Below are 72,089 nucleotides of genomic sequence, written 5' to 3'. Positions count from 1 at the left end.
GGATCCCCAACTTTTGTACAATCTAACTCATGTATCGATCGTTTCTTCCTTTTGGATACAAAGGTCATCACTTGAGATATATTAGGGTGAAACAAACTCAGTCTCCCCAGATAACACGGACCTCCTTGTGGACTGGACGGTACTCCGTTCCATGCCCGGTCTCCGCATATTAAAAACACTCCTGGTGGTAGCCGTTTTGCAGAGAAGCTCGTTAATTTACATTGGGTATATGTGTGAAGATAAACATCATTAATTTTCAGCGCCGAGTTAACTGTTGCCCATTGCGATGTACTTTCTTCAAGTGCACCTTTGCTATGCAGTTCAAAACTAACCCATCCACCGTTTCGGGTGGTATTTGTGGCATTCAGACTTCCCAACAAGTCTAATTCCTCCGGCGGGGAAGTCAGAGTGCCATTCAGACTTTTAATGATTTCACATTGCCAGCACCCGTCTAACTGTTCTGCCGTTCGCTTTGATCGGTAAGAGCACATAGTAGTATTTAATAGAGTATCATTAAGCACAGCAAAATTAGCTACGTACCCATTGAATTCTTGAGGTTGCCAAACAGGGACACCTATCAAACAAGTACGAAAAGGGTCTCCTGGACGTTCCAAGCTAAGACAGAAGGCACTTTGGCCTGTCTGATTAGCTATGGTGACCCAAATGTTCTCCCTCTGCTGAATTTCTGTCTGCCATTTCCCCTGCACTATTCCTGTCACTGTTATCAAGATGATTACCAAACAGCTGAACCTGGTCCATTCTGACATCCTGGTCCATTGATTGTTCCTGTCTGTTCCGCAACCACGGTCGTACCCACTTGGCTGGTACCCAGGTCGCTCCATCTCCTGCAAGTACACAAGCATAACCCCGTCCCCACGTAATTAACTCGACTGGACCTTCCCAGATCTGTTTCTGCGGCCAGAAAACTTCTACCTGCACCTTCTTTCCTGAAAGATCAGCTGGGTTTTTAGAAAAATGGGTGAAAATAGGTATACTATCATCATTTCGAGGGTTAAGCCAATTTAAAACATAACATGCTTTACTGATTAACTCGTAGGGACTCTTCTCCCCCTCTTTTTTCAAAGCAAACAATAATTGTTTTAAATTTTTATGGTGACGCTCGATAATGGCCTGACCACCAGAATTATAAGGGATACCCGTCTGATGGATTATTCCCCATTGCTGGAAAAAGGTTGCACAGGTGTTACTCTTATACGCAGGTGCATTATCTGTCTTTATGATGTCAGGCTTTCCTAAAACAGCAATTGCCTGAGTCCAATGTTTACAGGCTGACTTGGCATTTGCAGAAGTGGCTGGGGTGGCCCATAAAGCCTTTGAACAGGTATCCACAGTAACATGTAAATACTTGAGGTGCCCAAAAGGTGCAAACTCCGTTACATCTGACTGCCATATCTGTCTTGGTTGTAATCCCCTCGGGTTAGTACCCATTTCCTGTAAAGGGGTCAAGCGTGCACAATCAGGACAAGCAGCAATAATAGCACGAGCTGTTGCTCGGGAAATTTTAAATTCGCGTCGTAACGCTCGAGCAGACTGATGAAAAAATGAATGAGAAGATGATGCCTGCTGTTCCACCGAGCAAGGAATACCTGCTGCTGACACAACACTATCTATGACTGCATTGCCTTCTGTTAAAGGACCAGGGAGTGCAGTGTGGCTACGGATATGTGATACCCAAAAAGCATACCTCCTCTGTTGTATGATGTTCCAAAGCTGAACAAACAAGGCTTGGAGACTATGGTTGTTTACGTGCCCTATAATTGCCCTATTAATTCGTTGAACAATGCCTACCACATACAAGGAATCAATGACTATATTTATGGGCTGATCGTGAAAGGTTAAAAATGCCCAAACTACAGCTTTTAGTTCCAGGACCTGCACGGATGCAGTCTCTTTCCGAATTTGTGTTTTCCAGAGATCTGACTCCCGGAAAGCATACCCATACTTTCCAGTTTTGCTACTAGCATCCGTGAATACAGTAATCGCGTTTGACAATGGTCTTGAGCTCCGGATTTCTCGCTCTTCCAGCTCCAAAGAGGTGTGGAAGAGAGGATGCTTAGGATAGTGATTGTCCACTTTAATTCCCTGAATGGCTAAGGCAAATTCTACGCTGTTCAAGCACCATTCTTCGACTATCTCCAGAGCCTTTAGAGGCAGAATAATACTGTCAGGCTCCCTACCGGCAATTGTTCGTAAACGCTGCCGGGCTTTCAAAACTCCCATTCCAATTGCCTCATGCCTCTGAGTTAAGGTGCGTCGTAGGTGACTTGGAAGAAAAACCCATTCGAGTATAAACAAGATCCCCTTCTCATTTATCTGGGCAATGATTACTGCTACCTCCCTTTTCCGATTATAAACCACCAAAGATATTGGTAACCCTTCCTGTAATCTATAGGCAGCTGTTCCGGCTATCTTCCCCTCAATTCGTTCTAAGGCTGTGGCAGCCTGTGGAGTTAAGCTCCGCTTTTCCGCAGGCTCTTTAGCTCCTCTGAGCAGTTGAAACAACGGCTCCATTTCCTCATTGGTAATACCACAAAAATTTCTGATCCACTGAATGTCTCCCACTAATTTTTGCACACAGTTAACAGTGTCAATTTTTGTCTGCAATTTAAGCTTTTGGGGTCTAATTCTAGCCTCTGTGATAACCATACCCAAATAATTCCAAGGAGCTTGCCTTTGCACTTTCTCAGGGGCAACGACCAAACCAAATTCCTTTAAACAAGTAATTAATTCCTCTTCGTGCGTAGCTGGTAAAACTTCAGGGCTTGCTACTAGGATGTCATCCATATAATGATACGTAATTAAATCTGGGTGATTTTTCCTCCACGGTTTCAGGGCCAAATTCACAAACCATTGACAGATGGTTGGCGAATTTTTCATTCCCTGTGGAAGAACTACCCACTGATATCGTTCCGATGGGCCTTCCCTATTAATCGTAGGAACCGTAAAGGCAAATTTGTCACTGTCTTCCGGGTCGAGGGGTATTGTAAAGAAACAATCTTTCAGATCAATTACTAACAAATGCCATGCTTGTGGGAGCATAACAGGTGAAGGCAACCCTGGCTGTAATGCTCCCATGTTTGCCATGCATGCGTTAACAGCTCGGAGATCATGTAACAATCTCCACTTTCCTGATTTTTTCTTAATGGTGAAAATAGGGGTGTTCCAAGGACTTGTTGACGGCTTAATATGACCTTGGTCTAATTGTTCTTTAACTAGTTCCTTTAGGTAATGCAGCTTCTCCTCTGGCAGCGGCCATTGGTCCACCCACACAGGGTCCTTCGTGGTCCATGTTAACTTTAAGGTGGGGCGGAAGCTGCCCCCAATGGCCGCTAGGGAAAAGGTGTCTGCAAGATGATTCCCCACTGGGCCAGAACATCCCTTCCCAACAGCCACAGTGATGTACACATCACATAAGGTTTTATCATGGCTCTGTTTCCCTCTTTATCCATGATGGTTACAAAGCATCGACTAACCTGCGTAGGAGATTGCCCTCCGATACCTGTCACAGGAGCATCAATTTCTTGCAGATCCCACTGAGGTGGCCATGCAAACTTGGGAACGATAGTGATATCTGAACCTGTATCAATCATCATGGCAACATCAGTAAGACGAATACCATCCGGTCCCACCATACTCACGAGTCTTGTCGGACGCTGAGTAGTTATTTTTTCACAAAAGGCAACCTGGGGGGGTCCAGAAGATCCAAAGCCTTTGTTTCCACGCTGGGCCTGTCCAGGATTAGGAACTAGAGCTCGAAAAGGTATCAATTGGGCTATCCTGCTCAGTGCTGGAATAGTAACAGGAGGATTGAAAATTTTAATCATTATGCCAATATTTCCAGAGTAATCAGCATCAATACACCCTGGTAGAACAAAAATACCCATTTTTGAAGCTGAGGAACGGCCAATCACCAAAGCGGATAGGCCCTTCCCCAGGGGACCAGTGCACGTAGATTCCAATATGTGCACATCAGAATCTCTAATTACTGTGGATTTTGCCACGGTCAAATCGACTCCTGCACTTCCGCAAGTTGCGGAGGAGAGCTCACAGAGGCAGCCATCGTTTGGGGATATTTGTTCGCCGCGTCCCTCATAACGCGGCAGCTCCCGTTTCCCTGCAACTGTGTACCGTTCTTATAACATCGTGACCGACATTCTGCTGCCTTATGCCCAAACTTTTGACATTTAGCACAGTTCCCATTAAATCCTTTCGGGCCCACACCTTCAACTCTAAATTTGTTAGGACACCTTCTTTTCACATGTCCTGGTAGGCCACATTGAAAACACACTCCATGAAATCCTTTATCCCCCTTTCCAGATATTCTCCCCTCCTTGAGTGCTGTAGCCAAAGCCACGGCATGTATTTTAGCCTTCTGCTCTTCTTCGACCAGTGGTGCTCGGGAACATACTTCTATCATTTGAATAATCGAGGCCCCTGGTGGCAGAGTAGCCAACAGTTGTTTACAGGATTGATTTGCGTTTTGTATTGCCAATTCCTTAGCCAATATTGCTTTCATCTCTGGAGGCACATTAGGTGCCATATCCAGGGCATCCTTCAGCCGGTCGACAAAACCGAAAAAAGGCTCGTCTGGCTTTTGCATTATTTTAGTATATGGCAATTGAGGTGTTCCTATCTGTGGCAGGGCAAGAAAGGTTGCTAAAGCTGCATTTTTTGATTGTTGTAATACTCTAGGGTGAAGCGCTGCTTGGGCCTCAACTGCCCGATAACGCCCATTTCCCATCAGTTGGTCGAGAGTGGCGACCCTTAACGGATCATCCATACTACAATTTAGATTTTCCAATTGCTTTTCTTCTAACCTTTCTTGCCACTTTGCTAGCCAGAGCATATAGGTAGTAGAGGAAAGCAGAAGTTCCATTATAGCCCTGCTGTCTGCAGGAACCATACTCGAATATTTAAACAAGGCAGAGACTTGGTTTCGAACAAGCTTATTATCATGTCCATATTGCATCACTGTTTTTTGTAAATCTCGCACCAATTTCCAATCTAAAGGCTCCCACTTGGGGCCCTGGGCTCCCACTACTACGGGGGCTGCTATTGGAGTTAATATAAAGTCCCCCTGTAACCGAGCATTCTCTATCAACCCCTTATACCGCGCTCCCGCGTTAAAAGTTGGATCAATAGGTGGCGCCACATCCTTACTTTTTCCCGCACTATCACTTCCACTTACAGTGGCTCGGAACCACGACAACAACCCTTCTTCATCTGGATCGCTCCCTCCAGCTGCTTCCCCTTTCTTTTGAGCCTTCCATAACTCCTCAATCTCTCCACCCAAAATGTAACCCTCCATACCAAATTTTGCCTGTAGATAATTTTTTGCTTCGTCAATTGTCATACTCCCTTCTTTAACCTTCTGCAGTACCCACTCCTTTTGTCGTTTCATAACCTCTTCATTCACCTTAGAGCTAGAAGTACCTTTTCGCGCCTCCCATTGCCCCAGTTGTTTATCCACATTCTCCAACCCCTCTACGATAGCCTTATGGGCAGCCTTATATGCTGCCTTCACATCCCTTGCCCTGGACCCACAATCTAAGCGCCGCATCTGTTCCAATAACTCCGTCATTCTCTCTGTTTGCTCCCGAAGTTCTCGTCGCATTCCTTGGATGGTACTGTCATCGTCATCCGACCCATTCGGGATCGGTACTTTAATCGGATCCACGTCCATTTCGGGCGCTGTGGGGAGTGGTCGTTCCGGGGGTGGTCGTTCCTCCCCCTCCCACGGTGGAAGATACTCATCCACTCCCCCCCATACTTCACGTTCAGCTAGAGTTACTGGACACGCCTGTCGAGATGAAATCCCTTTTTCCTTATTGTCCATTTCCTCGTATGGATTCGGTTCAATAATTTCAGTCCACTCGGAGTCTCCTGAGCCACTCTCCTCCCCCTTTTCTCCGCCGAGTGCCTCTCGCAAAGCAGCAGCGACTTGAGCCTCCCCGTGCAATTGTTCAAGCATTAGCCGCACGGGACGATATATTTTCGCAAGTCGCCGAGCTTCCTTTGAACCTACTTGCACACCATCCCACAGTTCTTTTCCCACTCGCTCCCAGGACTCGAGCTTATATACCTGAGAAGTTTCTTCTATGAGTTTTTTCTGCTTACAAAACAGCAGCAAGTCAATTAAATCGTCTTTTGAGATCTCAGTTTCAGTCTTTTGAGCGAGCTTTAACAAACTTTCTATAATAGCACGCTCCGTTGCTGATGCAGCAATTTCCATCCTAGTTGCTGATGCAGCAATCCCCATCCTGCCCCTGACTCACCAGGTCAGTCCTGACTCACTAGGTCAGCCGTGGCCACGATCCGCCTCTCCCGGGCGCCCAGCTACTTCTCCGCTGGCTGCAGGATCCCTCGCGTTCTCGGCTCCACTCTACCCACGGTCGTATCACGTCGGGGTCACCAGATGCCGAGGCCCACCCCGCGAGACGGAATGAACGACACTTCAATGTGAAGCAGGTTCAATTCGTTTACTATTCTCTACGGTGTAGCTTTATACAATTCTATCACCTGTAAGCGTACACACGCGCTAAGCAACAGCATTCTCATTGGTTAAGCTATAGTGTCCATGCATAACTAGCTTGCAGCTGGCTGACATTCCTTTCCGATGCTCTATTGCTGGTCCTCCCGGATGCTTATCTGGCTATGGCCGGCCTAGTTCATTAAAAAGTTGCTAACGAGCGTTATCTTCTCCGGGTGGCCTTGGTTCCCATCGCTTCAGTTCCCGGTTCTCACCGCCTCAGCTCCTCGGTTCTCATCACTTCAGCTCCTCAGTTCTCATCACTTCAGCTCCTCGTATTCCTGTAAAAGTGCTAAGGCCCCAACACACTGGTCATGATGATTGATACAGGGGCAGACGTGACGTGTATCCCACACCAATTGTGGCCGTCTACATGGCCCACCCTGCCCGCAGGATATCTAGACGGGGTGGGGGGAACTACCGGAGCACAGCGTAGCACAACATCAATAACCTTCTTTGTGAAAGATCCGGGGAGGCCCACGATGAAAGCAACTGGGACTCCATATATAGTTGAGATAGCAGAGCCACTGCTCGGCCGTGACCTATTGACTCAGCGTTGGGATACGTCTTTCAAATTTAGCATAGGGGCCACTGCGTACCTGCTCAGCTCCCGCCTTGCAATCCCGTTGAAATGGAAAACGGAGGAGCCGGTGTGGGTAGAGCAGTGGCCCTTAACTCAGGAGAAGTTAACAGCAGCGCGGAGTATTGTACAACGGGAGCTTGAACAGGGACATATAGAGCCAAGCTTTAGCCCCTGGAACACACCTATTTTTATCATTCGAAAGAAGGATAAATCTAAATATCGATTACTCCACGATTTGAGAGCAGTAAATAAGCAGATGGAAGACATGGGGGCCCTGCAACCCGGACTTCCTCTACCCACGGCCGTTCCTGAAGGATGGCCGACGGTAGTGATGGATATCAAAGATTGTTTCTTCTCTATTCCATTGGCCCCTATGGATTACGCGAGGTTTGCTTTCACTGTTCCATCCACAAATTTATGCGAGCCCGCACAGAGGTATCAATGGAAAGTGCTCCCACAAGGCATGAAAAATTCTCCAGCCATATGTCAAACACTGATAGCACAGATACTCCAACCTGTGCGTGATCGTAACCCTACAGCTGTAATCATCCATTACATGGATGACCTACTGGTGGCAACAGCTACACAAGCAGAAACTGACAGATTAGAAAAGGAACTTATTAATCAACTGCAGCAGGAAGGACTGTATATTCAAGATGCCAAAACACAAAGGGGCAGCTCTATATCATATTTAGGGGTGAAAATTTCGCCTCAGACTGTTCACCCCCAGCCAGTGAAATTTAATTTACAGATAAAAACTCTACATGATGCCCAAAAATTAGTAGGGGCGATTCAGTGGCTTCGTCCTCTAGTGGGGATATCCAACGACCTTATGCAACCGCTGTTCGAGATGCTGAAGGGGCAGCACCCATGTGAAAGACGAGACCTCACACCTGCAGCTGTAGAGTCCCTGCGGAAGATCGAGGAACTTATATCAAAGAATCATCTACACAGATGGAACCCTGATCACCCTATCGCCTTATACCTTGCAGTCACTCAAAATGGAGCAATAGGGATGTTGGGACAGGGGCCCCCTGAGAAGCCACAGATACTATGCTGGGTGATATCTAATCAAATAAGTACTGCATTCATGTCCCACTTTACAGCGATAGCCAAGTTAATGTCGAAAGGCAGAACGGCAGCCATTCGGTACTTTGGAACCGAACCAGATACGATTTGGGTACCGGTAAAGAAGGAGCAATGGGAAGAGGCTAGCCAAAGACAGGATCACATAGCAGCAGCTCTAGAGGGATTTGGGGGAGACTTAAAACACGGCCCCACCCTCGACCTTTACAGATACTTGCCGATTATCCAACCATGTTGGGTTCAGCGCATACTAAGCGAGCCTCAGGAGGGCCTCACGGTCTTTACTGACGCCTCTTCCATCACCAGCACCGCAGTAGTGGTGTGGAAAGCCGCGTCCTGGGAGAGGATAAAGATAACTGAACCGGACAGTAGCGTGCAGCAGTTGGAGGCCAGAGCGGTGGCCCATGCACTCACCATATGGCCACAACAACATATCAACATAGTGACAGATTCCATGTTTGTTTTCAAGCTGCTGCTTAGTATGACCACCCCAGGATGGGCGGGCACGCCAATAGCCATCATGCTGGAGGAGGCGCTGCAACAGCGCAGCACCACAGCCTCCATAGTCCATGTGAGAAGTCATGCCAGTATACAGGGATATTATCAGGAAGGCAACAATAAAGCTGATGCAGCAGCCAAGGGTGTATGGACAATAACACAAGCTCGTGCTATACACGAGCACCTCCACATAGGAGCGAGAGCCCTCGCAAAGCATTGCAACATTCCCCTTGCAGCAGCCAGGGATGTGGTAGCCACTTGCCCGTATTGCCAACGATCGACTCTATGGGGCGCTGGGGTAAATCCCCGTGGCCTAAAGGCAAATCAAATCTGGCAGTCAGACTTCACATTATGCCCCTTATTCAGACCACGACCCTGGTTAGCAGTTACAGTGGATACATGCAGTGGACTGATCATAGCCACACAACACCAGAGGGTTACTGCGCGTGCCGCTCACCAGCATTGGATAACGGCTATAGCATGGTTAGGCGTTCCGCGAATAATCAAAACAGATAACGGCTCCTGCTTCACAGCCCAATCTACGCAAGACTGGGCTGACAAATGGGGAATTCAACTGCAGCACGGAATTCCCCACAATAGCCAAGGACAGGCAATTGTAGAGAGAGCAAATCAAACCCTCAAACAAAAAATCAAGATCCTTGGGGAGGGGGAAGGTCATACCCAAAGAATTCCCAGTATGAAGCAACCAGAAATTTTGATGCGAGCGCTATATTCGCTAAATCATTTCATTCGTGGAAATGAGAACAAGGCACCAGTGGATAAGCATTGGGCGGTCGCAGCTATAGAGGATGGGCCCCCAGTTCTGGTCAGGTTCCCAGAGAAAGGGATATGGGAGTCTGGGTGGAACTTGGTAACCCAGGGAAGGGGCTACGCGGCCGTAAGACAACAGGAGGTAGTGAAATGGGTACCCGCAAGGTGGATAAGACCGAACCTCAAAACTCATGGCAACTATGAGCTTCCCCCTACAGGAACAGCTGGTGGGACGACCCCCACAACCCATACACCTCAGTGATGGAGGATTCGACTGGACCCCGACCTACTAAGAAAGCACCTTGTCCGATTGAAAAGGAAATATTGGAGAACAGCAAAACAAACAATCGACATGGCAAGACGAGGAAAGGCTCTCTTTGCATTATCCTGCTGATACAGGTTGTATGGAGTCGACCAGGAAACACAGAATCCTAGGCCCAACAATGGGCGAGAGGCGCATCCCATTATTGCCTCCCCACCGGGGTCAAAAAAAAAAAAAAAAAAAAAAGGAAAGTCCTGATCTCAACCTGTATTGAAAATGTTGCAGTTTGAAAGCCGTAGTGGTAATGGTGGTGGGGGGGAAGGAGGTATAAAAAAAAAAAAAAAAAAAAAAAAAGTCCGATTGCCCCCCCCCAATCCACTATGTATTGCATCAGCTACGACGCTCACAGAAACAAGGCAGTCACAATGTACGCTATTAGCAGCTTGTTCAAAGTAGTGATATTTAGGATATTTAGATTAACATGGGGGGGGGGAGATGTAGGGTACGGCGCTCGGAAGATCTCGCGATGTACGGGAAGAATAGGGAACTAAGGCATATGCCATATTAGGTAAAGAGCAACGCTTATTGGCTATATAGGCATGCTTCCGCCTTTGCTACCTTTATAAGATCCAGCCTGCGTATATTAAACGCCATTTGCAGCATCCTCATATTGGTGTCTGTGCTCTTTGGCCCAGGCACGGGTTGGACGTGCCTGGCCGCCTCGGCAGACGGAGTCGATTGCCAATGTCAGGCAACACAACTATAAGGAGCATTGGACAGCACTAACCTTTTTCCTTTCAGCAACAGCAGAAAAAGCTGACAGTTAATGTTATCACCAAAATCTAATGCTAAATTTTGGTGTACCTGCATACACCTTCAAATCACACTGGTTTCCACAAAAGGAGTGCATATATATGCGTGCATGTGTAACATTCTAGCTCAAGTTTTTATTGAAATTATAAACCAAATCATCCAAACCTGGTGCCTTAAGATAGCCTATTTATAAATGTCTCTCAAAAAAATACTGAATTTTCAATAACTTGAACAGAGTAACGATGAATTCTGGAAATGCTCTAATGACCGGCACAAGATGACATGATCCTTGTAAAGAAATTAGAGAATATGAGAGCAGAAAGAATATGCTATGGAAAAACATAATTTAGAAACCTGACATTATCTGTTGAAATAATTATTGAATAATTAATTGTTGACTATTTCAACACTGCTAGATTATATGAACGATATCTAAATGTGCATAAGATTGCACTCATAAGTGTTCAAAACTAGAAACATGTCTGACATAAGTATTTTTTCCTTTAGCTTTATTTTCTAAATATAATATCATTTTAAAGTTTTCTGAACAGTATTTGTGCCAAATAGACATTTGGGAATTTGTAAGAGAGAGCACTGAACATTTTATTATTATTATTTTGGACTAAGATGTTTATTGTTAGTACTTCATGGGAAAAAAGTCAAAAAAATTATCTGATCAGTACAATGTCATTTGGGTTGTACATAGATAAATACTTTTCCTTTGATTTCTAATAACACCAGGCATACTTTTACAATCTTTTTAGGAACTATTCAAAGTAAGCTTTCGGTTCTTTAAAATGCTATGTTTGCATTCCCCCAAAAAATATTAAAATAAATTATATGACAATACAAAGCTAGAAAATGGGATCATATTGAGGACTAAAAAAAAAAAAAAAAACTGTTGGATTTTTTTTTTCCATTAGGAGATCCGGGCTTTTTATATGAGTTAAAGTATTTTACAAAAAAATTTAGCCTTTTTAATGACAATCGGAGTAAAGGTTAAATTGGAAGGAGACAATAACTAGGGCGCCAAATGTGTCATTTTTCAGACCATCTGTGATGGGTGTAGGGTACGGCGCTCGGAAGATCTCGCGATGTACGGGAAGAATAGGGAACTAAGGCATATGCCATATTAGGTAAAGAGCAACGCTTATTGGCTATATAGGCATGCTTCCGCCTTTGCTACCTTTATAAGATCCAGCCTGCGTATATTAAACGCCATTTGCAGCATCCTCATATTGGTGTCTGTGCTCTTTGACCCGGGCACGGGTTGGACGTGCCTGGCCGCCTCGGCGGACGGAGTCGATTGCCAATGTCAGGCAACAAGTGGTGACCCCGACGTGATACTCCGAGGCGGCGGACCGCAGGCGGTCGAGGGATCCGCGGATCATGGAAGCGATAATCAAGGTCGTATTATCGTGTGCTCGTGAATGGGGATTTCTATGAAATCGAACGCAGTTAAGAGCTGCTGAGCGGCTCCTTGAAGAAGGGGCGGTTAACAGTGCCGGGGAAGTTTTATTCCCCCAGCACTGGCAGAGATGTACCACCGCGTTAACGGAAGATGGTATGTCTAAAGGGAGTGCGAAAGATCTAAAGACATGGGGAGTGATACGGCAGGTCCTCCAGAGAGCAAGGGAGGAGAGGGAGACTTGGAGGGCAGCACGGGAGGCACTCGGGAAGAGCGAAGCAGTGGGAGTGCAGACAGAGGCTGATGAACAGGCCCTCTGCAAGCTTTCGATCTGGTGCAGAGAGAATGGGTTCAAAGCCGAGCCCCACCTAGTATTCAAACCCGATGTGAAAGCCAAAAGCAAAGTGGCCATCGGAGCCATGGCAGCCTTTGCAAGCACTTCAGGACCGGGACCACCACGCCACTGAAAACCGCTGGTGTTTGGAGATCCATCGCTAACCCCCCCGCCCGTGCCTGCCTCTGTGCCTGCACCTGCGGCGCCTACACTGTCTATGCCCCCGCTTCCGCTTGTTAGATCGCCTTGAAAAAAGGAGAAAGGGGGCTGGGGAAGAGAAGGCGAATGAGATCAAGGAAACTTATGTTGCTGAAGGCTTGATGAAAGCCAGGAGGGAGGTGCAGAGGAATTTGATCTGTCTTTTAAAGTGGGGGTTGAAGAATTGTAATGCTTTAAGTGAGGATAGAAACCGTTATTAGGGCTATTATTTCTATTTGCTATGTTCATCTCTATTATGTGTTGTATCCTTTGTATATTGATGCCGACACGAGGTATGGTTGAAAGGTGGAAATTTGTATGATCTGTAGAGTCATAAAACTATTGTGCAAAATAGGATCCAAGACCCTGAGAAAGAAGATGTTTGCCTGCCCAGGCTGAGCGATAAGGAGTGCAGAGGCGGCTGCCCAGCCAGGCTCAGAGCCGACCTCCTCCAAAAGCAGCTGAAGGCGGCTGCTCGACCGGGCTTGTAGCCAAGTTAACTGCAAACATCCTCTAACACCTCATACACCTCAGTGATGGAGGATTCGACTGGACCCCGACCTACTAAGAAAGCACCTTGTCCGATTGAAAAGGAAATATTGGAGAACAGCAAAACAAACAATCGACATGGCAAGACGAGGAAAGGGTCTCTTTGCGTTATCCTGCTGATACAGGTTGTATGGAGTCGACCAGGAAACACAGAATCCTAGGCCCGACAATGGGCGAGGGCGAGAGGCGCATCCCATTATTGCCTCCCCACCGGGGTGGAAAAAGGGGAAAGTCCTGATCTCAACCTGTGTTGAAAATGTTGCAGTTTGAAAGCCGTAGTGGTAATGGTGGTGGTGGGGGGGAAGGAGGTATCAAAAAAGGTATCGGATTCACGAACAGTCTGTCAACTGTAGGTCCGATTGCCCCCCCCCAAACAAATAGTCGAGTTCACAAACAGTATGATTTATTCAAGTGCAGCATTTACAAAGCAGGTTTCGATGTTAGTACAGGAAATTCTCTACTAGAGCGTGGGGTTTTTAGCTAGCTCTGATGTACAAATGTGCAATCATCACTCACCCCAGAAAATGGGAGAAGACGTCCAGTCTCGAGTCTCCTCAGGCAGCGTCCCGGCGCAAGGGGAGGGAAGGGGGCTCAGCCTCTCAACTGACCCAGGAGTTACGATGAATTCTTCCCTCCAGACTTTTCATCCTTAGTTCACCTTTTATACTTTTCTTTACATTCAGGTGGAGCTTGAGTGACTAAAGTCATACTTAACCTTGTTGTTGATTGGTGGAAAAGTTTCTCGCTTTCATTTAAAGGTACAGTCAACCGAAAATCTAAAGCGCATGCTCAGTGAGGGGTGGTCGTACCTCGGAGGCGGGTAACTTCTGAGATGGAGGTACGGTTTTCACATTATAAGGAGCAAAGTTTAAGCAAAGTTCATCATTTGCCACTTTTGCTGGCTCAGCACCGGACTTGTTATCGTATATCTCTCATTATACAGCCACTGTGCAGCTTATCAGCAGCCCAGCAAAGGGAGTGCAACAGAGTTTGGCCGCGGTACCTTCACCCCGCTCCGTCCTCCGTTACTCCCTTTTGCAGCTGCGAGGAGGGCAGATTGCGTTGCCCAGGGAACCGTGGAGGAGTTGAGCCCGTGCATACCAACCATCCTAGAAGTGGCAACTGTGTAGCACCCCAAGCAGGCCTCTGTAATGCCAGAGCTGTGTGAGGCCCTAGTTTTCCTCTCAGTTCCTGCTTTCAAACGATTCTTCTACAAATGCTCCTTCCACACAATCCACTAACATGCTTTGCTTTTGTAAGTTTTGCGGCTCCGCTAACAGATAACGCTTTATGCAAATTAATGGCACGAAGAGCAGCAAATCTCACAATACTGCCTAGTGGGACAGTGTATGGGGAATCATGGTCACCATATGGGTCATATGTTAATGTGACATACCGCTCCCATCATGTGAATTTCACAGGGTACCTAGAGATAGTCACTCAGAAGGCTCAGAAATGGGAGAGAAAGATTACATCAGACCCCTCTGCCACCTATGAAAGTTATAATACAATAAATATAGGCAGAGGTGTGGGAAGATTTAGTTGCGGGGATGATGAAGGAAACAGGGAGTGGATTATACCCGAAGACTTGTTTAGACACTCAGGTACAAGATGGACGAACGGTACTATAATTTTCCCCACCTGAAACGTTTCCTGCTCTAGCGCGCTATGCTTGCTGGCTGCTGCATACCTACCACCAGACAAAATACCCCCAACCCTTGTAAAATTTTTTGCCCCCATGTCACCTGATGTCTTTTTACCGGGTAATATGAGTGAGGCACCATTCCTCGTCCTGGTGAATGCTAATATTACTTGCCTCGGCCCGATTTTAGGATCAACAGGGCTATACAAAATTCAAAGCTCGACCTGTCACTTGTTGCGGATGAATAAAGCAGTAAACACGTTGTCTCAACAGATAGCGGCAGGTCTTAGGGATGTCAACCAGATACTCAAAGCACATCACGAGGCCATCAACGTAATCTTCGAGATTCTCCAGGTGGGGGGAGGCCGGTCCAGAACATTCAAAAACCTAACATTTTGTTGCCTGACCACAAAAGACTACGAGAAGATCGGCAAGAGGTCGGAGGCCATTCAAAATGTAGGATCAGATCTGCTACAGGTGATAAGATGTAACCCAGGAAACTGGAGATGGCTTGAGAGCATAGGCAACAGTATCTGGGCATGATTACTATCCTGGTTCAAATGGATTGATTGTGGAAGCTTGGGTTGATTATCATTATGGTATTGATTGGTGTCTTTTGCGGCATGTCTATTTTGTCATGTATAACCCACTATGTATTGCATCAGCTACAACGCTCACAGAAACAAGGCAGTCACAATGTACGCTATCAGCAGCTTGTTCAAAGTAGTGATATTTAGGATACTTAGATTAACATGGGGAGGGGGAGATGTAGGGTACGGCGCTCGGAAGATCTCGCGATGTACGGGAAGAATAGGGAACTAAGGCATATGCCATATTAGGTAAAGAGCAACGCTTATTGGCTATATAGGCATGCTTCCGCCTTTGCTACCTTTATAAGATCCAGCCTGCGTATATTAAACGCCATTTGCAGCATCCTCATATTGGTGTCTGTGCTCTTTGGCCCGGGCACGGGTTGGACGTGCCTGGCCGCCTCGGCGGACGGGGTAGATTGCCAATGTCAGGCAACAGATGGGATACTTGACTGTCATGCAAAACAAAAATTGGCAGGTTGCATATCAGTCAACAAAATTCTCTGAACAAAATGTCCATCCTATAAACAGCTCCTAGACAGATTTTCATTCAGCAACAAATAAAGCATCTCAACAGTAGCATAAAATAGTAGTTAATTATATAAGCAATACATAGTCTAGAAAAACAAAAACAAAACAGAGACTTCTCTCCCTGCCTCACCTTCACAAAGCCCACGTATATCTTTGGATGCCCCAGAGGTGAGGAAGATACAAGGGAATCTAAAAAAACCCATACTCATTATGGGCCCCGATTATTTAGCTGAACTCCATGCCCATAATTTCGCCATGCGAGGGGCTTTTAGCGTGCAAAGGTCAGCACTCTGTTCAATTTCACCTCCTCAGCTTAGGAGGACAGGAGGAGATTCCACATACCCAAAAGCCTTCCACAGAAGCTCAACTAAACCACTGGAAACTAAATTGAATGCTGCCCATCCAATTAATCACTGTAGGACCCAGTTCGGGGGAGTAGGAGCAGGCACTGCACTAATACCCTATCCAAGATGAAGAAAATGCCAATGCCAGTTTCCGTGCACGTATCTATGAAACAGCAAGGGTTTCCCTGCAGCTGCTCTGAGGTTTGTGTAATAAGTCGGGAAATATATCGTTCAACGTGTCACAACTCAGCAAATGTGCAGAACCAATGCTTATTTCTGGGAGGGTCAACTTCTCTGATAAACATGAAGTACTAGTTAATTTGGGAGGGGTAGGGAGCATAAAAACTGGGTTCCTAATTTTCTGGTAAAGTGCTCCCCTGGATCTTAATTCTCATAAAGAAAGCAACAATACTTGCTTGAAACAAAACTGAACTTTATCTTAAAATGATCATTTTAATTCAAAGATATTGCTCTACCAAAGCTGTAAGGGAAGGTTCAACTTAGTTTGAATATTAATGTTTGCCAGTTATCTAAAACTGCTATGCAACAATTTGGTTAAATTCAAAGGACTCCTAATTCAGAAACATAAATAGAAGTCTATTCAAATTCACAATGGAGTAGGTGAATACTAAGAGGAAAACAATAATATTCAGGGTTATGCAGATTCAAAATGAATTAGTTTTGATCTCCACTTTTATCTCACTACTGATTTTCCAGTAAAATACCCTTTGGCAGGAGGAACCATGCACAGATGTCTGATAAAACCAGTGTGGTGAACAAGCATTAAAAATGCAGCCTGTAGTAGAAAGGATGGTTGCTGTGGCAGCAGCAACAGCTCCCCGAGCCACCCCCAAAAACACAGGCCACATGTTGCAGCTGCCTGGAAGGGCTGGTGGCCACATGTAGCTTTTGTAGTGGCTTCTGGACAACTCCCGGTACCTCTCCAGCCATAAGGAAAAAAAGTTGGTTGATCTTTGCCACCAATTACTTGTCACACATTTTTTTTTCTGATGAAGAACAAGGCCAGTTGTAGAATTAGTCAATAAGTATTTCCCAATCAGTTCCAAATGGAGATTTTAACTGAAATGCTCAATTCCAAGGAACCTCAGTGTTTGGGTCTCAACACTTATCAAAGCTTCCTAAGTCTGCAGAACTGGACTGGAAACAGTCATTTTCTGGTTCCTGGCTACAGCTATTAGCAAAACAAAACAACATGGTTGTCCTGAGAGTAAGAGATCAGGCAAGGATAACGGTTGCTAAATGAACTACTTTCTTTCCAGAAACAAAATATTTTAGATCCATAGCAGAAGGTGTGAAAAAATAAACAAACTAAATAAAAAAAAAAAGAAAGAAAACCCACTGTTTGCCAAGAGGTGAGCTGTGTCCCAAACACATGACCCTGCACACCTAGAACCACAGGCTATGTTCCAATGAGATAAACAAGTACAGATAAAATACAGGTGTACTTACAATGTGTCAGAAACGAACTCGGCAGCATGCGTGATGCAGCCGTACCAGTTTGCTCCTGCAAACAACAGACCAACTGGGTTAAGATGCAGAACTCAAAAAATAAAATAAAATAAAATAAAATAAAATAAAATAAAATAAAATAAAATAAAATAAAATAAAATAAAATAAAAATATTTGCATTCTGAGTATTTACTGGGATATAGCTGTCAGTATTTTTTTTTCTTTCACATCTGGACTCATAAGGAATAAATTCCATATCAATTTTTCAAGTATAGGGAATAAGCTATTAGAATACAGAAAATAACACTTCAAGGGGCAAAACGACTGTACTTGCTACTAATAGCAGTGTTTATCCCAACATATTGCAAACCAACTGGAAAAAGACACATATTTTCTCTTTTTGCTTCAGACAGATATTTATGTGCAGAGCCAAAAGGAAACACCTACCTTTCCAAGGTTAGCTTGAATCCACTGATGTACTGAGAAACATTTAGTGGACTCTCACACAAAAGCCTACTACGCAGCTATCCACATGATGCAGAACTCATCTCAAGGTCCCTATTAGACACCAGCCTCTCCATGTAACATTCAGCAGAGCAAGGAAAACTCTCTCTGCCTGCCCTCTCACGATGGGAAAAAAAGGAGTAACAGTTTACATGTGTCCCTCACCTTCCTTACTTCTAATTTCCCCATACTAATTTCCTTGCTAACTTAACTGCTTACTCCAGGATGCTTCGTGAAACATAATGGTACAACATCTAATTATTATTCCTCTCTTCAGAGCCAGGCAGATGCTCCCCTAGCACTCCCTGAACTGCCTCCCCACGTGCACACACCTGTAATGACCCCTTCAGCTCAACAACCCTACAGAAAAATATAAGCTTTCTGGCTATTTATTGCTGATGTCCTTCAACATGGCACTGTGTGTTCTTGGCCTATGTGCAAGATGTCAACAACTGAGAAAATACTACATCTAATTAAAGCATAACGTATATTCATTCATGTTTTTCCAGTTCAGGGATCCGTGGGATGCACTGGGAGTGCACACCTTCACTATTCTGCACATACATCTCCAAGTCACATCATCTGACCTCAGACTGGACCTGGCCGAAGTGTGTAAAGCTATAGGGCCTCCTCTCGCCACAGTCACAGATGTATATACAGCTGCACAAAGGATCTCTTTGGTATCATTTGGCACAAGCTGTGTCATTCTATTACTGCATTATGTGCTAAGCCAGAATAAACAAAATAAAGCAAAATATTGTTACACTGGGGGCTGTCTGACAGTTTAACTGCAGAATCAGTGGTCACAAGGTGAAATAAGCTGAGCACCTTCTGGGCTTGATCTATCAGAAGGAAAATATCTACACATTACCTGTTATGTAGCAATATCTGAATCTTTATGACATGGGAATAGTTACTTTTAGTTAATTTTTATTTCTCTAAAATTGTGATCATCGGGCAGGGCTAAAGTATGCCAAATGGATTGCTTACAGAACTTGTCTGGCCCAACTTTAATACTTATGCCACTTTTGTGAGGTGGTAACAGCAATGACCTTCTGAATGCTCAGACACATGGAAGCAGTCTAAAGGAAGAAACTGCTTGCATTTGGCAGGTTTAGCAAAATTAGTGCAGCAGGTTTTGCTCTGGCAAACACCTGCTGTAGCTGCAAAGGACTGTCTGAACACTTCTGTAGACTGATTGTAAGAGCTATGGAAAAATGAATGACACCAGGAAACTGATAAAGAGGATGACCAACAGCATTTCTGATTAATACTTCTTCTCCCAAACATGTTGATACATGCAGTTGCTAGAAGGTAAGGAGCTGGTTGTAGTTTCTCTGCATAAAAGAGGATTTGCAGGCTGACTGAGAGATCTTTTAAAATGTACTTTGATAGACATGGTACAAAGGTACAAGTCACAAAATGGAGAGGTTTTTGAAGTCCCCTCTCCTGAAAAATGCTCAGGTAAATGACTCAGGCCAAAGGTAATTTAGCACCAGACATATGCAGGCAATTAATCAAAAGGGAGAGTATGAGAGTGATTCGTCCTTTGTGTAGACTCTGGGCTTCAAGCTGTTATTTTAATTATGCTTTTTAAAATCACTATAAGAGAGAATAAAGCCATTATATCATGCATCTTACCTTTTTTTTTGTGAGCACAGGACCCGTTTTCCCACATGCAAATCGTGTTTTGTCAGAAATACTCACTCAAACACTTATTTTTTTCCATTTCTCACCCTCTCCTCTCCCTCTCATATTCCATTTAAAAAACAAATGCTTACACTAAAGCAGACAGGCCTTCCTGCCAAACAGAGACTTCCCACACTTAGCTGCTCCTATAATATGTCACCTTGTTCTTGTGAAAAATGGTGCATTCTCTGCAGCGCAGATCAGCATACTGTAGGAGGGGACAGGTAGCTCTGGAGCACGCAGCACTTGGAAATGACAAAGTGCACGACTAGCTGGGATGACAGAGAGCAAACGAAGTGACCATGTTCCTGCAGGAACACCGTTAACATCATTTTGCTTGGGAATAAGTTTTGTTTGGGAATAAATAACCTTGCTTAACAGTTATTTTCCATGCTAGGAGATGCTTGGTCTCTCTGGTTTAATTTGAAGAAGAAATAAGCTTCTCAAAGTGTTCTTAGCATTTCTGTTAGGTGTTTAATTTATCTAATATCTAAGGAGTATAGGAGATCAATTTAGATCTCAAATTTAGGTTTTGTCAAAACAATCTCCCTGTAGCTCACTGACAACTCTAGCAAGGTCCTTGAGGCAGAGTACTGATCACAGAGGGGGATGGAGCAGCCTGAGGACACTTCGGCCTGAGGATGCCACCTCTTCACTGCAGACTCAGATGCCACCCCAAGGAGGATGTGCAGCAATACCTAAAGGAGTCTGAAGTACTCAGATCACCATCACCTTTGGCCTCCTGTCAAGACACTTGATTTAACTTCCAATGGCTCTCACTTCCATGTAGCTGTGCAGGTTCTGAACCTGTATAAACCTTTTATATCCATAATGTCCCTCACTGCATAAAGAGCCAAAAACTTATACTTGTTTTGGACATTGCTCCCATGAGCTTCATCTGATGTCTTCTACCTCATAGCCTGTCACTTCTCCCGATCAACATCCATGATTTTGTACGTCAGGGATTGCAGCTGGTCTGTGGAATCCATGGCTCCCTTAGCAGAGAACGCTAACCTTGAAAAGATTAGAGGATACTTACACGTTTGATATCTTTAATCATCCTGGATTCTGTTCTCTAAACTTTTTCTAGTTCTCATCCTCTAATCTCAAGCAGGAGATTCACAACTGCATGTAGTGAAATACTGAAAAGTATGCACACAAATTCTGGATTTATACTGTGTCACCAAAATACTTTTCTATGTTCTGTTCCCTGCTCTTTTCCTAACCATTCTATATGTTTCCTTCCCTTTTTTGGCTGCTGCTAACATGGATATAGTTTCATGGAAATATCTTTTATAATCTGTGGATCCCAAGCAGTAGTAACACTGAGCACAGAGCCCATACTCTCACATATAAAGCTCACTTTATATTTAACAGTAATGATTTTTTTTTTAATTCACATGATAGGAATATCTTAAATGGCACAGGCTCTGGCACAGACTCCTGCAGAACTCCATTGGTGACTCCAGTCTACCCTTTGTTTCCTCTTTTAACCTCTGTTCCCTTTTTCCATGTAGCATTTTTTCTAAAACATAGGACTACCACAAGACATTTCACTGATGTTTATTACAAAATCAACTAGAAATAGCCTCCTGTCCCACAAAGAAACATGAAGGTAGACTGATTCAGAGGAGTGAGTGGGTACAAGATTTCCTGGATTATGAATAATAAGAGCACCTAAGGTAGAACTACTTGTAAAATGCCTGGGATTCTAACTCATAGGCATGCCCTACTGTTTAAAATTATTTCCAAAGCTGGCTTCTGCATGCACTCATGTAATGCTTGAGCAAAAAATCCTGTAAGATTTAAAAATTAATTTGGACTAATGATCAGAGCAACAAACTCTTCTACCGTAAGAACAGCATGAACATAAGCCCACAAGGTGAAAAATAACTTAGCTCACCTTAATGGAGGCTATAAATTTCTAGTGTCTCCCAATGATACTTTTTCTTTTATCTTATAGTTGCTTGAGAAAAACAGGAGTTTCTGTATTTTTAGATTGCATAATCTCAGGGATTGCAGCTGGTCTGTGGAATCCATGGCTCCCTTAGCAGAGAACGTTAACCTTGAAAAGATTAGAGTGTATCTATGAGATAGGGAATTCACACGGAGACAGCAGAAAGTTATTAACAAGTTTAAGGAGGTTTTGGCCATGGAGCAGAAACTGGCCAAGCTAAGAATCGTCCAATCATAACTCTGTTACTAGCTACTGTCCTTTGTAGTCCTCACCAATAAGCAGCAGCCACGACAAGGAAAGCTTGGTATCAATAATGTACTTGGAAAACAATAAAGCGTAGTTTGCGTTGCATCTACCCCAGTTGTTTGTGTTTGGCCGCCACGACTGCGACAGCATAACAGCAATTTTTGGAGCTTGTGGGTCTTGGGAATTAGTCTATAGGGTAAGCACTATCACTTCCATGGTCATCCTGTTTTTCCCATATTGCTCTGCTGCTTCACAATATCTACGGCAACGAGCAACCATTGGAAAAAAAAAACAAAAAACAAACAAAAAACCCCCAAAAGAATCCCTCCTCCCTCACCCCAAAAACCCATAAATCGCATTTACTACCAAGACCTAACAAAAAAAAATTCATCCTATACAGTGAATGAGACATTAGACCCCTGAGGGGAGGAAAAAGGATGTAGATGACCTTAAAAAAACAAAAACAATTATGATAACACATATAAGAAAGAAATAAAATTAATTCATCTGCCCAAATTTAAACTACATGACTCTGGAACTATACCACCATCTCTAATCTGCACAAAAAGAATTGAACATTAAACTTCCATGATTAATTGCTACCAGAATGCTCAAATTGCAAAACAGGTGATTCAGCTGCTTAAACTGCAGTTTACAGCCTGGAGTTATCATATTTATCCCAGAGAGAAGCTTTTTTTGTCAGTTTTACTGCAGAAACTTTTTCTTAAACACATTAACCAGGAGAATGGCCGCTTTTAGCCAAACATAAAATATTAACCTTTTGGTAATAGGCTTGACTAGAAATATCAATGACAGAATACAAGAATTCAGCTGACAGATTTTGAGATTAAGAGAAAGATAAATATAATTCCAATTTAAGACAGGAATAAAAATTATTATTGGTTTGATCATGATAGCCCAAAATTTTCCTGGATACTTCGGCAATCTTCCCGAAGTCCACAAGAACACAGGCACAAAGCTCATGCCAGTCACTTTAAGGCAGGTGATATAGCAGGAAGCCCCCAACTCTTGGCTCTCATGTTTTGCTTTGAAAAACATTGCTCACTCTTTTCTCATGCTTCCTTCTGTCATGCAGGCACAATGAAAGAGGCTGGCAAATCCCCAAGATAGGGTGGTATCTTAACAGCCTAAAAGTTCTACCACAGCAGAAAATGCAGGAGGGTGTAAGTACCAAAGCACTCTAAGCTGTTTAATCTTTTTACTTACATTTATTGCTCAGTTTCACTGAGGCCTGTTGACTTGCAGTAAATATATATTTCCATTAAATCTGAAAATGCTTTTTACTAAGATGTAGGTTATAAATATGTAAGTTTTAAACCTGAAATGTTTGTGCACCAATGCACGAAGCATGGGGAATAAGCAGGATGAACTGGAGATCTGTGTGCGGTCCCAGCGACATGATCTCATTGGAATCACAGAGACATGGTGGGATAGCTCGCACGACTGGAGCGCTGCCATGGAAGGCTATGTGCTCTTTAGGAAGGACAGGCTGGGAAGGCGAGGTGGTGGAGTTGCTCTTTATGTGAGAGAGCAACTGGAATGCATGGAGCTCAACCTGGGAGTGGAGGATGAGCAAGTTGAGAGCTTGTGGGTAAGGGTTAAAGGGCAGGCTAATGTGGGAGACACTGTGGTGGGTGTCTGCTACAGGCCACCTGACCAGGATGAGGAAGTTGATGAGGCCTTCTATAGTCAGATGGATGTTGCCTCACAGTCACAGGCCCTGGTTCTCATGGGGGACTTCAACTACCCCGACATCAACTGGAAGGACAATACAGCCAGGCACAAGCAGTCCTGGAGGTTCCTGCAGTGTGTTGATGATAACTTTTTGATGCAGGTTGTGGAGGAGCCAATGAGGAGAGGTGGGCTACTGGACCTCGTGCTAACAAATAGAGAGGGACTTGTAGGAGACGTAAAGGTGAGGGGTAGCCTCGGCTGCAGTGACCATGAGTTGGTGGAGTTCAGGATCCAACGAGGAGGAGGCAGGGCTATAAGTAGCCTTGCAACCATGGACTTCAGGAGGGCCAACTTTGGCCTCTTCAGAGACCTCCTCAGAAGAATCCCATGGGCTAGAGCTCTAGAAGGCAGAGGGGCCCAAGAGAGCTGGTCAGTTTTCAAGCAGCACTTCCTCCACGCCCAGCAACAGTGCATCCCTGTGTGTAAGAAGTCAGGCAGAGTGGGCAGGAGACCTGCGTGGATGAGCAAGGAGCTTCTGGCAATGCTCAAGCAGAAGAAGGTGGCATACAGAATGTGGAAAAAAGGAGAGGCCCCCTGGGAGAAATACAGGAACGTAGCCAGGGAATGCAGAGATGCGACAAGGAAAGCTAAGGCGCGGTTGGAACGCAATCTGGCAAGGGATGTTAAAAATAACAAGAAAAACTTCTTCAAATACATTAACAGGAAAAGGAAGATCAGGGAAAACGTGGGTCCGCTGGCGGACGGGATGGGCACCCTGGTTACAAATAACACAGAAAAAGCAGAGTTGCTGAATACCTTCTTTGCTTTGGTGTTTACCAAGGGCAGCCCTTTAGAGTCCCAGGCCTTAGGGACAAGAGAAGAAGCCTAGAGAGAGGAAGACTTGCCCTGGGTAGAGGAAGATTGGGTCAGAGAGCACCTAAGGAACCTCGATACCCACAAATCCATGGGCCCTGATGGGATGCACCCCAGAGTGCTGCGGGAGCTGGCGGAAGTCATAGCTAAGCCACTCTCCATCATCTTTGAAAGACCCTGGAGAATGGGCGAGGTGCCAGAGGACTGGAAGAAGGCCAATGTCATGCCAGTCTTCAAAAAAGGCAAGAAGGAAGACCCATGCAACTACAGGCCAGTGAGCCTCACCTCAGTCCCCAGAAAAGTGATGGAACGGCTCATACTGGCCGTTGTCTCCAGGCACATCAAGGACAAGAAGGTGCTCAAGAGTAGTCAGCATGGATTCACCAAGGGGAAATCTTGCTTGACTAACCTGATAGCCTTCTATGATAGAATGACCAGCTGGGTAGATGAGGGGAGAGTGGTCGATGTCGTCTATCTTGACTTCACCAAGGCTTTTGACACCGTCCCTCACAACATCCTCCTGGGCAAGCTCTGGAAGTATGGGATAGATGAGTGGATGCTCAGGTGGATTAACAACTGGCTGGATGGCAGAGCCCAGAGGGTGGTGATCAGTGGCGCAGAGTCTAGTTGGAGGCCTGTGGTTAGTGGTGTCCCCCAGAGGTCAGTCCTCAGTCCAGTCCTGTTCAATTTATTCATCAATTACTTGGATGAAGGGACGGAATGCTGCCTCAGCAAGTTTTCTGATGATACCAAACTGGGAGGAGTATCCGACAGCCCAGAGGGCTGCGCTGCTATCCAAAGGGACCTGGACAGACTGGATAACTGGGCAGTGAGAAATCTTATGAAATTCAACAAGGCCAAGTGCAAGCTCCTGCACTTAGGGAGGAGGAAGGTGATCCTGCCCCTCTACTCACCCCTGGTGAGGCCACATCTGGAGTATTGTGTCCAGTTCTGGGCTCCACAGTACAAGACGGATGTGGAGCTGCTGGAGAGAGTCCAGCGCAGGGCTACAAGGATGATCAGGGGCCTGGAACATCTGCCCTATGAGGAGAGGCTGAGGGAGCTGGGCCCGTTCAGCCTGGAGAAGAGAAGGCTGAGAGGGGATCTAATCAGTGTCTACAAGTACCTCAAGGGAGGGAGTGAGGAGGATGGTGCTGGCCTCTTTTCAGTGGTGGCCACTGATAGAAATATAGAAAATGGCCAGAAACTAAAGCATGAAAAGTTCCACAGGAACTTAAGGAAAAATTTCTTGACAGTGAGGGTGACAGAGCAGTGGAACAGGCTGCCCAGAGAGGTTGTGGAGTCTCCTTCTCTGGAGATCTTCAAAACCTGCTTGGATGCAGTCCTGTGCCATGTGCTCTAGGTGACCCTGCGTGTGCAGGGGGGTTGGACTAGATGACCTCTAGAGGTCCCTTCCAACCTTAAGCATTCTGCGATCCTATGATTCTAAGTTCTTTGGCAACAGTAGAGCTTAAAACTATATATATATATATATTTTATTAAGAGAGAACTTGGTGAATGGAATTCCTTACTTTTTTTCTTTATCTGTAATTTACTTCAAGTTGTTTTTGAATGCAACTCAACAACATATTTAAATGAACACAATAACAGTCAAAATTACAGAATTTTATGTTGTTTCAACCAGTGTCTGAATTCCTCCAATAGGAAACATATGGAGACAAATATTATTTTTTATTAACTTAAATGATCTAATATAGTATTTTTCTTTAATACAGATTATTGTTATTTAAAACAATTTTAAGAAATATCATTAAATGAATTACATTTAAAATATTTTTGTACTGACCTTATAAGTGGAAGCTACCTCTCCAGTTACATATGGAGGTTGTACTACAAAGCCCACAAAAGGAAAGACTCCAGTGCAAAACACCATTAAATTAAATAAAACAAATCAGTGGCTACTTAGGATTCAGGTAAATAAACAGGAAATATTTGCTTGTTGAGACTTAGATATCTTATTGTTACCCACTTTTGTGCACTAAAATTTCTCTCACCTGGTGGGCTCCCATGCCCTGCTGCAGCTGTAGCAATTGCAAAAGCAGAAGCAGGAGAAACAGAGCAGTGGCTGTTGTCAGCTGTTTGTACTGTAAAGTGAAAAGAAAGATTAACTTAGGCACAGCTTGAATTTTTATATTCAGGCTAAACAACAATGACACTGGAAATCTTTACTAATGTTCCTATTTAGTAAACTTTTGTATTTTCTCTGTCACAGGATTTCATATTAGGGGAAAGAAAAATAACACAATGATATTTGTGATTTGAGTTTTTTTCTGGGTTGGTATAATAAAGTCTGCTGTGGATCAAAATTCTTAAGACACTGCTAAGATGATGCACAAGCATTATTCAAACAGACTAAGAAAACACTGACAAACTACTGAAAAAATGGTGTAGACTATTAACCTATTCAAACTTCAGTGATAACAAGATTTACGAATTTTCCCAGGTTACTGTCCAAGTATTTACCAAATATTCTCTAAAGGCAGTTCTGTGAACACTGCTTCTGACTTGTCTCAGATGATCTGACATTGTTCCCCCCAAATCTTGCCATCTCACTGTAAACATACCCAATAACAAAAGACTACTAGTGGTTTAAAATTGAAGTGTTAGTTTCCGTGACTTATTAAAGGCTGAGAAGATTCTGCTCCGTTTTAATCCCAGGCCTGAAATAACTGGCTTGAAATTTGGCTTATATGGTATGGCAGCATTTTAAACATTCATGGACATAGCTCACAGCTCTGTTACTGATTTCAAGGAGCTATGTGAGAGATATTCAAGGAGACCCAGCTCTCACTTTTCCTCTTGAATTGAGCAATTTATTCCAATTCTGGAACAAATAATATCTAATATCTATCTGTAAATGTTCAGTGCCACACAAACAGATACAGTCATTCCCCATTGACAATAATGAGTGTTGTGTATTTCATAATTACATATGGTGCCCAAAATAAGCCCCATCAGTAGCTGAAAAAATCTGTCAAGGTCTTGAGAATTTTGTGAGAATAGAACCAATTCAGTATTAGTCTAAGCACACCCAGTTCCAGCTCTTAAAGAGCATTTCAGCACATCCAAACTCCCAAAATGCTTCCAACTCTCATTATTAGCATGCTAATTAACTGGAATAACATTATTCATGCTCTCATGGCTTTTTTATATCAAAAAAACAAGGAAAATAAAAGTAAAACACATTGTTCAGAGATTATTCACTTCTAATATCCTGAAAAGATTACAACTACAATATTTAATCTCTTTAAAGTGAGCAATAAAGGTAAGAAACATCAGTGTCTTACCTCCTGACTGCCAGTAGCGAAGATGATGTGGTGTCGAAGGGGATCTACATGGGGAAAGCCGTGGGGTATCCACTGCTGAGGTGTTTTCAGGAATTGTCCTGTCCACTGACACAGATTCCAAAACTACTGCTTTAAAAGAGTATGAATGTTAATATTGGAATGATTATTCATAATGTGCAATTAATTAAAAGTATAAATATTTTTTTCAAATCATATTCAAAGAATTAGATGATAGGTATGAGATCTTAACATAGATATGTGGCTTAAAGATGTAAACCTATATCTTCCAGTCATTTCAGCAAAAGACTTTTTTTAAAGCACAGATTAGTTCATTTTATGTATGAACATGAAGTGGATCTGCAGAGAATATAGAGTACTTCAGGTTGATTCAGGGCTCTAAGTTTATGAACAACGATCTGCAAGAGATCTGCTTCAAATGGGGCTGTATTGGATTACAGTAGTAAGAAGAGTATACATGATAGAAAGGCTTTGTTCAAAGGTATTTTTTAAAATGGTCATTAACTAACACCACTTTATCCCAGTATTTCTATACCAAACCTAGTACTTGTGCATGCCATTTAACATCTAAAATTGTTTTTATCTAATCTGTTTCTTATAGTATTGCTTTTTTTTTTTTTTTTTTTTTTTTTGGTAAATGGAATTGCTTTCGGAAATTGTCATGTATTTTGCGTTAAGGACCCTCTGCGATAATTATCTTCTGGATAGCAAAGGACTGGGAAAGTTTTGTACCAATGATGTAACCACACAAAAGCTCATAAATAAAATATTTGATGAAAACCATCAAGTTATCAGTTTTAAAAATAGCTTGGTTATGACTGCACATTAAGTCAACCGAACATGCATGTGTAAAATGGATACCTGAACTCAGGTTTCAGACGAGAACTTGGAGAAAAGAATCTTTGTTGAATGACTACATTCAACAATATAGTTACAAAACCTTCCAATGAAACTGCTGAGCAGCACCAGAGAGCACATTACTCCACGGAGGAGCGCTTCTATCAGAAGAATAATAAAGGAATGGTCATAACTACAGATTAGCAGAAAGACAGCTTCCCAAATGAGGGAAAAGAAATCATTGTCAGAAAGCTGATAAAATACATTGAATGATATAACACTGCTTGTAGCAATATATGTAGAAATATATATATGTGTTTATACACATACCCACACACATATATTTATACACAAATGTTTTAAAAAGAAATTGTTTACAAGAACATACATTAAATAAATCAGGTTGTAGTTCCTAGTAGAACTGCTTTCCTTGCCCAGAAAACTTTCGAACCAAGAATCCACACTATGCATGACGGAAAAAATTCAAATTAGCATTTGGTGTTTCTCCTAATACTCACTTCTCCTTGGGAGACTGAATTTACTCCCCTGTGGGAGCATATCTAAGTAACGGAGGCTTCCTGATAGAAGACGGATACGATGAGCCGGACTAAGACCAAGGCGAAAAGATCGTGGGAAAGTCACCAGCTGGAAGAACACAGAAGTAGGAGAGGAAGAACCTGTAAACAAGCTTATCAGTGCAGGATAGAGGACTGTGTGCGGGCCAATCAATCATGTAAACGTGTGCCCCGATATCTACAGCCAACCTAGTACGGTAGAAGACGCGTGGACAGTAGTATGCAACCAATCGCAATGTAAGCGTACGCGTGGCTAGATGACTTAACAGAAATGTAGTAGATAAATAGAGTGCTGTAACGCGAATAAAGTGATTTCTGTTAGACTCGTATTGAAGCCTTCAGGAGTCGTGTCTGGCCTCCCACACTCCCCTTCCTCAAACATTCTACACTGGCCACAGACAAAATAAACTTCTCCTGGGGAACACAGCTGCAAACCTCTCCGTGCTCTGTGAGTGCTAATCCTTCAGCAGGATGATTCCCAAAGGCTCTGGAGATACTGCACTGTAGGGTACGGCGGTTGGAAGATCTCGTGCTATGCGGAAAGAATAGGGGAGATGGGCACGTGCAGGGGAGATGGGCACGTGCCCGTATAAGGCGATGTTAACGCTATTGGCTACGGGGCGCGCTTCCGCACACAGGTGCCCTATATAAGTTCGGATGTACCTGCAATAAACGCCATTTGCTGCATCCACCATATTGGTGTCTGTGCTCATTTGGCCCGGGCTCCCGGGTGGTGGCGCCCGTGCTCGCTCGAGGTAACGACGAGGCAATTGAAGCCGAAAGGCAGCAAGTGGTGACCCCGACGTGATTCGGCGGGCGGCTCCTGAAAGACGGGGCGGCCGGGAAGCGGCGAGAACTCCATGGAGGCGCGACAGTGAAGGTCGTGTTAGCGTGTGCTCGGGAATTAGATGTTTCTGTGAAACTTAGTGCAGTTAATCGAGCGGCTCCTGAAAGGATGGGGCGACGACGGTGAAGGTCGTGTTAGTGTGTGCTCGGGAATGAGATGTTTCTGTGAAACTGCATCGAGCGGCTCCTGAAAGGATGGGGCGATTCACAATGCCGGGAATGTTGTGTTTTCCCAGCATTGGGCAGACTGTACTACTGCACTAGCGGAGTACAGTATGAGTAGTAAATCGGCAAAAGAATTGATCAGGCAACTTTTAACTATCAGGCAACTTTTACAAAGAACTCGGGAAGAGAGCGAGCCCTGGGAAACCGCGTGGGAGGCAGAGGGCGTGACCGACACTACGGGGGCTCCGAGACACGTGGTCAGGGAAGGGGAAGAGGCCGGTGGAAAGGAGTCCGGGGCCGGAGAGCCGAGAATGGGGGGGGCGGAAGAAGCGCCACAAGTCTATCCGGCAGCCAGGGATGGGGAGGGGAGGCCCCCTGCGTACCCTTGGGAGGAACTGCAGGCCGCGGGGCGGCGGTTAGACCAGTCCCCTACTGAGCACGATCCGGGAGGTGGCGGCCACGTAAATCAAGGGGAACGTCTAGTCCCGACAGCCCCACCGATGCCGATAGTAGTGGACGACCCCAGAGATTGGGTTCCAGGGATGCTCCTGCGACCTCAATACCCTCCAGAAGAGGATGAACCGCCTCGGAGGGCCCCCCAGAGGGTTCATGGCGCCGCCGGGAGACGGCCAGCGCCTTTGTCGATGTTGAGAGAGGAGGCGGGGGAGGGGTCAGACGACTCCTCCTCCCGGGGGGGGGACTCCGTGGGGGAGCTGACGGCCAAAGGGCATCGGGCTCGAGACTGCCGGAGGTCGCAGGGAAACTCCGGGCGGGGAGGGGCAAGGGGGGGCCGCCCTTCTCCGCGAGTGCGCGCCCCCCCCCAAGGAGGGTGGAAGCAGAGCCCCAGGGCGTATCCGACGGGGCACCCTGGGGAGGGAGGACAAGGACAACAAGAGGAGAACGAAGCCAGGTGGCCCTGGTCCTAGGCTGCCAGCAGAGACCCCGTGTTAAGGTGTGCCTTCACGGCCCCCCGCTGGTGACCCCAAGGATATTAGAGCTCACAATGTTAATTGATACAGGGGCAGATGTAACGTGCATACCAGAAAGCAACTGGCCGGCCACCTGGCCGGCATCCCCAGCGGGCTTGCTAGATGGGGTGGGGGGAACAACGGACGCGCGATGCAGTGCTGTGCCTCTGGCGTGTGAATTAGAGGACCCAGGAAGGCCCCCCATGCAAGCGATTGTCCGCCCATTCATAGTGACAATACAGGAATCCCTAATCGGGCGTGACGTATTGGCTCAACTCGGCATTCGCCTGACAAATTTAGCGTAGGGGCCACTGCTTACCTGCTGAGCCCTAACAAGGCCATTCCCTTGAAATGGAAAACAGAGGAGCCGGTGTGGGTAGAGCAGTGGCCCTTAACTCAAGAGAAGCTGGTGGCCGCACGGGCCATTATACAACGCGAATTAGATCAAGGACATTTAGAGCCGAGCCTGAGCCCATGGAATACGCCTATCTTTGTCATTCTAAAGAAGGATAAAAGTAAGTTTAGATTGCTACATGACTTAAGAGAGGTAAATAAGAGAATGAAGGACATGGGGGCTCTTCAGCCGGGGCTTCCACTACCCGCGGCGATCCCTCGAGGATGGCCGGTCGTGGTAATGGACATCAAAGACTGTTTCTTCTCAATCCCACTGGCCCCTCAGGACTGTGAGAAATTTGCCTTTGCAGTCCGAGCTGCGAACCTGACAGAGCCAGCGCAGAGATATCAGTGGAAGGTGCTCCCTCAGGGGATGAAAAACTCCCCAACTATTTGCCAGAGGTTAGTGGCCCAAGCATTGCAACCCATTCGTGACCGCCACCCCGGGGCGGTGATCATCCATTACATGGACGATTTGCTGCTGGCTACAGCCACGCAGCAGGCTACTGACAAACTGGAAAAGGAGGTGGTTGATCATCTACAGCAGGAAGGGCTGTATATTCAGGAGGCAAAGACGCAGAGAGGTAGTTTGGTGTCTTACTTAGGGACGCAAATCCTTCCTGAAACCGTCCGTCCACAGCCGATCAAACTTGACCTGGAGGTGAGAACCTTGCATGATGTTCAGAAGTTGGTAGGGGCGATTCAATGGTTGCGTGCCTTGGTTGGCATACCTACCGACCTCATGACACCGTTGTTCGAACTGCTGAAGGGCCAGCACCCATGGGGGAAGCGGGAACTGACGCCCGCAGCTTTCGAGGCCCTCGAAAGCCTAGCCTCTGAAAGCCACCTTTGCAGGTGGGACCCGGCGCACCCTGTTGAACTATACCTAAATGTAACAAAAAGGGGAGCCGTGGGGCTGTTAGGACAAGGGAACCCCGAGAGACCACATGCCCTATGGTGGATCTTGTCCAAACAACTGACAACAGCCTACATGTCCTATTTAACGGCGATGGCTAAGCTAATCATTAAAGGCAGGGCCGCATGCATTAGACATTTTGGCGTTGAACCGACTGCGGTGTGGGTGCCAATTAAAAAGGAATTATGGGATGAAGCGATGCAAAAGCAAAGCAGTCTGCTCGTGGCCATAGAAGGGTACCCTGGGGAGGTGAAACATGGCCCTGCCTTGGAACTATACCGGCACCTGCCACTCGTTGCACTACAGTGCACCCCACGAGTGTTGAGCGAGCCGAGGGAGGGCCTTACGGTCTTCACCGATGCCTCCTCCACGACTGACTCAGCTGTTGTAGTATGGCGTGATATTACCTGGGAAAGGGTCAGGATTACCGTACCAGGCAGTACTGTACAATATCTGGAAGCTACTGCGGTCGCTCATGCTTTGAGAATCTGGCCGGGACAGCATGTGAACATAGTTACTGACTCAATGTTTGTTTATAAGCTACTGCTTAACATGGCCGCCCCCGGATGGGCAGGAACCCCAATAGCAATCATGCTGGAGGAAGCGTTACAGTATAGAACGGCCACGGCCTCCATTGTGCATGTAAGAAGCCATGACTCCCTAGCGGGATACTACCAAGAAGGCAATCAGAAAGCTGATGAGGCTGCAAAAGGGGTTTGGACTGCTGCACGTGCCCGAGAGGTGCACGAGTACCTACATATAGGAGCCAAAGCGTTAGCAAAGCATTGCGGGATCCCACTAGCGGCGGCTAGAGACATGGTGGCAGCTTGCCCGTACTGCCAGCGGTCAAGCCTTTGGGGAGCAGGAGTCAACCCACGAGGGCTGCAGGCGAATCAAATATGGCAGTCTGACTTTACCCTCTGCCCTCTCTTGAAGCCGCAACTATGGCTGGCCGTCACGGTGGATACGCACAGTGGGATAATCATGGCTATGCAGCACCGCAAGGTGACTGCACGTGCCGCACAGCAACACTGGACTACTGTCATTGCCTGGTTAGGTGTTCCACACATCATCAAGACAGACAACGGCTCTTGCTTCACGGCTCAGTCCACACAGGACTGGGCCGAGAAGTGGGGGATCCGTCTGGTACACGGAATCCCATACAACAGTCAGGGGCAGGCTATTGTTGAGAGAGCGAACCAAACACTCAAAGAGAAGATTAGGGTTCTTGGGGAGGGGGAAGGACATCCCCAAGGAATCCCCGTGGTGAAGCAACCAGAAATTTTAATGCGAGCGTTATACTCGCTAAACCACTTTGTCCGGGGTGACGAGAACAAGACGTCAATAGATAAACATTGGGCGGTCGCGGCTATGGAGGATGGACCTCCAGTTCTGGTCAGATTCCCGGAACAGGGGGTTTGGGAACCCGGCTGGGACCTGGTAACCCAGGGAAGGGGTTATGCAGCTGTGCGACGGCAGGGAATAATCAAATGGGTGCCGGCAAGATGGGTGAGGCCGGACCTTAAGACTAATAGCGGCTGCAAGTCTTCTCTTACAGGACCGAATTGTGGGACATCCTCGCAACCCGTATGCCCGTCTGGAGGAGACGAGGAAGCCGGAGGAGCGAAACCCTCGTAGACGCGATGAGAAAAGGCCACCGCACTTGTGTGTTATCCTGTTATTGTTCAATTGGGATTGGTTATGGAGGTTTGGATTAATAGCTATAATAGTGTTAGTAGGCATCTTTTGCGGCATGCCCGTTTTGTCGTGCCTAATTTGTTCAAAGTAGTGATGTTTAGGTTAACATAGGATGTTCGGGTTAACATGGGACGTTTACGTTGACATAGGATGTCTAGGGGAGGGGGAGATGTAGGGTACGGCGGTCGGAAGATCTCGTGCTATGCGGAAAGAATAGGGGAGATGGGCACGTGCAGGGGAGATGGGCACGTGCCCGTATAAGGCGATGTTAACGCTATTGGCTACGGGGCGCGCTTCCGCACACAGGCGCCCTATATAAGTTCGGATGTACCTGCAATAAATGCCATTTGCTGCATCCACCATATTGGTGTCTGTGCTCATTTGGCCCGGGCTCCCGGGTGGTGGCGCCCGTGCTCGCTCGAGGTAACGACGAGGCAATTGAAGCCGAAAGGCAGCACTGCACATGCAGCAATTTAACATTTACAGGAGGTTCCTGCCATTTCCAAGTGTTCCTCATGCTGCATAAATGACACTTCAAGATCTAATAGACTAGAATGCAAAATCTGAACTCCTCTGCAGCAATGCCCGGTACTGTCATTTGGCCAGAACCTATTCTTTACCAGTTTAATTTACAATTTAACAACAATGAAGTTAGTTAGTTACATCTAAGATTACAATTACCTTTCTTTAGCTCTTTTGAATGCAAGGTCTATATATTTGGGACACACTGTGCAATCACATTGATTTCAGTTGGGTTACACTGGTGTAAAAGAAAGATTTGGCCAACTCTACATAGTAAATACTATAGTTACGCATTTTGAATGTATAGTTGTGCAATTCATTTTAAAACATTCAGCGCACAAAATCTCAACAGAAAATTATGGTCTGCTATAACCATCAACTAGCAATTTGTTAAAGAATAAAATAGGGGCAAGCCTATATCCTCTAATGCTAAGCTAACTTGTTAGCTTAAATGTTTTCTTATTAAACAGTATACTACATCTTGTAAAGGCAATCTTTTTGCATAAAACACCACCAAATGTCATTCTAGGGAACTTATTTCAAAACATCAGTAGAGAGAAGTAAAATTGAGCTATATTGTCCTCAGCTTTACAGTCCAAATACCACAGGTATTTGGATGTCAGGTAATGCAGGTGAGTCAGGTGATGCAGGATCATTTCTAAACAAGTATTTTTTAAACAAAGCAGCATTTTTGCATCTTCCATTTAATGCAACAAAAAAATTACAATTCACTTCTATTCCAGAAGATGCTTGAGCTTGATCTCAACATCCCCAAAGACCAATGTGAACCAAGTACATGCTTACATACCCTTTCATACCCTATCTTAGATTCCTGCAGTAAGGTTTATCTCAGCTAACTTTGACTCTCTAAAAGTAGACATCTATTTTCAAGTGCTTTACACAGTCCACAGAAGAAAACAGATGTTTTTACAGGAGCAGTTCATCTAACTTTTGGCAATTGACATGAATGCCACCAATGTAGCAAAAACATCACATAAATCATTTGTCTGGATATTTTACTCCATGTAAAGGGCATCCCACTGAGGATTTTAGTATCTTGGAGGACAGAATATTTCCACCTGCCTTTCTCTGTATCACTCTGCTGCAGTTGAAGCAGTATGGGACTGCTATTCCTACTAAAACACACATGTGGCAGCAGCAGAAAAGCAGTGGAAACTACAGTGCATCATAGCCTCTACCACAGCAGAAAGGGATGACAGAGTATTTGACATAGCTTACATTGCTGACTACTGTATTTGCCAAAAGTATTGCTTACTACTCTGCAGTTATATAATACCTCTTCAAATGCTTCTCCTCAGCTTGTTGCAGAGGTCAATGCGAGGGTTCTCCAAGCTGTCCTCTATGGAGCTGGGGCTCTGCTTGGGGGATGAGGGCCCTTTGCTGAGGTCCAGTGGCACTTTGCTGCTCGTTGGCAGAGGGGAGGTGGCCAGACTGTAGGTTGAGGTAGGATTGCTTGCGACAGAAGAAGCAGAAAGATCAAGGGCACCCATCCTTGAATTCAGTGGTGAGGTCAGTGACAATTTTCGTGTTCTGATGGGTGAGGAAGTTCTGGAGAGGGACAATGGGGGAGGAGAAGAAAATTTGCGACAAAGATGCAGTAACTTCCAATCAGCAAGGTACTCTCCTCTCTTGTTTTGACTGGTAGCAAAAAATAACTCCACAGACCTGAGAGTAAGAAACAAAAAAGCAACATGATAACAATGCCAAATAGATTGAAGCGGAAACATTTACAAACATGCATGCAAGATCTGTATGTCACTGAGCCCTCAAAGCCAGAGCAGAAAGCTGAGATAGACTTATCTAGAAACTGGCCACCTATTTAAAAAAGAAAGAAAAAGGTGGTTCTTCAATCATTTATGCAATAAAGACATTACTGATAAAAAAAAAAAAAGTAGCAAACAAAGTTCAGATACTTCTGCTAGAAAATGAGGACAGAAGAAAAAAAGAGCTTACCTGATTGGAATGGAAGTGAAAGGCCTTCTGTATATGTCTGAAAGTTTTGCCAGTACAACTGATGCAGTGGTAAATATACGGTAGGTATGTAGGAAAGCATTCAGGAAATCAATACTCAGAAATCGCAAGTTGGTTAACCTCTCCAAAAGGCATTCCACACTTGCATAACGAATCTGGGGTACTTTTCAGGAATTGAATGTTTTGCTAAAACAGATATCAATGTCATCTCTATGAAGGCGCACATCAGATCTACACAAAGATTAAATTAAGACCACTTCGTTAAAGAGGAAAAATGATTATGGTCCAGGAGTTATATAATTTCAGTTACTTTTGTCATCACAGAAGCTGGAAACATATACTGAACTTTGGTACTTTATCAATACAAGAAAATGCTTAATTTCTAAAGAAACCTACTTCCATTCAGTTGTTATTTATGTGATAAATAGGGTCATTTTCATTTTACTGTTGGAAAATAATCTGTTTGCTGAAAAATGCACTTTTGGTTAATATGTTGATTGATTAGATTTGATCCAAATATACCAAATAATTCAAAAAGGCATTTTTTTCAGAAGTGTTAATTCCCTTTTGTCTCCTTCAGGATCATGTGGCATGCAGACTTCTAGTTAGACAAACTCTCTATAGAGTTATAGAGTAGTTGTGGACTATTCACAATTTCTTCTGATGGGATCTTGTTTTATATATAAAAGGACCCCAGAGAGCAAAATTACCCCCTTAGCTAAGCTTAAGGCTCATTGGCAAAATGGATTTAGGCTCCAAAAATTACTTAAAAAACTCCCATGATTTTTTTTTCCTTCCAACTGCCCCCCAAATTAAGGTTTGCTTAATTTTATCTAGTTAAAAGCTCAGTTTATGGAAAAATGGAATGGAAACGAAGCAAAGCATCTTTTAACACTGCCTGAGGTTTTCGAGATGAAAGATCAGATTTTCTGATATTTCAGAACAGCATCAAGACATCCCACCTACTTCTACACTTCACTAAATTGAAAACAGTTCATCTTTATTGAGTTGGGTCTTCAGAAAAGTGTCAACAAATTGTTTGGCTTATCCAAATACATTCCTCTAAAGACCTTTGACTTACTACCTTATTTTAAAAGTCAATATATGCTAAAATCAAGCAGATGAGCAAAATCTCTGAAACAGAACACTGGATTTGTGTATATTCTTAACAAATTATATATATTTTTTTGAGGATTAGCATTTCTTGACTTTGACATTAGGATCTTACTGTACTCTACATTTTGAAAACTAATAAACATTCTGTTCACATTCAGCAGGTAGTGGACTTATTCACAGACTAAAAAATTTCTGGAATAAAAATGAAGACAACAAAATGCCTTCTTTCTAGGGATAAAGGTATCTACCCAGCACTGTATGCACACATATGTATTAGATAAAAATGTCTTTATTTAATTTCTAAATTAAGAGAAAGAGGATACTCTAATCATTAAAAAGATATCTGAGAAACCTTCATGTACAGAGTACATTCAAGAGGGAGAAATGGCCTAGCGATAGATAGCAATAAGAAAGGAAATAGTTGTGTGTCGTTCTATTCCTTAACATTTACACTGGATAACAACAGATAAGAGCCAAGTAAATGCAGAACTGCAGAGGATCCCAGAGGTATTCTTGTGTTAGAAATTCAGGAACAGGTACTGCATACTGCTGCCTATGAACAAAAATGACAATTTATGAAAATAAATCATGAAAGAGAGTCCAAGGATGGTGGAAGTAGGTTTCTGAATAATGATGTGATCAACTTCATGTGATCAACTAAAGTTATGGAACTTCAGAAAGGAGAGGAAAAAAAGGAAAAGAAAATTCTGGTTGAAGTACTTCAAAAAATGATACTTTTTTGTACTCTCTTAAATTTTGCAGACATTTAAAATCTATTAAAGTTATAAATGGTATCACAAAGAGTAAATATTCACTTGTATGAACTTCTAGGTGAACAGAGTTAAAATTAGTCACCTGAAACACAACTGAATGCAACATCAAAAAAAAAAGAAAGAAGTAGAATCAATGCTATTAAACAGATTTTAAAAATATATATATTAAAATATTTCAATTTCCAATTACACATATTGGTTTTTTAAACTTTTATTAAAGCCAAAACAAACTATTTCCTGAGAAAAAATGCTGCACTTACTTGATCATATGTGGCACAGTGACTTTAGAGTTTTCTTCAAACACTATGGTCATTAAACCATTGCACCTAATATTATCAATGCACTGTGAAAATGAAGAATGAAAATCATTAAAATAAAAACACAGCACAAACGGACTTACTCCCATATTTTTCCACATCACTGTGAGCCTAAAGCATAGCTTTCAGAGAGTGTGAACTGATTGGTAAGAGCATTTTTATAAAATAAAAACAAATGGTGATGGAACTGGAGAGAACATGATTCTCTAGTTTTATACTTTTGATCTGCACATTCAGATCAATAGATCTTTACCACCACACTGACACTATTCAGCTCGGTGTCTTTTTTTCACACGACTAAGTATTTTGAGTTGGAAGTGAAACTTCTTTTGGTGTTTCCTTGAAGCTGAACAAAATTATGTATCTCTAGCACTTCTTGAAAGAGTGTTCAGCTTGGAAAACAAATAGTCATACTGCAAGAGTTAGAGTAACTTATAGACAAAGTGAGTGAGAGACTGTAATGTCTTAATATTGAGCAAATAGAGATATCACAGCGCAAGAGGCCTTGCTCTTGAATGCCAGCAGACTGCCAGTGGAGTCAGCTTATAAGGCCTGCAACAAGTCCCAGACCCAAAAAAGTACAAAACTCTTTTCTCTATAATGCTTTCTAATTTATTCACCTAATTTTACATATGTATTATGCTACTTCTTTATGACAATAAAAAGGATTTTTCAAAATTCTCATACAAATTTAAAAGGAATTTAACAATAAAATAACTTGCTTGTTTTTTAACTTTTTAAAAGGGTCACTTTTAAAGGGTCTTTATTCCTCAGCAAATCATTCTAACACCTTAAGTATCAATGGAACAACATAATTCACTGAAATTTCATATAGCTAAAAATGTTCAAACCACATCTGCCTGTAAGATCTGTATCTAGTGAGTTACAGTGAGACTGAGGCTCTCAACCTGTACTAGATTTAGATTTTGAAAATTTTATCTCCATCTTTTTTTTCCTTTAAAACTATTAGACCAGAAGAAAACAACTCAGAATATCTAGTTTTAAGCAGTTTCTATTCATTACCACAATAATGCATCCACAGATGTTGCCATCAGTGTTAGCACACAGACAAAAAAAAAAAAAAAAAAAAACAATCAAAAACCAGGCTGATATTTGTCTGATCATTTCCTTCTCTTAAAATTAACAGAGCACAGGATTCAAATTCAACACTGTGACAGATCTATGTATTCATTACTGCTGCATGCAGAATCAAAACATGCAAATCCATTTTGATTGAAATTTGATCCATTTCTGTTTGAAAGTTACAAATGAATAAGCATTAACCTTCCTGAACCAAAATACATATCTAGATGAGCTTTTTGTAGACATAAAAATGACTGGCAAAATGCTAATAATTAACAATTAATACTAATGCCAGTCAACTGACTAGTCTGTGTTTTATATCCCACCTTTTTTATTGAAAAACATATTTCACTGACGAATCAGATTCAAAGTTTTTCATGTAATGTTTTTTGATACACATCCCAGCAAATTAGCCCTCCAAAAAAGAACTGACAAGCCTGTCTTGGATTAGTTTTCTGAAACTCAGAATAAAATAAGATCTTGTAACAAATAAGATAAAGAACAGAGTAGGCTACCTGGCTTATATCACTTGTCCATGCGGCTTTCTCCTGTCGTGAAGGGGCTAAAAGGACAACAGTAAATGGAGGAGCATCTGTAGGTTCAACTACAAGCTTGAACTCAAGATGTCCAAACATCTGCCCAGAACCTTTTGCTTTGTGGTCAGAGACAGAAAAATGAAAAAAAGTGAAAATGTGAGATTTCAAATTACAGGTCAGAGAAAATGATTTCATTTACAATAGAAATTACTTTAAACATCTATTTGATGTTTAAAAATCCAAATAGGGATACAAAAGCGGCATTCAATATTTCACATGCACCAAAAGTAAAATGAAGTAATAGAACGTACAATTCTGGGGGTCAGGAGAAATTGATGCCAAGTAAGACTTAAGTCCTTTGAAAACTTCTATGCACACTGCTGATATTTTCACAGCACATAAGAAGCATCACTGAACTTAATGGAACTACTTTCACAGTTCAAATGCAATTCATGCCTAAAACTGTGGGTTGGGAGCCAAAATGAATAAACAATAAGATCATCTTGGGAATGTATTTTGTTATTTCATTGGAATAAGGTTGCAGTCAAGGATTGTAGGGAGTCCAAGGAAAAAAAAATTCTAATTCCACCAAGTCTCTCAATCTCCATGTAGTTAAGAAATCAAATTATCTGTTTCTTCTTTCAAGACATATCCATTATTTTCTTTCTAAGATCCTTATGGTGAATTTATATGTAGAAGTCAGAAAATAATTTGCTACTTTGCTTCAGCCAACCTACTTAAATATCTTATGTGGGATGTCAACATCAAGAGCAAAAATAACAAAACAAACCTTTATCCAAGCCAGGACACACACCTTTACTACTGAATGAGTTTTTAAACACTGTATTTCTCTGGTTTCATGAAAGAGTACACAACTATATAAAGACTATTTAAAGGTAGCAATTTTAAGAAACTACTTAGAACTGTAATGGCTTAATGTAACTTACAATCATCATCACTTGCTTCTGTCTCCTCAATCAGCATGCACTCTATTAAAGACAGAACACCTCCTGTCTATGAAAATAAAGCACATTTTTTCAAAAAATTTAGACATATTTTCTAGTTCTCACTACAGTTGTTTTTAAATTTTGATATATTTTGTCAGAGATTTTACATTTCTAAGCTTTTAGGAAGATATATCAATTTTACAATGCCCATTTTCCCTCAATAAATAAAAACCAAGATATATTATTTGATATATTGTAGCACTTATCTTAGCAAAACAATTCAATAATGTATTTACACATGCAAAATTTATTTCAGTTTTACCACAATACAGTTTATCTCACATATACAGACTTGTTCACAAGTTTCAGTAACTAAATTTTAGCATCTTCTCCTAAATGTAAAACAAATTAATACAAGATCTTTGTAAAGGCTTAGTTGCATTTAGTTTACTTTGTGAAATATTTAAGCTATTTAAAAGGTACAAAGTGAAAAAGCATATAAGCTGTTCTGAAAGAGACTCCCTAATACACTCTCACCTAATATAGTTTATAGAATTTTCTTATAAGAAGTTTCAGTGTAAAAGAATATGCTGTTTAGGAAAATAGAACTGCTTTTTTTAAATGAGGTTTCTTACTTATCTGTAAAATATCCCCTGGTAACTGCATTGAGTTGGACTGGCTGACTTATGCACTGAAAGCTCACATGCATTCAGTGCTAGCTCATAAACAGCTACAGATGCTAATGTTGTGTTTCTAACCCCCCAAAATCTTATAACTCCAGTTTTACCCCTCCTCCAAAAGAGCAAAACATTTAGTTAGAAATAATTTTGGCTGAATTCTCTTTTTGGTTCCTCACATAACAAGAAAATACAGCAGTTAATTACCATGCATCATCTCACTTCTGTTTATAGGAAGACATGAAAATCTCAGGTTAAAAACATAAAATAATAAAATATTGACATTTCTCATAATTTACCAATAAATTATTTGCTGGGCTGATTTTTTTTTATTTTCATTTTGTAAACAGAGTCATAATGTGAAATCCGTACTTTCAGCAGATGCAGTTTTCCTCCCGAACTTCTAGTACAAATTAAGAAGTGTTTTGTAAATAAGAAACACTGCCTTTCTCCTCCTTTTTTCAAAGAGAGTGATCCCAGGCGAACTTTACTAAGTTTTCCCCTCTCAACTGAAGGGACTTGAATAAGGGAACCTGATAATAATAAAAGATGAAAAATACACTGTAAGTATAAAAACAGTCAGTAGGCAGTGCTTACATTGAAACCATGACTTTAATTCATGCAACTCTTCATTCTAGTAGTTATCAACTTACATCAGCTTCTCTTTTAAGCACAAGTCCTCCTCTCTCTCTCTTTTATTTATTTATTTTTAGGTCAAATTTGGGACAACAGATTTGTACTTGTAATGGAACTAATAAATCTGACCTTACAACAACAGACTTAGATTGGACAGGCAAGCACAGTCCACACAAATACTTGTGCACAATCCAGGACTAGATCTTGGGCAAATTCATATGCAATTTAAGTATACCATTAACACACTGGTCAGAAATGGAAACAAAGCATCAAACTCTCCTTGCATCAGTTTAAATAGCTTCTGGATTTGAAAAAAAGTACCTGACATTCAAGCGAGAAAGACAGAAGATGAAAACAACAGGTTTTGCAGGAAAAGGGGTTCTGTATGTGTGTCTGTGTGAGAGCACTGCAAACAAAGCAGGTTCCCTCTTCTTGCCATATATACTTTTCAGTGCTCTACAATTCATCTAAAACATGTTACCAGCAGAACGCTTCTGAACTAAACCAAACCTGGTTACGTAACTCTGAATTTGTCCTCCACAGAATTTCAGACTGGGGAAAGCTATGCAGTTTTATTTCTCCAAACCAACCTCTGACCAACTTTTGCATGTTGATACCACCAGGAACACCACTTCTAATTTTGGATCCAGTCACAAGAGCAAAGATCCTATCTTTGCTCTCTCCCTTACATTGGCTTTCATCTGACTACAACATTTGCTAGTTAAGCTAGTTAATAGAACTAAACAAACACTACAGAAAAGTAGGTGGCTGACCTCCCTGATATGGCTCAGTGCGCGGTCATATAGCACCAGTGATGGTGCAAAGTAATGGCAATGCAGAACAAGTGTGAGGATAGGGAAACTGGCCTGCCCCTTTAGGAGACAGCAAGATATTGGACTCTCAGTCATATCAGTGACTTCGTGAAATAGTGCAAGCCTGAAAGAATTTTTCATGTAGTTAATTATTAGCTTACCAATTCTCACCCTATGCTGACAAAAAAACACTCTAGATAAAAGTTCACACACACATTATTAAACTAAGTAGCACAAAGTTAAGAGACTGAGATAATATTTTTCTCCTTACTTACCTTCCTTGAACACACACATATATTACATATATAAAGCTTACTCTGTCCAGCATAGCAAAATACACATTGGTAAAAGAGAATTACAACAGTCTAGTGTTCTTGAACAGCCATTTACATTCAAGCTAAATGTATCCAAGCTAAATATGTATGATATAATTTTTGTCTGCATCAGAATAGCAGAGAATAGAATAGCTCTACTGCAGAAATTGGTACATGGGGAACATTCTTGACATTCTAACCAGAAAAAGAAAAGACAGTTATTGGTTGCTGTACATTTCCCCTGGAGAAAACAGACTACCTGCTTCAACTGTGAACGATCACAAAAGATCATCTCCACATGTTGAAACTGATTTTACTATGTGACATTGATAGCTCCCAGTGCAAAGCCAAGCAGTATATTAAAATAAATTCTTCAGCAAACTTCCCATTCCAGAATTCTTAACATCATCTTATCTCCTGAAACTCTTCTGCACAATTAAGGTAAAAGGACTCTGCTTGTACTTCTACTTTTTTTTTTTCTTCCTGTTTTTATTAGGGTGCTTTCAGGAATACCATATTGGGTTCTGTCAAAATAGTCTGCAGGTTAAATGTTACACTTGCAAAGAGCTGCCTCTTTAACAAGGCAAACCAAAAAAAAAAAAAAAAACACCTACAGTTTTTAAGTGTGGAAAAAAGAGCTGGTGTGATGTCTCTTTGATATTGAAGGGCCTACTATTTACAGAGAGAAACAGATCTCCTGTAAGTGCTTCATCTAGCAAGGAGGTTGTTGTATATTCCTGTCAAGCTTTTGTGATTAATGAAACCAAGCAATTAACTGCCATAAATTCTACTCCAAGTTTCCTCTTAAGGGAAAAAAATGAGTATGGCTGGTATGACTGCCCAATTTACAGATGTAACAAGCAAGTGAGGCTAATTTTAGAACATTCATTAATAGCATGGCTTTTAAAGTCAGTGTAATCTCAGGAATTTTTATCCAGCTGCAAACCTAAGTACTTTCAGTAGTTTACTACTGCCAGAATAATCATTCCATTAGCCTTCATTCAAATATAAGAATTATAATGGCCCAATTTTAAGAAAAATAAAACAACAAATATATAAATCCAAAATATTAGAATCATATTGAAAAAAATGCCTCCTGCGTTGTTAAATTGCATGGTACAAGTTGAGGACAATTACACAACAGCTTCATAGTTTTCTGGAAGCGACCTTCATATCTTTTCACATACCTCAATTATAACAAACAATTTAGCAAAGAATCAATTAATTTAAAAGTGACTGTTGTATAACCGTCTTGGAAGTTATTATGGAACACTTCACAGTTGTGGCCAAATGATTGGAAAATCATCAAGGAACAGATTTCAAAACGAATATAAAACCTATTAACGATCCACTTTGCATATGGCTGTATTCAAATAGCGTGTTCTGCAGACATTATCCTACTTAGTCTACAACAGGCCTCGTAAATGGAGGCACCTAAATTACATTCCCAACCTTCTCTAAATACATCTAACATTTTTCAGTTAGAAAAATCTTGCTACATATCTGTAGGTACTTCATACAAACCCACTAGCTCGTTACAAAAGATACAGAGGCAAATTCTTACCTAAATGTAGGAAAAATAAGCCTCTGTTACCATGTATTCCCAAGTTTTGATGTTTTACTGTTAAGGTAAGGTTGTTTTACCACTAGCTTAGTGCTGAAAACTGAAACTACATTTACTTGGTAAAGGTGATGTTCATTTTCAATGGATAGTGATTTTGTTGTAATTTTGCAGAATTTAACAACAAATTCCTTTTCCACTGTACATAAACATCAGTAAGAACATGCTTCCAAAAACAAGAAGAGAAGTATGCCTCTCTCTCTTTTTGCTACCTGTATGATATTACAAATGGTCCCACATTTCTGGCAGAACAAGGTGCCTTTTCTTCATGACTTTTTGCTGGAGTGCTTTTTTTATCTATCCTAACTTCTGCTGAAGCACCAAAAATGCACCCCCCCCCCCCCCAAGAGAAACAGTGAACATGCTCAGAGATTCAAAACACAGCATATTATAGCTATTCCAGCACCACCATTTTGAGACTTCCCAAAAGCACAGAGAAAAAGGGGAACAACTGACATCTGTTTTCTTGCAATCACTATGACTTGACGAAGCTTCAAGCTTCTCCTAAGCTTTTGCCCAAATGTTGGCATGAACTCTGATTGCAGTGTTAACTGGGAAGGTAGTCCCATTTTCTGTGGAGCTACAGATAATTTCTGTTCTGTTGATGATGGCAGTCCAGTCAATATGTACATTACTGTCCCACAGATACTTTACTATTACTGTGTTGCTGTTTCTCATGGCTCCTGACACAAAACCAGCACAGAAGTGTGGCTCAACTATAGCCCCAAACTAGTTGTCATCTGAGATATTTTATGACTTACCTTACGTGGAAAAAGAGCCTTCAGATGTTCGCTGTGCCCAGTGGTATAATCTTCCTAATGATGTCAACATGAACCCCGCTGTTTTTAAGGTAATTTTGCATTCTTACATAGATAGCTTTAAAGAAGAAGGTCTTACCTTGGCGTATAAAAGTTTGGCTGGTATCTAGCAATATATCACAGCCTTCTACTATCATTCTTTCTATGGTTAGATTCTTCCGGATGTTTTCTGTGTCACTCCATCATACATCACCCTGTCAGACACAATACACAGTAGACTTTAAATTCTCTGACATGTATCTTGTCCCTATTTGTGCTTGTTGTTCACTTCTGCTCATAGTCTGCAGACATGTATAGGTAACATCCTTCTGCATCTATTACAAAACAGATGCGCTGCAGCACATTATTGTTTTAGAACAAGTTTCTGAGCAACAAAAAAGCAGTCAAAGCAATTCTTGACAAAACCAAAAAGCTTTACAAGTGTTTTTGTTTTATATTTTTTCCTTTCAAGTCATTCTTGCAGTCTTTACTACTTATTTTGACCATTTTTTGAAATGTCCGCTCTGATCGGTTCTCGGCCCCTCACTCGGGCCTTCTCTCAGCCCCTCCCTCGGGCTCGCTCCAGGCCCCTCACTCGGGCCTTCTCTCCGCCCCTCCCTCGGGCTTGCTCCCGGCCCCTCACTCGGACCTCCTCTCCGCCCCTCCCTCGGGCTCGCTCCCGGCCCCTCCCTCGGGCCTTCTCTCCGCCCCTCCCTTGGGCTCGCTCCCGGCCCCTCCCTCAGGCCTCCCTCAGCTGTCCGGTCACTCCCATTGGTTCTCGGCGCTTCACTCGCGCCGGGGGCACCCTCGCCCCACCCTACCCCCTGCGGCTCGGCGCCATTTTGAGGGGCATAGGGTGGTGGCCTGGCCCAGACGTCACCATGCTCTGACTTCTTTTCAATGTTCCTAGCTTCCTCGGCTAGCTCGCTCCAAACAGATTTCGGCTGTTTCTGCTCCTCTGTAAGCGGGGCGGGGTTGGGGGATGGAGGGGATGTATCACCCTCTTGCTGACCGTTAGGCTCAGCAGAATTGCCATCATCTGGGGGGTGCAAAGTCTGTGTGGCTGCCCCGACTCCCATTTTCGGGGTGGCTAACAAACAGTCCCTTACTGCTACCCAGGTCTCCTGCTCTTTTCTAGCTTTCTGCAAGGCTTGTACAACTTTTCCCCAAGCCTTAAGGTTTTTCCCACACCCTGAAGACATAATCTCCTCAGCCAATGCCTTAGTACATTTGTCCCACACTTCAGGGACACGCTTCAGGGACTTCAGAATATCCACCGGCTGGTCTATAACCTTAATTTTTAAAAGCCTCGCAACTGCAAGAGTAAAATCTTTTGGCTTACAAATCTTTGGCTTACAAATCTTTGGCTTACAATCAATCCCCCAATGCTTATGTAATTGCGATACGACCTTCACGAGGGCTTCCATCCTCCTTGTTGCTCTGATAGCGTCCTCTCTGCCGGGCTGGTCCAGTCACTCCGGCCGTCGTTCACCCGTCTAGGCGATGACTTCCCGGGTTTCGGCACCACTTGTTGCAGTTCAAACGGCTGCAGCGACCTGGTTCAGGGACGGCACGGCGACCACCCCCAAGCCACTCGGGCCATCAGCTAGTTGACACCAATGTGGTGGACGGCAAAATGGCCTTTACTGATGGGTAACAAGGTGTTATATAGCTAGGTTTACAACGTCACATCCGTCTGCTTACACCATAGACTAAACACTATTGGCTATTAGGGGCCCTATCTTTCCGTACAGCACGATATCTTCCGGCCGCCGTTCCCTAACTATCTGCAACAGTGGAACCAATATCGTCAGACCTGGTTTATACTTTTCCTGGGAAAATATGACAGATGCCACCAAACTGAAAGTTTTTTGCAGCTGCTGGATTAGTTCTTCTTGACCATTAAGTAGATTAGTTTGACAGAAACCTGGAATTGTTTCCTAGCTCTTTGTAATAATTACGATACATTTTAGAGTCCTTTATGTTCCCACTATGTTCTGCTTCAGTTTATATCTCTTCCTATATAACAATCACAGCCTCAACAGATTATCTCTTACTTTCTTCAACTTCTTTTCATAGGCATCCTCCCCTTATACAGAAATACAGACTTTTTCAAGGATGAAATTAACAGAGAGGTTTACATGGTGTCATGATCTGTGTTTTCCTGAACTGGTGCCAGACTGCAGTATCTGAATGTTCCTCTTCCCTCCGAACTACATTAAAGACATGAAAATAAAACACAAAGTTTTTAATCTCATGGTCTACACCATCTGTCTTGTGAGCAGAAGAGGATCAATCAATCTGAGCCTCCAATTCTGGATGTTCACTGATAGATTCAGATCATTAATGAACTCTGACTGATGAGATAGAGCAGAGCCAAAACTGCTTGATGGGGCTGTGCACATACTCCTAGCCAAAAGAAATCATGTGCTTTGCCTGAGTGGAAAGGATAATTCTTCTCTACTTCAAATGGCCTCAGAGGAGGAAAGAACTTGCCAGACACTGCAGGAATCAGAGACACACATCTCTAAGAGGTACCACCTGCCAACTCTTTGAGAAGATAAGAGCTTGAAGAAGTGGCATATCATGACCTGCATATGACTCAGAAAGCAGCCTATGGAAGAGGTGCAGCAGGACAAAAAAGGGAAAAATAATAAACTCCAAATCACTAGGTAGTACCCATAGCTACGTCAACTGAACAGCAAAAGGAAATGTAGCAGTCAAGAACTTCCAATTAACAAAAAGTATAAAACAAACACTCTCACAACAATGTATTTCACAAGCACTTATTTGGTGAAGTATCAAAACTTCAAAAATCTGAGACAAATATCATAATTTCATGCAGTTCATGCAGCACTTTGTTCACAGCAGAAAGTCTTGTTTTTCAGAGAGAACAAACAAATTTATTCCTGGACTGACAAAGAGAAAGTCTGAGAAGGGTCTGGAAGTACAGGGAAGAGATCCATTCTGCAGGTTTCTACAGGTAGCACCAATTTAGAAAATATGCACAGTGTACTGTATGGGGTTACCAGGATCTTTAGCTCCTATGTATTTATCGTTATTTAAAGTATATGTAAAAATCAATTATTTAATTTATGCATATGAACCACATCACAGATTAACAACTGAGTACTGTTCAAGACCCTGACTGCTTCCTGTTGTCATGGGAAATACCTTTTTTGTTTCCTTTTTTAAGCTATGGAAGAAAAAATAATTTTCTATTTAAAGAAAATTGCTTTGTTCATACCCAGGGGTAGGTGGTTTCTATAGTACCTCTTCCCATGCCCAAAATACAGGGGGATACAGGAAAGACACTGATATATTTATGAAAAAAAAATCTTACCTTGAAAGTTCTTCTAGTTTAGATTTAGCAAATTCTAGGCTTTTTCGCTGAACATGTTCATGTGGTGTGTGAGCCAGAAGTTCATGAAGTGTTATAATATACCTAGGGATCTTAAAACAAATTAGAGACAGCATTAGCAAATAATTTTAAGGAATAAATGCAGGATCTCTCATTTTCTTTTATCCTGGTCAGAAAAGACTCACGGAGTCTTTTTTTCAATATATAACAACAGTTAAGTTGACAAATATATTCTAGATATAACCAATGTCAAAAATATTGAACATTTCTGTGATAGAGACTGCATGGACATGTTTTCAGTTTGAGGAAATATTTATCACATTTTAAGAAAAAGATCAGATCGAGGCAGTCACAATTATGTGCTAACTTTCACTGTTTCATGATGCTATCTAAGTGTCAGTAGAGAAAATTTTCATGAATTTATTGGAGATCAAAATATACCTTTTCTCAATTCTAACAGCAGAAATGCATCTAGATTTCTTGAGACTTTGAAAATGCGAGCTGATTTGTTTGCATATAAACAAAACTCACATTGTACTTCTGGACATTAAAGAAAGAAAAAAAGACCCTGCTCCATTTATTGCCACTCAAAGCAATCTCACAGCTCTTGAGCAGAAGCATATGATACTGCAGTATTCTATAAAATAAGATAACTTATCTGTAGAATCAAAGCTATTTAGGAAATGGGGACATGCTGAAGTCAAAAATCAACAGCAATAAAAAGATTCACTGTATATGAACAGGACTTTCCACCTTCTAAAGATCCTATGATCTTGTTTCAGCTCAATCAAAATATCCAAAAATGTTACCAAACACAAGCTGAAAGCTGAGCAAATGTATTACTACAGACAGCAATGGTTAATATGGCTAATTAGCACAAACAGAAGTGACAATAAGCCCTTTTGTATTGGTTTGCCAATTACCATACAGGTGGTTTGCCATTAAGTGGACAAACTGAGGAGGTCACCATTGTCCCTTTATGTAAATTACTATGCCAAATGTAAAAGCTACAAAATCATCAGGCCAGTGATTCAAAGGCCTGTTAAAAGAGTTGAAAAGAATCAAGCCAATAGAATAAAGGCAAAATACCAAAAGGATAATAATTTTTAAAAAATCTCTTTCAATAAAATTTTTATTTCTAGATCCCTCAAACCAGGTCACTGGAGAACAGGGCAGGAAAAACACTCCAAAGCGCATGCCCAGCAAAATGCTCGTAGCTGCTCTAAGTTGCTACATCAGGTACATTATTCCTCTGGATTGCTTCATGTGCCTGGAGCAGAGCAGAAGTAGACAATTTGTTTTTAAGCTTTTCTTCCTTTTTTGTTGTTTGTTTGTTTTTTGTTTTGGCACGAGTCCTCATTCCTCTTGAACATATGCGAGGTTCTGAATAGAGCTGAATCAGTGTAGCTGGAGAAAAGGTGTCCACAGGCACAGAGTTTCAGGATAATAATGAAATAAAAGAAAAAAAAAGTTAATTCCCATGAGAGTATTTTTAATTAAGCAAGCAGCATCTCCAACAAATTACAATTTCAGTAACACAAAACAATTCAACTGAACATTAAAAATAATCAGTCATACACACAAAAAAATTACAGAGACTACCTGAAACATGGGGTAAGTAAGGAAAGTATCCAACATTCATCCCTCACATGCTGGGTTGGCTTCATATTGCATCAAGGGTTTGTCAAAATCTCTGTTTTGCTTATAGTTTGCCAGTACTTGCAGACTATACTGATGATTCCGAACAAATTCTTGATATATGTTCAGCATTGGCAGCAGAATGTCAAATAAGTCAGCTACAAAAAGTCAAGAAAGATTTTTTTTTCCAGCTACTCATCTCTTGAAATATCTCTTAAAAAAAAACTATTATGCTCTATGGAAGTAAATTAATATAATCTGTTCTGTTTCCATTATACTAAGATATTAGAAACATTAAGCTTAGTTCTTTTACTTAATAAAACAATGTTATTCTGATTAGGTAGCAGACAGATTATACCACTGAAAATTCAGGACCCATGCCTACCTGAAGCTTAAGGCAGAAGCTAAACCAAAGGTATTTTCATATATGGATTTTTATGTTATTGCCAACATGGAATCCCCCTTGTTATAAGTTATTTTGGATATAAAATGAAATCCCAACTCCAATTTATGGTTGAGAAAATATACCAAATTTATTTAGCAAGCGGGTAAGCAAGTAAAGCAGCGCTGGGCGGCCGGGAAGTCTGCGCTCCAACAACGGCACGTGTGGTTCCTCTTTAGCAAGTCCTTTTATACGCTTCTGCTTCCGGGGTATTCTGAAGTGGAACTTTCCATAGTCGAGAGTGCGCATGCGGAAGATGCTGCTAGGAGCCGTGGAGCTGTGGTGATTATCTGCGTTAGGCAGAGCCGTGAAGCCGTGGTGTTTATCTGCGTTATTTTTTGCGGCCGTGTTGCAAGATTTAGCAGTCTCATGGTGACCTGAGCATTTCTCGCACAAATTTGATTAACAAACAATTGAGACTTTATAACAATCCCCCCTTTTTATTTTTTTCTATTTTGTTCATCATATTTCTTAATTGTTTCTCTTGCTAATTCAAGTTCAGGGTCTTTCTTACTTCTATCTTTTATTGGTTGGTACTGCTGTTGAACTAGCATCAAGTGGGCAGCTTCCAACCTTCCTTTTACTATTGTAATAATTTTATTTATTATGCATGGACCAAAGGTTAATCCTATTATTCATGGGGCTGTAATATAGTAATCATTAGGAATTTACAATTAGATGCTCTCCAATAGCAGCCTTCAGGCCCCCACTTGAGTTGCAAGAATTTATCTGGGTTCTCAACCTCCCACCCACCATTGGTTAGAGTTTCACATCCCCAGTAGGCACAGTAATATTGTCCAGGGGAGTTACAATACCCTTTCCCTGGGTTTGAACTAGGGCACCAATAGGTGGCTTGTGTGTTTAATAAGTCAGGATAATGACCTCCCGCGTTACAGAGGGGTGTTCCCCCTTCCTCAACTAGTCTCCTTCTCACTCCTAATCCCAATAGGTCAAATAAATCACAATTGGTTAGGTTGAAAGAAGGTGCTCCTGCTGTAACATTTATCCTCAAGATCTTTGAATCATCCCATCTACTAAATGTCCCATTGAAAGGTTGATGGGGATTATGTTCAGCGTATATAGGATAACAGAGCCAAAAGGTTATAATATAACCCAGGAGAACTGGTGGGTTCCTAGGTTGGTAATTTAATATATTGTTTCAATAACCGGGGTGGTGCGATCCCAAGTATACCATGGGGGTGGAACACCAAAGCTCGAGGGTCTTTGATTCCCCACTTTAGTCTCATGTCTCTGCCTCTCTTGCCTACTCCTTTGCTTGGAGCAGCAAGATATCTTATCTTCTCAGCAGCAGTCATGGTCTTCAGGGATCACCCAAGGCTCTTCCCTCTTCCTTTCGTTCCCCCTCTTATGGTCTTTTACTTCGAGTTCTTTGATAGGGGCAGAGCAAGGTATCAGCTGTCCAAGATTACCTCCTGATCCCTTTGTACTCATTAGCACTCACCCCCCTTGTTTTGCAGGTGTAATTGATTAGGAGTTTTATCAAGGAGCCCACCAGGTCTCCTTTACATATGCTTTAGTCAGCAACCAGATACAAACATAAAAAGTTGCCAGCTATCTTATAATTTCTGCTTTATCTTTAACCTTAGTCCATCAGACAGAGGAGTGGATTCCCAAACTTCAGTCTTGATCGGTCCCTTCACTCAGCTTGCATGGGTCCAGTTTTTTTTACAACCTTTACTAATCCAGTGGCCTAAATATTTTACTTCTTCTTCCGTAAACTGCAGCTTGAATTTGGATACTTTTAATACCTTAAGACTTAGAAAGTTTAATAATTTAATGCTTTCTAATGTCATATCCTCCTGGTTTTTACCAGCCAGCAATAAATCATCCACATATTGTATTAGAGTAACTTCTTCTCCAAGTTGGTAATCCCTTAACATGTGTTCTAAAGCTTGCCCAAATAGATTAGGAGACTCTGTGAATCCTTGGGGAAGGACAGTCCATCTTAATTGTTGTTTTCTATGTGTATCCGGGTCTTCCCATTCAAAGACGAAATAATCTCTACATTCTTCCTTTAATGGGCAGGCCCAGAATGCATCCTTAAGGTCAATCACAGAGTACCACTGACATTCGGGACTTAGCTGGCTTAAAAGGGTATGGGGGTTGGCTACTAAGGGGAATCTAGAAATGGTTCTTTTATTTATTTCCCTCAAATCATGTACTAATCTATAGCTCCCATCCGGCTTCTTGACAGGGAGTATAGGGGTATTAAAAGGGGACATGCAGGGTTCTAACAGCCCTTGTCTTAACAACCTCTCAATTTCTGGCTTCAACCCTTTTCGCCCCTCAAGAGAAAGGGGGTACTGCTTAATTCTTACGGGGGATTCTGGGTTCTGGATAGTTACCTCAAAGGGCTCAATATCCAATTCTCCGACTGTATCAGGAGTATACCAAACTTCGGGGTCAATTTGGTCCTCATCCTAGGTTCTTAATGGACAGAGCTTAACGTGCAGCTCCTTGTCCTCAATTTCAAGACCTATTCCTAACTGTATCATCATATCTCTCCCCAATAGATTATAATCCGCTTCAGGGACCACCAGGAGAGACCCAATCCCAAATTTATATTCTGATTCTAACGGTACATTTTTTATCATGGGGGCAGGGAAAGTCTCTCCCTTTGCCCCTACAACTTGGATGGTTTCCGAGGATATCTTATATCCCCTGGGTACCTGTTGTACTGTCGATCTCTCGGCGCCTGAGTCTACAAGGAACTCAAACACCTGCTGCTGGGGACCTACTTTTAATTTTATCAAGGGCTCTTTTCCTTTTGGGATCCCCAGCACGTAGAGCCCCTGACCCCTCTAATCTTCATGAAACATCTTTTCCTCCTGTATGCGTTTTCTGCACTTTCTTTTCATGTGTCCTTTCTTCTTGCAATAAAAACATTCTATCTCATCCCTATCTTTTCTTCTCTCCCCTCGAGGTGCATTTCTGGGTATTCTATCATCCCTTTTCAGGGGAACTGGCCGCCCTATTCCTTTCTGTCCTTCTCTAACAGCTGCCACTAAAAGTCTGGTCTGCTTTTTCTGGGCTTCTTCTTCCCTCCTAACATACACCTTCTGGACTTCCCTCAGCAGCTCATCTAGGGCCCGCTCCTGCCAGTCCTCTAGCTTTTCCAACTTTTTCCTAATATCTACTCATGATTTAGCCACAAACTGAGTTTTTAACAATGCTTGCCCTACCAGAGTGGAGGGGTCTACTCCTGAGTATAATTGTAGGCTCTGCCTCAGCCTCTCGAGCCCTGTGGGGGTTTCATCTTTCCTTTGTTCTTCTCTAAAGGCTTTGTTTATATTCTGCCCCTGAGGTACAGATTCTCGAATTCCCTGTATAATCATAATGCGCAGATCAACCATGTTATTGCGGCCTTCTAAAGTCTGATTGTCCCAATTTGGCCGTTGCAAAGGCCACTTAACATCACCTCTGGGACCGGCTTGATGTTGCAGATCCCAGAGCCTCATTCCTGCCCTTCTTATCATTTCCCTTTCCTCCATGGTAAAGAGGATCACCAATATTGCTTGCAGCTCTTCCCAAGTGTAAGTGCTAGGTCCTAGGAACTGATCTAGTCTTTCAGATACCCCTAGGGGGTCTTCTAGGAGGTTACCCATTTCTCTTTTAAATTCTCTTATATCCCCAGTGTTGAGGGGTACTTAGACATATCCTATCCCCGGGACTCCAGCCATTGGGACCTCCCGGAGAGGGAACAAGCTTTGAACCCCTTCCCGAGTCTGACTTCTTGTTACACGTCTAGGGGGTGCTGAGGACTGGTCCTCTTCCCCTTCCTCATCCTCTGAGGGTGGTTTTTCCGTTTCATTGGGGTTCCTTCCAGCTTCAGGGGCATGGAGGGGGGGGGTAGTATTATTTCCTCCTCCCTATTTCGGGGCTTTTCTTTCTTTTCTCTTAATGAGAACAAATAAGCTGGAGTTTGAGATACTGGCATCCATAGGCCAGCATACTCACTTTCCTCCGGGTAAGTCCTCAAAATGATAGGTCCTCAAATGATCCAAATGGGGGCCATATAACACAGGGGCCTCGGATGGCCTGTCCTCCCCATACTTCAATACAATAATGTGCCATTTTTGCTCTGCTTTTACCTTTTCTTCTAGGGGAGTCATTCCAATATCTTAACATAAGTCCTAAGGGACTATCTGGAGGAATATCGGGTAACTCTTTTCCAATCCTCCCATGGGATTAGAGGGCTTGCTCTTCCTCTGTCCCATCTTCTGGAGTCCCTTCTTTCACACACACACTCGCTTCCCCTCGGTCGTGACCTGCTCCCTCGTGGGCTATAGGAACTGCACTACTGGAGGGTCCGCACTCGCTTGGCCCTTAGAGGACCTCTCATTCACTCGAACTCCAGGATCCCCAACCCCAACCAAACGGATAACCTTTTACTTATACTCACACCTTGGAGTCTTCGTTTGGTCTTTGTGCACAAAAATTACGGGGTTCTGCAGATTCCTTTACTTGCTTCCTGAATTTAGAGGGGGTTTGGAAGTACAGGTCTGGGCCTGGGGTCAGCCGCACCAGGGCTATCCGAAGATAGGGCGCCTCCCTGATTTGGGACTCCAGACCTCAGTTGCGTGCATCCGAGTCACGGCACCAAATTGTTATAAGCTATTTTGGATATAAAAGGAAATCCCAACTCAAATTTATGGTTGAGAAAATATACCAAATTTATTTAGCAAGCGGGTAAGCAAGTAAAGCAGCGCTGGGCGGCCAGGGAGTCTCCGCTCCAACAACGGCGCGCGTGGTTCCTCTTCAGCAAGTCCTTTTATACGCTTCTGCTTCCGGGGTATTCTGAAGTGGAACTTTCCATAGTCAAGAGTGCGCATGCGGAAGATGCTGCTAGGAGCCGTGGTGATTATCTGCGTTAGGCAGAGCCGTGAAGCCGTGGTGTTTATCTGCATTATTTTTGCGGCCGTGTTGCAAGATTTAGCAGTCTCATGGTGACCTGAGCATTTCTCGCACAAATTTGATTAACAAACAATTGAGACTTTATAACACCCACTATATATCATGACACAGTGTTAGCTCTGGCAATGAGTTTCATTCAAAAAGTCTTTAAAAACTAAAAATCACTCTAACTGCAAAAATAAATATGGAAGTAAAGAAATTATATTAACTTACCTAAAATTAAGGTAGGCCAAATAGCTATTCTTGCTTTTAAACCTTGGTGAAATATTTCATGAAGAAACATGATTGTTTCACTGAAAAACAAGTATTTAAAGAAACAAAAAGACAATTCAAATTCTATTTTATAATTAATAATTCACGAAGAAATGTGGAGGCTCGTTCAAAGACAATAGTACCTTGTTAGCAGATAGCTAACCGCAAGGATGTCAGTCTTCTCAGCAGATGGGGGACAGAGCCGAAAAGGGAAGAGGACTGCAGAACACCTCCCCCTGCCCCGTGTGAGGAATGTCTTGTCAGAAGAAAAGAAACAAAGCCAGGACAACCGCGCAGGTGGCAAGATGCTGATTGGTTGTAAGCTTTGCAACACTTGTGTTAAGAAAGTATAAAAAGAAGTTGGTTTGAAAATAAAGTTGTCTCACTCTGCACCCCAGACTGAGTCCGTTTCTTCACAAGGTGCAACAAATGGCGCCCAACGTGGGGCTCGAAGACTAGCTGTCTCTCCGGTTGCACCGCCCAGCTGAACTCCCGGGAATCACTCTGAACGGAAGCGTAAGGATCAAGCTGAAAGGAAGCTTACTTTGTGTGCACACTAAAAGCCTCTTGAAAGGAAAGAGGTAAGCGGCTGGGAACTATGGGTTCATACCTAATGAAGGAACAGAAGGACGATTTAGAAGCTTCTCCTAAAATCTTGAAACTGCAAAGAAAAAATTTAGGTGAAGAAGAGCTGCAAAAGGTTCTTGCGTGGGCTTCTAAAGACGATCCTTCGGTGAATAGTAAGAATGTTTTTAATCTGGAAAGGTGGGACCAAATTGGGGTCCAACTGTGGGATAGTGCCACGCACGGTGATAAGGCTGCTGCTAACCTGTTGCCACAATGGAGAATTGTATTCGAAACATTGAAATCTCATAGTGGGTCGCAGTCGAACATAAATGACGGGGTTGAGGCCCCTGCCATCCCCTCCGCGCCTCCTTTACCTCAATCATGTCCTGATGAGAATCAGAAAAGAAAACGTGCCGCAAATGCCTTTGCGGTACTGCCACCTGATGACCAGAACGATGATCCTTTTGGTCCGGGTCCTATTGACCCTGGAAAGGAGCCAGACCTATACCCCCCCGGATCCTCACGATAAATGGGTCTCAGTAAAACAAGGAGAAAAACAGGCAGGGGATGTTGGCATGCTGAAAGCCCTTCCCATTATCTGTGCACCAGACCAGAATCCACGTTGGGAAGGTTTGTCGTACAATCTTATTAAGGACGTGCGACGCACGGTGACAGATCATGGCCTTGGCGCACCATATACCACCCAGCTTATACAATCTCTTTGTGATTCTTCGGTTTTTACTCCTCACGATTTTAAAACTTTGTTTCGCCTCATTATGACTGATATGCAATATACGATGTGGGAATCAAAAATGAGACAGCTTGCTCGAGCACAGGAGGAGGAAAACCAGTGCCAGTCAAAAAGAGGTCCTTTACGGGCTGTTACTGTGGACGTGCTAATGGGGGAGGGCGATCACAGTGCTACAACAGCACAAGCAGGAATCCCCCCTGAGGGCCTGCAGCAAGTTAAGGCACTTGCTCTCCATGGCAGTCCGGGAGAGTGGTAAACAAAGACAGCCTTTTGTTAGCATAAGACAAGATGCGAATGAGCCATATATGAAGTTTTTGGATCGGCTTAATGAGGCTCTGGAGAAACAAATTGATAATGAACAAGCACGAAGCTACATTTTTAAGCAACTAGCAGTTGAGAATGCTAACCCCGATTGCCAGAGTTTTGCGGCCGCTAAAGGATCCTACTATTGATGACATGCTAAAAGCGTGTATTAATGTCGGTACCAAACAGTATGAATATTCACTGATGGCCGAAACATTTGCAACACTGTCTATGAAAAAGCCATGTTTTGCTTGTGGCCAATTTGAGCATATTCATAAATACTGTCCAAAAACACAAGCAAACAAAGGAGGAGCGCCTGGAATATGTCCGCGCTGTCACAAAGGACAACACTATGCTAATCAGTGTCGATCAAAATTTTCTAAGGAAGGTCGACCGCTAGCCCCTTCAGGAAACTGCAAGCAGAGCGCGGCGAGGGGTCACGCCATGACAGCAAATCACCCCTCCGAGTGGCCCCACCGGGAAGCAGCCGCCACCTGTGTGCCAGCACAGGCGGCAGCGCCGGGGTGGACCCGGCCACCACCACAGAAGTGCTCATTACTGATACATCAGTTGTGCTAATTCCAACTGGTGTCCAGGGCCCCCTGGGGCGAGGAATGGCAGCACTGTTGATTGGGCGATTTTCAACAAGGAGACAAGGGCTGTTTGTGTTACCTGCAGTTATCAATGCAGATTTCAAAGGAGAAATAAAGATAATGGTATGGACTCCGATACCACCCTGTACTGTGCCAGTGGGAAGCCGAATAGCACAATTAGTATACTTTTTACCACAGATACCAAATGCTGCAAACACTAACCATGGCACAGGCTCTTTTGGGTCCACAGGGCATGAGATTTTCTGGACTCAACAGATAACTATGAATCGCCCGCAGATATCCTGTATGTTACAAGCAGGACTGATAAATTTTAATGTACAAGGAATTTTAGATAGCGGAGTGGACCTTACAGCCATTGCTGCCTCGCAATGGCCAAGCAGTTTACCCCTAATGAATGCACATACATCGCTTTCGGGAATTGGTGGGCAGAGTACCCCAATGCAAAGCAAAAGATTGATAAATATTATTGGCCCAGAAGGAAGAACTGCAAACATTAGGCCATTTATATTGCCTGGATCCATCACCTTGTCAGGGAGAGACTGTTTGAGTCAATGGGGCATGCGGTTAAGCACGGATTTTTCTTAGGGGCCACTATCCAGCAGCAGGTTCCACCCATGATCTGGAAAACAGACAAGCCGGTGTGGGTAGATCAGTGGCCCCTTCCGCAAAATAAACTGCTGCAATTACACAAGTTAGTAGAGGAACAATTGCAAGCTGGTCATATAGTTCCTACTACAAGCCCCTGGAACACACCAGTTTTTGTAATTCAAAAGAAAAATAATTCCTGGAGACTGTTACATGACCTTAGAAAAATTAACGAAGTCATCGAAGATATGGGAGCCTTACAGCCCGGACTCCCTTCTCCAGCAATGTTATCTCAAACATGGACTTTGATAGTAATTGATTTGAAAGACTGTTTCTTTACCATTCCACTTGCACCACAGGATGCACCTCGGTTTGCATTTTCTGTACCTTCCATCAATGCTATGGAACCACATAGCAGATATCATTGGAGAGTTCTGCCACAAGGCATGAAAAATAGTCCTACATTATGTCAACAATTTGTGGCAGCAGTTTTAAGCCCAATACGCAAGTATTTCGATAACGTCCTCATCTATCACTATATGGACGACATATTGATTGCTGCAGAGCAAAAGGAAACAGCAGAAGAGGCTCTGCATCAGATTACGCGAGCAGCATCAGTTGCAGGATTAAAAATTGCAGAAGATAAGTACAGGAAACTCCGCCTTGGCGATATTTAGGATGGAGAATCTCTGATCATCAAATTCGACCACAATCATTGACCCTAAAGACAGACATAAGGACTTTGAATGATCTTCAAAAACTTTTGGGGACTATTAATTGGATCTGTCCCTCCTTAGGGATTTCCACAGAAGAATTACATCCTCTATTTCAGCTTTTAGAGGGAGACATGAGTTTGACATCCTCAAGAAAGCTTACTCCTCCCGCGCGAGCTGCACTTGGCAAAGTTGTGGACAAATTAACCACTCAGACTCTTCACAGACGAAAGCAGAATTATCCTGTCAGTCTTTTTGTTTTTTATTCTAGCTTCCAACCTTATGGCCTATTAGCACAATGGATACCACAGGACGCATGTCCATTAATAATCTTAGAATGGGTGTTTCTGCCTCATAGTTTTGGCAAAACTGTCACCATCGCTATTGATATGATTGCGATGGTTATTCAAAAAGGAAGAGAGCTTTTGATGTTTCTAGATGGCACAGAGCCTGATATTATTTATTTACCACTTAATACAAAACAATTAACCTTTTTGACTCACCAGTCTTTTGTTTTTCAGTGTGCCTTGGCAGATTATCCAGGACAAATTAGTATTCACTTTCCAGGACATAAAATCATACAGTCTTTTAACTCTCTTTCTCTATTACCTGTTTCCCATTTGAGCCTTATGCCAATACCTGATGCTCTTACAGTATTTACTGACAGCTTGGGTAGGACAGGTCGTGCAGTTATAGTATGGAGAAATGATGAAGGGCACTGGGAGTGCGACATACATGTCGTCACAGGCTCACCGCAAATAGTGGAATTATCTGCAGTCGTCCGCATCTTTACGCGATGGCCCTCTGCAGTTAACATTATAACAGACTCTGCCTATGTTGCAGGGTTAATCTCTAGATTAGAACACTCCTTTTTAAAAGAGGTTTCAAACGAGACCCTCTTTGCGCGTCTTTGGAAGCTTAGATGGCTCTTAAACAGAAGGATTTATCCGTACTTTATCCAACATGTACGCTCGCACACCTCGCTGCCTGGACCTATTAGCGAAGGTAATGCTCAAGCAGACAGCCTTGCAGGAGCTGTAGTTCTGCCGGATCGCTTTGCACAAGCACGTTTGTCGCATGACTTTTATCATCAAAATGCAAAAGCGTTACGGAGGTCATTCCAATTGACTCAGGAACAAGCTAGACAAATCATACAGTCATGCCCAGACTGCCAGCGTGTTTTACCAGTACCATCCATGGGTGTAAACCCTCGTGGTCTTTCTGCGCTTGAAATTTGGCAATCAGATGTAACGCATATCCCTGAATTTGGCAGATTTAAATATGTACATGTTTCTGTTGATACCTTCTCATCCTGTATCTATGCTTCTGTACATACAGGTGAAAAGGCCAAAGACGTATGTCGACACTTTATTATAGCCTTTGCAATGTTGGGAGTGCCAAAAACTATAAAAACTGACAATGGCCCAGCCTATATAGCACAAAAAACGCAAATATTCTTTCAACAATGGGGAATCCAACACATCACAGGTATCCCCCATTCACCCACAGGCCAAGCGATTATCCAGCGTACACATGGCACCCTTAAGAATATGTTACAAAAACAAAAAAGGGGGAGTGTAGGGTTATCCCCACAGCAACGCATAGCAAAGGCTTGCTATGTGTTGAATTTTTAAAATTGCTGGACAGAAGAGGGCCCCCCTATATACCAACATTTTGATTCACAGAGACAACAGAAAGTTCAGGATAAAGCCCAGGTTATCGTCAAAAACCCACAGACAAACCAGTGGGAAGGGCCTTTTTCTTTAATAACATGGGGTAGAGGATGTGCTTGTGTTTCTACAGGCTCAGGGCCAAGATGGGTACCTGCTCGATGGATTAAGCTTTTCTTATCACAGTCATCACCATCATCTGCACCACTGTGACATCACCCACACCGCAGTGGATACCGTCCCAAGCTAAAACCTACGTATGGGTAATTCTGGCCAATCAAATGGGACAGGACATGTTATATTATCTAGTCCAGGAAATCCATTTGTAACCTGTCTAGTAGGACAGCCTGTTGATGATTGGCATATTTTGTTTATTGTTAGCATGTCTGCTTTGTTTCTTATTATGTGTTTAACGATTGATTGATCATTTAATTAAGTCATGGCTGTTCAACCAAAAACAAATAAAGAAGGGTGAGATGTGGAGGCTCATTCAAAGACAATAGTACCTTGTTAGCAGATAGCTAACCGCAAGGATGTCAGTCTTCTCAGCAGATGGGGGACAGAGCTGAAAAGGGAAGAGGACTGCAGAACACCTCCCCCTGCCCCGTGTGAGGAATGTCTTGTCAGAAGAAAAGAAACAAAGCCAGGACAACCGCGCAGGTGGCAAGATGCTGATTGGTTGTAAGCTTTGCAACACTTGTGTTAAGAAAGTATAAAAAGAAGTTGGTTTGAAAATAAAGTTGTCTCACTCTGCACCCCAGACTGAGTCCGTTTCTTCACAAGGTGCAACAAAGAAACATTCCTTCTTTTCATTAGTATATTTTGCACTTGCTAGAAAAAAAAAACAGAAGATACTCCTTATTATGGAAATCAATGCTTCTATTTGACTATTGTTTAAATTTTTAGTATAGCATCTTAGAAAACATACAGCATTTGGTGTTCAAACATTTTCTAATCATTCAATTCTTTTAACTAAAAGCATCTATTAAATAACATGTTCCACAGTTCAAATGCGTTCCAAAAATATCCTTGACAACACATTCACTTGCTTAAGAGGATTAATAAGATGCTGAAAACTGTCGGTGGTTGTTCATCTCTTCTCACTTTCCACTCTTGAAGATTTGAATGCAGCTTATAATTCTGCTAGAACACGAACCTTAATACTATACTTTATCTCATGAAGTCAAAAAAACAGCATTTGAGACATCTAGCTGTAAGTTAAACCATCAAGAGTAGAGCGATCTTAAATGAGTTATGAAAGTTTCATAATTAAAGTATTTTTCCTAGAAGTTGGGGGCAGACATGAATGCAATTCCAATCCTACATAGAATTGTAAGTCTGCCAACCCATTTTCATATGTTAATTTTTTATAGAATTCGGATGTATAATGCAGAAAACATCTTTATTTGCAAAGATGTGAAAAGACAGGTGAGAGAAGGAGGTTCATTAGGCAGATATAAGAAGAAAATGTAACATATTCATCACAGGTTCTTATCAAGATCATATGAGGCCACTAAGTCTGTTTTTGCTCTCCTAAGAGAAGAGGAAATAGAAAAGGTGATAGAAAAATCAAGAACTATGCCCTATGAGGCATGATTTGTCCTTTCCTTCCTGCAGCAAGGGAAGAAGTAGAATGTAAAGATGCAAAATTGGCTTTGAACAGCATCACAGACTGCACCTCACCTTTTATCCAAGGAAACATGGTTTACCTCACTGATATCCTTTATGTCAGAACAAAAAAGCAGGTGCCAAACTTTACTAAATTAAAGCAGAATGAGATCAAGGAAGGTAAAAGGAAAAACAAAACAAAGCAAACAAAAAAATAGATACCTGTTAAGGAAAATGCTACTAATATCATCATGACGAATAGGTGGCTTCTTTGAACTTGCAGCCATTCTTAAGGGCCTCAGAAAACAGTTCACAAGTACATAAAGCTGATGCACATATTCAGATTCAGCCTCAACCATGTTAAAAACTATCTGGTTCCTTTTTCTCATACTTTCTGCGTGGGGAGAACAAATATAATCTTGGACAATAGTCTTCCATTTTCTTCTACATAACCAGCCCCGCATAAATCTCTGAAGTTAAAATGACCAAACAGAAATGAAGAAAGAGAAAAAAAAATACATGATTTATGACAAGCTTTTCATTGAGAAAATAATCTTTTAAATCAAATGTGTTTATTAAAAATAAATAAGCTTGTTGCCCAGTATGCTTATTGCCCGGATTTTTTTCAGATTTCTAATTATTAATAGAAGCTCCCCAAGCATTTGCTAATATCTGCTGTCAGAAAAGAGATTAGAAAGATACACATATCAAAGTCCCTCCTACTTCAAGCTCAAATGTTGTATCTTTGTATATATTTTCCCTGTCACTATAACTGCAGTGCACATGGTGTTATTTTTTTAACTCCTTTCACTTCCCATTAAACATTTCTCATCTTCTACCTCCGCCCCAAACTTACTGTACAAAGTTCTCACATATGATATCTCAAGACGTTTTTTATATCTGTGCTGACATAACTTTGAAATAGCTGTTAAACTCTGTTTGCTTTCTGTTCTTTGCAGATATCATTTAGCACGTGTACTTAGAGCTACATTGCTTAATGTCAGACACCCAGACCAGCAGTGCTATTTTTCAGAAAAGACATATTTTTGCTCTTTTTAAAAGGTGTCTCTAAGCAATAGAAAACGTACTCAAGCATAATACCCATTTAAGTTAAAATTGGGTTAAAGATTACAGAAGGGGTCTACTTCTGGTCACAGAAAACTTGAGTATGTCTTTGCTCTGTTCATGATGTACAAATCATTCATCTTGAAAGAGAAATGCAAAATCCCACTGGTAACGTGATTCTAAATAAACCATTTTAAAAATAGGCCCAACTGATCACAACTATCAAGATATAGAGCACAATGAATTATATACAGAAGCAGAAACTCCTTGTACTAAAAGGAGGTGTCTCTGGCTTCTATTACAATGTTCTGTTTATATGAACCAACACAGAAGTCAGACAGTGCCACCCAGATAAGGTGAGTGAAACTAAATTCACATAACACAGAGGCTACTACATAATTGAAGAGCTTCAGCACTATGAGGATGGGAACACATCTTCAAGCAGAGCTGCCATTTATGCCTGTTCATTAGGATCTGTAGGAGCTAGCTGTGGGCACAGTTCTGGGTTCTGGAGGGTGGTTAGCTCCAGCCCAAAGCAACATTTCCCAAAATTGCACATGTAAACACAGTGCAGATTAGATTCTTCCCCTATTATTTCAACATTGGCCACATAATCCTAGAACAATCATTATCAAACAGACTAAAGGACAATCTAAAATACTACTACTCTCTGCATTTTCAATATTTGCATTCCAGCTGCACTGTCGGGACATAAGTCATTCTCTTATACCTTTATAATTATTTTTATGTGAAAGAGAATAAAGTCACTATAGCCTTGTGTGTTGAAAATGTTGCAGTTTGAAAGCCGCAGTGGTAGTGGTGGTGGGGGGGGAAGGAGATATCAAAAAAAAGTATCGGATTCACAAACAGTCTGTGGACTGTAGGTCCGATCGCCTTCCTAGGAGCGAATCGAGTTCCCAAATAGTGTGATCCACTATAAGCTCGACCCTGGCAGTATCGGATTCACGAACAGTCCGTGGACCGTAGGTCCGATCGCCTTCCTAGGAGCGAATCGAGTTCCCAAATAGCGTGATCCACTATAAGCTCGACCCTGGCAGTATCGGATTCACGAACAGTCCGTGGACCATAGGTCCGATCGCCTTCCTAAGAGCGAATCGAGTTCCCAAATAGTGTCACCAACTATAAGCTCGACTCTGGCAATATCGGATTCACGAACAGTCTGTCAACTGTAGGTCCGATCGCCTCCCCCCAAACAAGTAGTCGAGTTCACAAACAGTATGATTTATTCAAATGCAACATTTACAAAGCAGGTTTCGGATGTCAGTACAGGAAATTCTCTACTAGAGCGTGGGATTTTTAGCTAGCTCTGATGTACAAATGTGCAATCATCACTCACCCCAGAAGATGGGAGAGGGCTCTCAGTCTCGAGTCTCCTCAGGCAGCGTCCCAGCGCGAGGGGAGGAAAGGGGGATCAGCCTGTCGACTGACCCAGGAGTTACGATGGTTTCTTCCCCCTCGCTTCTTAGTCTCTTCAGGCAGCGTCCCAGTGCGAGGGGAGGGAAGGGGGCTCAGCCTGTTGACTGACCCAAGAGTTACGATGGTTTCTTCCCCTCCAGACTTTTCATCCTTAGTTCACCTTTTATACTTTTCTTTACATTCAGGTGGAGCTTGAGTGACTAGAGTCATACTTAATATTGTTATTGATTGGTGAAAAAGTTTCTCGCTTTCATTTAAAGGTACAGTCAACCGAAAATCTAGAGCGCATGCTCAGTGAGGGGTGGTCGTACCTCGGAGGCGGGTAACTTTTGGGATGGAGGTATGGTTTTCACATTATAATGAGCAAAGTTCAAGCAAAGTTCATCATTTGCCACTTTTGCTGGCTCAGCACCGGACATGTTATCGTATATCTCTCATTAGACAGCCACTGTGCGGCTTATCAGCAGCCCAGCACAGGGAGTGCAACAGAGTTTGGCCGCGGAGCCTTCACCCCGCTCCATCCTCCGTTACTCCCTTTTGCAGCTGCGAGGAGGGCAGATTGCGTTGCCCAGGGAACCGTGGAGGAGCAGAGTCCGTGCGTACCAACCATCCTGGAAGTGGCAACTGTGTAGCACCCCAAGCAGGCCTCTGTAATGCCAGAGCTGTGTTAGGCCCTAGTTTTCCTCTCAGTTCCTGCTTTCAAACAATTCTTCCACAAACACTTCTTCCACACTATCCACCCCGTGACTATAGTCACTCAAGCTTCACATGAAGTTGTTTAGGTGTTAATATTACATGCCCTAAACATGATGCAGTTAAGCGAGTGATTGCACATTGGTACATTAGATGGGGGAAGTTACAGAAAAGCCAGGGAGTCTAGTTCTACAAATATATATATATACAGAAAATATTGCAGTTACAATAGTAAGTAATGCTTATAACAAACTTTGTATCCACCCCGTGACTCCAGTTACCATTGTATATTGGAATTTAGTCTCAAATTAGAGTCTTAGTACTTGGGACATCAATTGGGTCATCCACCTGTAAAGGGGTATAAGCGGTGAACTGAATCATCTTTACGTTAATAGCTTTCATTATAGTAGATTTTACACAGGATATTGTTATACTTAGGATAATTATCATCACAATGAACATCACCACATATTCTATCAAACTTTGGATCCAACGAGTGACACCAAAGCCAAACCAACTAAACACCTTCGCCAGCCAGGTAGTGTTCATTGATTCCCGGAGTTCATGGGTGTCTTTCGCCACCTGTCGTATCTTCTCTAATTGGATATCAAGGTCCTGTGTAACATTAGGGATATAAATGCAGCAGTCGGTACTGGAGAGGTTTAGGTAGCCATAAAGTCCATTTTGGTGTAACAGCATCAAGTCCAGTGCCATCCGGTTCTGAAGAGTCTTGTTTTTTGATGTGGCTTGTAATTGACGATTGACTAGTATCAGTGGCATTAGCTAATTTTTCTACTTGATAGGCTAGCTTACTTAACCATAATCACATTTGCAAGACCAAATCCAAAAAAAAAACAGTCCTTCCATCTAAGACAGATCCTGGGAAGAGCCTGAAAACTAAACTTTGGTTTCTTCTTTCTTATGTTCCACAGAGCCCTTTTTTTTTTTTCTCTTTGATGCCAATACATCTCCTCCCCAAACATCTTTTAACATGCACATACCTTCTCCAACATTCTGTAACACATCTAACCATACCTGTGCTAAATATTTAGCCCTCCTTTATTATTTACTGTGTGCAAACTGGAGCTCCCAGGACCCAGGTCATGATGGGAAGACTCTGGTTTCTTCTCAGTCCTGCCATCCCTCTACATGTCCTGACAGTTCTATTTTTACTGGTTTTGCTTGAGCCATTCAGTGGGGTCAGAGAAGAGCCCTGCTCCACATGGGGCACAATGTTGGGAGGCCCAAGATACACTGGCGTTCAGGTAATCCAGCCCATAAGGTGGTATACATATTGCCATCACTGCAGGCCCAGATCAAACCAGCCAGAGCATCACCAGAAGCTATATGGCAATCATTACGAAGCACAAAGTCTTCACTTACTGATTTATATTTTATGCTGTGATTATGGCACAGACAGCCCATTTTTAGGGAAATGTAAACTGGCCAATAGTGTCTCACCCAATCGTGTTGTTCCCAATTGGAGCAATTTATCACATTTTGGCAATACCACAATGCTGGCTTGTTTGATACTGAGCCAAAAGAAAATCCTGGGCCAAATGGTACTACAGATTTGGGTAGAGGCAAGCAAGCGGTAATACTAGATTCATTGAGAGCAGTTGCAAACCCCTTTATTAAAGTTTAGGGCTAAGTTATCCTTCAAACCATGGGTGGCAGAGTCAGGGACGGATAAGGTTTGTGCGTTGTCACTATGAGTATCTCCTTGATTCCAGTGCACTAAACATACCAAGCCAAAGCATATCTTCCCAACGCAAGTTGGAAATATCATATTTGCTAATCCTAACTACAGCTCTATAACCCTATTACAAATATCTGATTTACAAATATCAAAACAACACTATGCATGAAACTAACAATCCTGATGGATACTCAAGATAGGAGAGTCCTTGGTTCCAGGTACAATTGTCCAGCATTCCGGGTTTTTCACATCCTGGAAAACAAAAGGAAGAATGCTCGGTCTCTGCCTTGACCGGCATAAATTGGATTGTTATTGATTTTGCAAGCATAAACAAGCAATTATATTTGGTCAGAAGTCGGGAATGATCCACCGACTGCTTATGCGGTGTGTCTTCCCACTAGCATCAGTGGCTTCCCAGGCACATAGTCCTCGAGGTTTAGCCAAAATTAAAGGAACAACCCCAATAGAGGGCAATTTTGCCATCACGGGCTGTCCCACCTGCATTTGAATAGGTGTATGCTTTTGTGACTCTGAGGGCTCTGATAAGGTGGGAGCAGGTGGTCCTGTGGGACAGAAAGCTTGTATTTTGGGGCTTCCATAAGTTCCCCATCTGTTATTTACTGTGTAGACTGCTTGGGATAGCCGCAGATCCCAGTTAGGCTGTGACACTTTTGCATGTTTCTTAATCATGCCATTGACTCTTTCCACTATACCATTAGCTTGGGGATAATAGGGAGTGTGAAACACCCATTTTATTCCTTCTTGTTTTGCCCAATCTTGCACTACAGTAGCAGTGAAGTGACTGCCATTATCACTTTGTAGGCACTCTGGTGCTGGGAGGCTACTAAACCAGTCCTGCAGGATTTTCACAGTATTCTCACCAGTGGCTGCACTTACTGCCGTGGCCATGGTTAGTCTGGATACTACTTCCACGCCTACCAGGATGTATTTTCGACCACGAGCAGGTCTTAATGGTCCTACATAATCGATTTGCCAGGTGCTCCATAAGACTTTGTTTCTTTGAATGTGCTGAGGGGGAGCTTGATTAGGATGATTCATTTTCAGTCGGAGTTGGCATTGAGGGCAAGCTGATATGATTTCACTAACTAATGCTACTGACACAGGCCATCCCCGTGCCACACATTCGTGATATAGGTCATTTTTCCCCGAATGTCCCCTTTTTACATGCAACCATTCGATTAGCCTTTGCCACTCATCTCCTTCAGCAGCTACTGTTTGCACTTGCGCTAACCTATCGACTTCCTCATTCCACTTAGTTGCGGGTGCACTAGTTTTTGCATGTGCCTTTACCCATCCTATTTCTAAAGGTCGGTGTCTGCTTACTTCCAAAAGTCTCTGCCAGTCACTTGTCCTCCACACTGGTACACGATTTACCTCCCAATTATTTGCTTCCCATTGACATATCCATTCTGTTGCTCCCTTAAATGTGGCATAGGAATCAGTATAAATTACCTCAGCTCCATTTTCCACAGCTAACAGCAGGGCTCGGAGTTCCCCGACCTGGGCGCTACCGTCACCCTCCTCAGTTACTGACCGTCCTGAGCTTATTTCCAGGGCTGCTGCCTTATAATTCCACCCCGTGCTTGTTCTTCGGGCAGAGGCATCAGTAAACCACACTCCATCCTTTTTAGAGGATACAGTGAATTCTGGAGCTACCTTAATAGGTGAAGGCTTATAAGGAAGACATAATGTTGTAATGTCTGAGCTTACTGGCTGTTGTAATTTGGAGGTCTTAGTTGGTCCTTCTTTTAGTGCTAGCAAGTGGCTTATTCCTTCTAGATAAGCATACCATTTGCGGATCGTTCCCTTCTGTGCGACACCTTCAGGAGGGGGGGCGCCTTTAAGAATAGGGCTTAACAATGGAAAAGGCCCCTGAACGATGATATCCTGTGAGGTTCGTAGTTTTTCTGCCTCTTTCACTGCCCGAACTAAGGAGAGAAGTCCCTTTTCCCACTCAGAATAACGCTGCTCTGTCTCTTTAAAGGAGGTAGACGAGAAAAGCAGGGGTCGCGAAGGACCTGAAGCTCCTTTTTGAAAGATGCCGCAATAGGAGGCATGTTCAGAGAAACCCCATTCAGCCCGAAAAGGGTCCACTGGATTTAGGGGGCCTAACCTCTGATTGATAACTAATTCATCCTTTAGGGTTTTAACAGCTTCTGCATGGATCGGAGTCCAATCCCACGGTTTGTTCTTTCTCAGCAAATCATACAGAGGACGGGCAATTACAGAGAACCCAGGAACATGTTTCCTCCAATATCCTAGTGTTCCCATTAGTTGTTGTAGTTCCTTCTTGTTTTGGGGTAGGCGTCCCAATGTTCCCAGGGTGTGAACTTAGTACCACATCCACAGCTGTCATCCTCTTTTCCCCAGGCAACCATAATTGGGTCCTAGCAAGTGGGCATTTTTCTTTAGCACCTGTTACTCCACTAATCACAATAAATTTTTGAGAGGGTTTAATTCCTAATGATTCTGCTTGCAACTTGTTCAGAACACTAATCTGTGCTCCAGTATCAATCAAAAATTCTAGACTAAGTTTTTTTGGACCAACAGGAATTGATATATAGGGTTCTTTGTTTTTGGACCATTGAAAAATATGTATCATGAGGGTTGGGCGGCCCGAATCCCAATCCGCATTGCTTAGTTTTTTTGATCTCCTAAACTCTTCACTTAGAGGCGCAAAGGGATTGTTTGTTCTGTCAGAGGCGGGGGGAGAGGGGGAGTTCTTGTCTTGTCTGCTTGGAGGAGGAGATTCAGTTGCTCTGCGTTCCAGGATTTCAACCAATTTTCTGATGCAGCTAGTGGATTGCCCCTGCAGCATAGCGCAGGGCACTCCTAAAGCTAATGCTTGTCGCCATAAATCATTGCACAGAGTGCTGTTAATTTGATTTACTGATGCTGGCAGACCCTGAAAGGGTTCCAGTTCATGTTTCGGGTATGGTCGACCCTCCAATTTTCTTGTGTGAAATACCTTCCTAGCTCTCCCTGATTGTTCTGATAGAGGCTCAGGGTCTGACCATGCCATCTCTCGTCCATAACTCACCATGTCATGTAACAGCTCTGCCCAAGTAGGGACGTGTGCAGGGGGGGCGTGAAGGTTCTGATCATTATGCTGTTGAGCCCGTATGACCCTTTCCTTTAAATTTTGCATATATATCTTTGCTGTGTCAGGCAGACCCTTAATAAGGGGCCTTAGGTGGACTGGGTCTACCGGAGCCATTAACGGAACATCAAAGCGTCCTCGGTCATACATTGCCTGAATACAAGCAGCTTTCTGC

General features: G+C 42.8%; 1 protein-coding gene across 1 annotated transcript; it reads right to left on the bottom strand.

Annotated features, from left to right (window-relative positions):
• Window positions 1-26,379: 26,379 nt before the first annotated feature.
• Window positions 26,380-64,368, bottom strand: LOC104574298 (ras-specific guanine nucleotide-releasing factor 2). The gene is given in 14 exon segments (XM_088533151.1): window positions 26,380-26,444; window positions 26,609-26,698; window positions 27,902-28,030; window positions 36,137-36,525; window positions 36,814-37,062; window positions 38,981-39,063; window positions 40,636-40,772; window positions 41,604-41,670; window positions 42,653-42,813; window positions 46,561-46,658; window positions 49,804-49,913; window positions 51,424-51,617; window positions 57,050-57,129; window positions 64,122-64,368. Coding segments are annotated over 14 exon segments (2,094 nt in total). The 5' UTR covers window positions 64,364-64,368.
• Window positions 64,369-72,089: the final 7,721 nt, after the last annotated feature.

The sequence above is a fragment of the Tinamus guttatus genome, unplaced genomic scaffold (assembly GCF_059628265.1).
Source record: "Tinamus guttatus ecotype Peru unplaced genomic scaffold, ASM5962826v1 Tinamus_guttatus_pri_ptg000485l, whole genome shotgun sequence".
Classification (NCBI taxonomy): domain Eukaryota; kingdom Metazoa; phylum Chordata; class Aves; order Tinamiformes; family Tinamidae; genus Tinamus; species Tinamus guttatus.
The sequence above is the reverse complement of the archived record's forward strand: the minus strand, read 5'-3'. Positions and strand labels throughout refer to the sequence as shown.